The sequence below is a fragment of the Spinacia oleracea genome, chromosome 2 (assembly GCF_020520425.1).
Source record: "Spinacia oleracea cultivar Varoflay chromosome 2, BTI_SOV_V1, whole genome shotgun sequence".
NCBI lineage: Eukaryota > Viridiplantae > Streptophyta > Magnoliopsida > Caryophyllales > Amaranthaceae > Spinacia > Spinacia oleracea.
In genome coordinates, this window is record NC_079488.1 from 79,411,509 (window position 1) to 79,483,597 (window position 72,089).

General features: G+C 36.4%; 5 protein-coding genes and 1 non-coding gene across 10 annotated transcripts; 3 read left to right on the plus strand and 3 right to left on the minus strand.

Moving 5' to 3' along the window:
• Nucleotides 1-3,152: 3,152 nt before the first annotated feature.
• LOC110795021 (uncharacterized) lies at nucleotides 3,153-5,514 on the minus strand. The gene is made up of 8 exons (XM_056836106.1): nucleotides 5,451-5,514; nucleotides 5,055-5,090; nucleotides 4,552-4,617; nucleotides 4,329-4,455; nucleotides 4,077-4,242; nucleotides 3,942-3,987; nucleotides 3,758-3,833; nucleotides 3,153-3,678 (listed from the first exon to the last, which is right to left on the minus strand). Exons 1-8 carry the CDS (start codon nucleotides 5,512-5,514, stop codon nucleotides 3,543-3,545), a joined length of 717 nt encoding a protein of 238 aa, XP_056692084.1. The 3' UTR covers nucleotides 3,153-3,542.
• Nucleotides 5,515-7,719: 2,205 nt separating this feature from the next.
• Nucleotides 7,720-13,293, minus strand: LOC110795006 (ribosome biogenesis regulatory protein homolog). The gene is made up of 8 exons (XM_021999978.2): nucleotides 13,108-13,293; nucleotides 11,714-11,864; nucleotides 10,579-10,630; nucleotides 10,353-10,481; nucleotides 10,101-10,218; nucleotides 8,380-8,563; nucleotides 8,165-8,278; nucleotides 7,720-8,045 (listed from the first exon to the last, which is right to left on the minus strand). The coding sequence occupies exons 1-8, from the start codon at nucleotides 13,203-13,205 to the stop codon at nucleotides 7,857-7,859; spliced, it is 1,035 nt and encodes a 344-aa protein (XP_021855670.1). The 5' UTR covers nucleotides 13,206-13,293; the 3' UTR covers nucleotides 7,720-7,856.
• A 66-nt stretch (nucleotides 13,294-13,359) lies between these two features.
• LOC110795007 (uncharacterized) lies at nucleotides 13,360-15,392 on the plus strand. The gene is made up of 5 exons (XM_021999979.2): nucleotides 13,360-13,518; nucleotides 13,663-13,783; nucleotides 13,917-14,020; nucleotides 14,877-15,008; nucleotides 15,121-15,392. Exons 1-5 carry the CDS (start codon nucleotides 13,516-13,518, stop codon nucleotides 15,145-15,147), a joined length of 387 nt encoding a protein of 128 aa, XP_021855671.1. The 5' UTR covers nucleotides 13,360-13,515; the 3' UTR covers nucleotides 15,148-15,392.
• Nucleotides 15,393-16,324: 932 nt separating this feature from the next.
• On the plus strand, nucleotides 16,325-16,406 carry TRNAS-AGA (transfer RNA serine (anticodon AGA)). The gene has a single exon. It is a non-coding gene; the product is annotated as a tRNA-Ser (tRNA).
• A 150-nt stretch (nucleotides 16,407-16,556) lies between these two features.
• LOC110795015 (pentatricopeptide repeat-containing protein At4g32430, mitochondrial) lies at nucleotides 16,557-19,339 on the minus strand. The gene has a single exon (XM_021999986.2). The coding sequence runs from the start codon at nucleotides 18,997-18,999 to the stop codon at nucleotides 16,696-16,698; it is 2,304 nt and encodes a 767-aa protein (XP_021855678.1). The 5' UTR covers nucleotides 19,000-19,339; the 3' UTR covers nucleotides 16,557-16,695.
• Nucleotides 19,340-38,391: 19,052 nt separating this feature from the next.
• On the plus strand, nucleotides 38,392-48,015 carry LOC110795016 (uncharacterized). Of its 5 annotated transcripts, none has more exons than XM_056837106.1 (5): nucleotides 38,392-38,987; nucleotides 39,375-39,444; nucleotides 40,094-40,166; nucleotides 40,760-41,930; nucleotides 47,837-48,015. In XM_056837106.1, exons 4-5 carry the CDS (start codon nucleotides 40,763-40,765, stop codon nucleotides 47,863-47,865), a joined length of 1,197 nt encoding a protein of 398 aa, XP_056693084.1. In that variant the 5' UTR covers nucleotides 38,392-38,987; nucleotides 39,375-39,444; nucleotides 40,094-40,166; nucleotides 40,760-40,762; the 3' UTR covers nucleotides 47,866-48,015. The 5 variants fall into 5 exon arrangements, 3 of the variants coding, with proteins under 3 accessions (XP_056693084.1, XP_056693085.1, XP_056693083.1); XR_008928068.1 differs by lacking the exon at nucleotides 40,760-41,930 and adding an exon at nucleotides 47,151-47,220 and having other exon boundaries at nucleotides 38,395-38,987; XM_056837107.1 differs by having other exon boundaries at nucleotides 39,372-39,444; nucleotides 40,094-41,930.
• Nucleotides 48,016-72,089: the final 24,074 nt, after the last annotated feature.

A 72,089-nucleotide genomic window follows, 5' to 3' on the forward strand; every position in this document is an offset into this window, starting at 1 on the left:
AGGTACATTGGACTGTTGCCAAGAACATTCTTAAGTGCCTAAAAAGGCATAAGGATGATTTCCTAGTCTATGGTGGAGATGATGAATTGACTGTTAAAGGCAATACGGACGCAAGCTTCCTAACATACAAAGATGAATTCAGATCAGTATCCGGGTTTGTCTTCTGCCTCAACAAAGGTACAGTAAGCTGGAAAAGTGCTAAGCAAAACACTATTGCGGATTGTACAATTGAAGCGGAGTACATTGCTGCACATGAAGCAACAAAGGAAGAAATTTGGCTAAGGAAGTTAATTGGTGAGCTTGGTGTAGTCCCCTCCATTAAAAGGACCAATAGCTATTTCCCAGGCCAAAGAGCCTAAACACCACCATAGAGTCAATTATGCACTTCGTAGATTTCACATTCTACGAGAATTCGTTGAAGGACAATAAATCAAGATACGCAAGATTGGAACTGATGACATCTCAGATCCATTAACAAAACATCTGCCGCAAGCGAAGCACAACTAACACACTACAACTATGTGAATCAAGCATATAGGAGAATGGCTTTAATGTCCTTTTGAATGTTTTTAAGTTTTTAGAGTTTAAATACTTTGTAAAACATTTATGGTTAACCATTCATAGAAATGAATAATTTCATTTTTCCATTTAACGAGTCATTTCAATTTGACAATATATGTTCAAGATAGACTGTCAAGACCAGTCCTATAACTAAGAAACGTCTATCAAGTGAACTTGAATGTCAAAAATTGAAAATGATCCCTGGTCGAAAGTTTTCTATAAAGGTGGACACATATAAAATGTTAGACGGCCGTAATGCAAGATGACTAGTAGTTTTTTTTATTGAACTATGTGGACATGGAAATATCGTAATCATTTGCACAGATACTTACTTGGTAAGATTAGTATCGGACAGACCTATATATGAAACTTTATTGTAAGAGATGAAAATCTGTCATAAGTAAATTTCATAAACTCAGTAGACACTAATCCTCAATACCTGAGTGATTTGAGATTACTTGTTTGAGAACTACTTATTTCGACGTTGTCAACCGTCGCACCATAAAAGGAGGATATAACGACAACGCTTGGGTAATCACCTATCAAACGAAGTCCAACCCCAAGATCGCAAGATTGCGATTGTCCTGCCATAAATTGGGATGAGATGCCAAAAGTTCTACAAGGCCACTCGGAGAGCTAGAAAATGTAAAATACATGGTCGGGCTCAGATATCCTAATTAAAATGTAAAATGCATAGGCTATGATCATCTGTTTATTTGATCAGTTGAACTCTGACACCAACAAATACCTCGTGACGTAATAAGGATGACTAGTCTTACCTTATGTTCATGAGCAGGCATCAAGCGACAAAGGAATTAGGAAATGCACACTTGTCCCTAAGTACAAGTGGGAGACTGAAGAAAAAATGCCTTTGGTCCAAGTTTGTATTTAATGCATTTAATGTTAAGTCTAACAAATGTGATTCGGTATTAATTACACAAGTTAGTTATTCAGTGAGATCAAGTGATCTGAATTCCTATCTAGAGGCCGCTTTAGTTCAATTGAAATTAATATTGTTAATGCCACAACTTAATTTTGACTGAACCCGTTGGATTACACAAATATTGCGTGAAAGGATCAAGTATTTAGGTGAATATTATTTCAGTAAATACTCTAATAATATATATTGGGCACATTTTTCCGTGAGAGTAAACAAATCACCAAAAGGCAAATACGTGAATATTTGTCCGAAACGAATATATTGCCGGAAGCGGAATGGTTCGTATCAGAAATATTATCGAAGTTATATTGTTACCGGAAATGAAAATATTGCTGTAAACGGAAATATGGTTTATATCAGAAACATATATATTATCGGAGTTGGAAATATGGTTCGAATCGGAAAAGATTACTGGAAATAGAAATATTGTCGGAAACAGAAATATTACCGGAATCGGAAATATTGTCGAAATCGGAAATATTATCGGAAACGAAAATATTGTTTGAGTCGGAAAACAAATCGGTAGCACGACGAGCGATGGGCCAACACGCATGCGTCGACCCATCACTCGACGAGCCAACCTGCAATATAAGCGCAATGCAACGATATCGCCAACGCGCAAGGCACATGCCCAATGCGCAACGCCAACGCACAGGCCCAACGCCTGGTTGGCTGGCCAGCGCGCGTAAGGCTGTGCACTTGGCTTGTGCGCCAAGTTTACTTGCACGACAAGTAACTTCGACCACAAGCCTTGTGTTGGCCAATTGCCTTATGTTTTAGGGTTTTGGGATTTTTCCCAAAATTTCCTAATTTACTTCTAAGGTTTGACACTTTAGGGTTTTCCTATTTTCTATAAATAGAGGTTGTATGATCATGAAAAATAACAACACACAACATACTTTGCCAATCACATAAAGTGAGATCTCAAATTCCTAACACCTTAGATTTAAATCATAGTTGGTTGAGTTTAAGGTGGATCCGAATGTACTATGGACTTTCTGTAGAGAGACGACGTTTGGAGTCATAGACTTGTTCTTGTTCGGTTCGGGAGCAGCTAGGAAGGGAACGCATCATTTATTGTATGTCTCCTAAATTATGCTAATTGATTATGTACATTTAACATGGATTCTGACAATTTAGGTTTTTCCACATTTACATTGGATTTTTCATAACCTAACACATCTTGATTATTCTCCAGAGTTTGTTGTATCGACTCGAAGTTCTTCGAGGTCTACTTTTCTCCCACTTTTCATTTTGAAAATGTGTTGTCTTTCCAAAAAGATACTATCTCGAGCACAAACACATGCGCGCAGGCCCAAAGCCACTAGTGGAAAATGGCTCATTTGCATCGCTCATTTAAGGTCATTTGCGTCGCACATTGCGCGACGCAAAAGGTCGCGACGCAAAAGACTAAAAGTCATTTGCGTCGCACAAAAGTGCGACGCAAATGACTCTCATTTGCCACGCACATTAGCTAAATGTGCGACGCAATTGACTTTTCTGGCGCCATGCTGAAAAGTCATTTGCCACGCACATTAAGCTAATGTGCGTGGCAAATGACCTTTTGGCGCCATAAAAAAAAAAGCCATTTGCGTCGCACATTAAGCTAATGTGCGACGCAAATGACTTTGAATTTTGTAAAAAAAATAGGTTTCATTTTAATATATACATATATATATATATATGGTGGACAACTCATATTATTAAATAGAACCACATCAAATCAGTAAGACTTACAATACAAAAGCTTGAAATATCTACAACAATATATTCCATCTAACGGTTTCTCTTGACACCCAACAAAAAAAAAATAGCTGCTGCCCGGAATCATATTCTTGATTCTTGTGTTAACTGCTTTAACATATTCACAAATAGCTCCAAGGCGCTTAATCACTGTGATCCCTCCTTACCACAATGTTTTTTTTTTGTGTTGGAGAAGAAATTAGGAAAAATAAATAAAATAATTACATCTCTATGCTCATTGGTCCCTCCAGAATGTTGAAAAAGAAAAAGAAGTAAACAAGTTTAAGAGTGAGTGACTTCAGAGGTAATGAGTTGGCTGAAGAGGGGAGGATACAGTCAACAGTGGGCCATCTAAAATACCTGGCTGCAAAGCTGTTAGGCCGAAGCCTCCTGAATCAGGAACTGCTATTGGAGGTTGTTGTGTTATTGAACTGCTACAAGTGAGACTGAGTTAAAGAGTGAAGTCTAAGCCAAAGTCATTATAATAAAATGTCAAAGTCAAAATTCACCAACCTAAATGAAAGTGACAAGGAGGGATCAACTTGATGAGGCACGCCATTTCGGCAAGGTGAAAAAAGTGACCAGAAAACTGGAGTAAGAAAACACACGTCAATTTTCAGTTACTCGCAGAGAATTGAGAAACACGTAGCACCATTCTAACTTTTTGTATAACACGAAATGTTTATGCAAGAATTACCTGACTGCTGTGGATGATCCTGGAAACTGGAACAAAAATATATATCCTGCAAGGTAAAAAATATACCAGCTTTAGATGATCAGCTAATTTCAAACACTGCCAGTTGCTCTGCTGAGCATTGATTCATGCACTAACCTGCCGTGTGCTTCCAGGTACACTAGGTCCCATCTCTGCACACAAAGCAATACCATCACCATATCGACCCCACACCAGGTTCTCAAAAGATCCCATAGTAAGTTTTTCACTTTCAGATACTAGACCTTTAATATAGCGAACAGAAGCTACATCCTCAAGCTTCCTCCTAGAAAGAGATAAGTATAATCACAATTAGGCTCTAGGTAATGCCACAACATCCAGCTAAAACAAAAGACATGAATGATACATTACCCTCCTAGATAGCTTAAAACAAGGAAAGCTCGTCGAAATCCCAATTTCTCCAAGGAAAGAAATTCACGACTTAGTTTGTGTGGCTTAGAGGAGTTGAATAAATTCAATTTTATCGATGTTAACTTATCTGTATAGACATTAAGCAAAAGCTCGAATCAGCAAATATAGTGATCAACACTTCATTCTCACACATATCAAAACTCTTCAGCAAAAGGAACCTTACCGGATATAAAAGAGAAAACAGACGCATTATCTGAATTGTCTCCACTTATTGTATTAGCAGTACTTCCTGCACATAAATATTAAATATTAACTTCAAACTCACAACAATTCATCTATGATCAAATGTTGAAAAAACATTCCTATTGAGAATTTTACACAATTATCACCACCTAAATAAGATTACAGAACAACAATTGAAGATTAACTCCAACCCCGCCCCCCGTATAAGGGGAAAAAATGATCCCTCTGTCCCATTGATACAGGACCATAGGAGAGCCATCACCAAAAGCTAGCTCAAGGGGAGGAGAGCCCATGATCATAAACCCCACATCAGCCTCCCATACGACCAATGTGAGACTTAAGTCCCAGACCTTGCAACGGACCATTTGATCTTTGATATATACAGGAATTGAAAAACATTGCCGAATCATTTGATAGTAGAATTGTTTAAACAGTGATTGGGCCAATTAGAAGAAGACTAAAACAAGTATATTTGCAGCTTACCTTGAGAAGTACCCGAATGATCAATTGAATTACTTCCTGCAGAAAAAACCCAATAAAAATTAATTAAATTAATCGAACAAAAAACAACATAAATCATCAGAAAATTTCAACCAAAAAATTTCAACAAGTATATTTGCTCAAAGCTTCTCCTTCCCTCTTTGTATAAGTACTCTATTTGTCCCCTTCAATAATAACCAATTATTTGTATGCAATATTTATACATACAAATTCAGTATTTCTATTTGTACTCCAAAAACAAAGATGAAAAAATTACTTGTAAGAACATGTAGAGAAAAAGAAAACTAAAGCTTACCCTATCATCAGCGCGGTCCGCTCGGTCTCCGAGTCTTAATTCAAGCATCTCTTTCCCTAACCAATCCAAAGAACTAGATGAACCATTCTGATCACTGTAAGCCATTGTACTACCTGGTCCTACATCTCCTATATTTGCAGAGGACATTTCAGCAACTTCTTAATCCAAATATCACAAATGTTCACCCAACTGCCCATGATTTCGCTCCATCTAGCCTTGCATCCAAATACGACCTCAAATTCTTCACAGTCCGAATAAAAAATCAAAATTAAAAACTTTTAAATTGAAAAAGTTTGCGAATGCAAGATTAAAAAATACCAAATCCAATTGCGGAAAAACAACTAGAATCAAAGACCTCGGCTTAATTTGATTTACATTTTAAAATGCAATTAAAAACCCTAATTAAATAAATTTGCACTAAATCTATAATTAAACACTAAAATCAGCATCATAATCAAAATTTCAAATTCAAACACTTCTAAATCGACCAGAACTATCGACGATTGAACAAATCCATAACAAATAACCAAAACCCTAGATTCGCAAAATTAACATAGGAAAGGAAAACTCTAATGGACTTCGAAATTACAGCAGGAGATAGCAAATTCTTCGGCAACAACTTACTCAAGGACGACGACAAGGTGAATCGGAGATCCCAACCTTCAAAAATGGGTGAACCTTCATAAATCGAGATGTACTGCTTCGAGATCGATGTCTCCTTCTTCGCCGCGGATCCTAGGGTTTTGCTTATTCACTAAAATTGACAAATTAAGATAGGTTGGTTAGAGGAGATTTCAGATGAAGTCGCCGTCGAAAATGGGAGTTTCTAAGAAGAGGATGAGAGAGAAAGTGAGGAGCTGAGCGGCGAATTAATGTAGGGTAGTCTACAGTACTTCTATCATATCTGAAATAATGTTGAAGGAATATGGCAGGCCCAGCCCATACATCTGCGTCGCACATTTATTAATCTGCGAGGTAAATGACTCTAGGTTGCTCCCAGAGTCATTTGACTCGCAGATTAATAAATGTGCGACGCACTTGATTGATTCATTTGCCTCGCAGCTTTATTAATCTGCGACGTAAATGACTCTAGGGTGCATCCTAGAGTCATTTGCCTCGCAGTTTAACAAAGTTGCGACGCAAATGACTAAATTTTATGCTAAAATTTGTCATTTGCGTCACATGTTCAGAATGGCGTGGCAATTGCGTGGATGCAAATAAGCGTTTTTCTACTAGTGAGCCCATCATGTGTGCGAGCGCATGCTGCTAGCTAGCGCCGCTGGGTTGTGCGTGTGAGCTTGGGCACCAAGCTCACTTGCACATCAAGTAAACTTGGGCCACAAGCTTCACTATGGACGACTGCCCTAGATGCATGGTTAGGGTTTTGGGAATTTTCCTAAAACTTCCTAAATCTAATCTAGGGTTTTGGCCACCTAGAGTTTTCCTATCTATACTAATATATTAAAAGGCGTTTGTGAAAACGTATATGTGTCACGTAGACTCCCTCCGTATTACGCCATGTCACCACTAATAAGCATCATGGTATGTTATTGACAACCAAAAAAGCATGTAGCAAGGATCGAACATCAAACCTCATGGATTAAAAGTTTCACTTCATACCATCTCAACCAGCTACAATGTTTGTCATATTTTCACATATAAATGTAAAATACAATCTTTTAAAATTGGGCACATTTTTCAAAAACGTAAACCCGCCTAAAAGTAAAATCCGGAGCAACGCCCGGGCCACACACTAGTTTCCTATTAAAATACGTTCTATTATCATAGAACATACATGAGTTTTCATACTTAATTTACCTATCAGATTAAAAGTGAGATCTCGAATTCCTTATACCTTATATTGAGATCATAGTTGGTTTAATTTAAGACGGATCCGAACGTACTGTGGACTTTCTACGGAGGAATGATATTTGGAGTCTTTGAACTTGTTCTCGATTCAGGAGCAACTAAGGGAAGACACACATCATTAATTGTATAATGCTAATTTAGGTCAATGAGCTCAATGACTCGATCTCCATAAATCTAAATGCCTCTTGTTACTTGTTACATGATGTAAATCCACATAAATTATATCAAAATTACAAACAAATTCCTGAAATCAATGCCCCCAAACAAGATACCTGAACGATCCTGAATCCAGTCAAGAATGTACTTTTGAAATTTGCATGCGGACAACGACACTTTACTTTCATAGAGGTACAAGGATTCCCAAAATTCAGAAGCATAGATTCCTTACAATTAGAAGATTTCCACAAATTGCTGCATAATACTAGTATTCCCAGTTTCAAATTCTACCAGCAAGCTCTTCTAGGAAATGAGAGTAGAGAGAAATAACAAACTCGAATTGGAATTGCATAAATAGCCAAAATTTTGATGTCTCATACTACTACATACATACACATGTATGATATTAAACTTAGAGAAGTAGCTTACGGAGAATTTTTGTGGTTGTCTAAGATTAAACAGTTCTAAGATGATTTTGATTTAAATGACCCCTTCTTTGAAGATCCCTTGTTTGAAGATCCCTTGTTTGAAGATCCTTTATATGGGGATTTCTTGAAAGATTTTTTCTTCGGATCCAACTTACTTGAGGAACCCTTGTCTCGTTTGTTCCTTTGTTGCTGCTTCTCCTGCTGCAAATTGATATTTCTAACAGCCTGTAAATGATATCCAAAAACCAAGTCAATACTTCAATCTGAGTTCAATGGCAGAAACCAGTCAATTTAGCAAATGTTTGTGTTCAAAGTTAACTGGTGAGTCCTGCAATTTAGCATACCTTGTTGACATTAAGTGACTCGTGAGAATGCTTGGAGAAGAGCTTGTTCAGAATCTTATCAGTTTGTTCTTTCTCTTGCAAACCCATACCCTTTCCTTGTGCAACAGGTAGAAACTGGAAAAACCAGCAATTTAAAGGGCAATGACAAAGTGAACATATCAGTTTAAGGAAGTTGAAATGACAGAATTAAAAATGAGAATTACGGAGACACAAACCTTTCGATGTTTCCCTTTGTTTTTTAATGGCTTTTCTCCAGGTAATTTTTTGTCAAATTTCCCGATACTAGCTGTGGATGTTGCAGCTGCACCAGCAACTTCCTCTAGTTCAGTTTTGTTGAGTTTCTTTGGAGCGGCATGACTTCCACTTATGGGCAATGCTGTAGCAGCTAGTTGAACATGGCTGGGAAAGAAAAAAACAACTGTTATCAGCATCTTCTTCTGAAGGCAATAAGTACAGCAACTTGCAAACAGATATACGCAACATGAAAATTTTGAAACGTGGTGTTGGCTGAGGGTGACATTCACAAAAATGAGGGGTAGATTGCAAAATAAAAATTTGCCAAGGGCTCTACGTAGACTGACTACTAAACTAACAAGTAAATCCCAATGTATTTTGCAAGGCAGAAATATACTTAAATGTGAATAATGAATTATGCTTAATGTTGTAAATTCAATAGCTGCATACTTTGTAATCTGTTCAAGGCCCGTGAAAAAAAAAAATCCAGAAACATTATGTTTTGTCTTGACATACTGAATATTAAATTACAACTAGAAGACGTTTAACATGAATTATCAATAATTAATTCATACTCTCTTACGTAGAGCTAATATTAAGCATCGATGAATCACAAAATTGAAGCGAAACCTATATGGCTACGTGTACTGTTGGACAATATATCATGCTGGGCAAGAGTGATTTAGCAGCAAAATGAGTTAGTCGATGTTGAGGTTTTAAATCTCCAATGTCTTACCAACATCAGGATGTCATTAGAACAGGTAACATACTAATAATTCGAAGGAAGCTAGCAACGCATGACTGTTTAATGAGCAGGATACCAATAGAACAGGTAAACATATGCAAAATAGCAAGAAGAGGACTAAGGCAGACAAAAAGAATTGCCACGAGAAAGCTGGAGAGGACAGGAAGTTAAAACGAAAGAAGAAAGTGGAAAGTATGAAATGCAAGGAAAACATCTCCTTCATCAAGTTGACAAGGTTTACAACTCATGAAATAGTTATTGACTAGAATTAAGAAAAGCAGAAACACAATTATTGAAATAAACACAAGGTAAACATGAACTATATCAATAAGAAGTATTAAAAGCAACCCACAATGGAGTTGAGGGAAAGCGTGTCACAGTAAGCCTCAAAGAGACATATAAAGGCACAAGAACTACACTGTATATCAGATAATTATTGCTCTCATGGTCTAAAATTTCTGAGAACAGATGAAAAAAGAATCGAATCAAGTCAAGAATAATACAGAGTAATACATTTATTAATTTGCGCTGGTCAAAGATAGGACTGTGTACATAAAAATCTTCAAAGACTATTCAAGATCCTAACTGGAAAGTAGTTGTTATTGTTATACCCCCCTACTCGGGACTGGATATACCAATTAAATTATTGTTAATATATTACGGAGTATCAAATCAAATAACTTGCAGGATGGATATTAGTTATACTTTGAGTTTCTTATTCAATTAGATAGGTCGGTGTTCTTCGTCAATGGCAACGAATATCGAGATTGAAGCTGGCTCCTGAGCAGTCGTTGAGACCACTGGCCTTTGGTTGTGTTGTAGGGAAATTAAACCGTTAATTCCCTTACTAATACAGGTAATTGTTAGGTAAAGCACTCTGTAAAATACAGCCAAATAACAGATCTTGTTTCCCAGGAAGGAAATAGAAGCGGCATTAATTAGGTGAAAGGACAATACCTCGGCAGGGCACCAATCTTTGAAGCCACCTTTAGATTCTTCAAATGATTCTTCTCATTGTTCTCTACTCGCTGCTTCTTCTCAGCTTTTCGCTTTGCAAAAGGATCCAAGCCAGGCTCTGCAATTACCCAAAATAAGACACAGCGGTCACGGAAGACAGATTTTCCAGACAACATTAATAACTTTAGCATGGAAAATTCACTTTGATATATGTCAGCTCGAAAAATTCTGAATACAAGGGAAATTCGTTACCATCAGTTGGCTTGGCATCAATAATAGGAATATCATCTTTATCATTTGCACGATCATACCCGTAGGTGCGCTTCCAAGCACCAGTCCTTTCATCATATGCAATTTTGTCTTTCTTGCGCTTCTTTATGCCTGGAAAGTTGTTTCAGATCAAGGTAAATTAATTGGTTTGCTGTCATGAAGTAATCCCAAAGACATTTATTAAAAATAAAAAAACTAATCGGCTTACCCTTCTTCTGTGCAAAAGCCTCCCACTTTGTTTGTGGCTGTGCTTTGGGGAGCTGGAGAAGAAAGTGACAGACACATAAATCACAGTTTAGCCATACTTTCGAACATGATACCTCCTAATCATATAATTACAGATGCAGCAAAATGGAGTGATACTGTTGAAAGCAATGCCTACTGAAGCAGTTGACTATCATCAGTTAGAAGAAGATACATTCCAGAACTAAGTTCATCAACTTGCAATTTGTAATGCTAAAAGCCGCATCCTCATGGTTCTAATGTACAATCCCCCCTAGCAACACCCATCTAAGGCTCCGTTCTATTGGACTTATTTTGACTGAACTTATATTATCTGAACTTATCTGAACTTAACTGAACTTATCTGAACTTATTTTGTCTGAAATAAGTCAAAATAAGTCGAACAGAACAGGGCCTAAGTCTTTTAGAAAGAAAGAGTCATATAGGAGAGCTTGAAACTAATTTAAGATATCAAAGATCATGATACCAACATCCCCTGATAATTTCAGCTATCACTAACTATGTGATTTCAGATTTCCAAGAGCCAAATGTTTGTTTTTAATGTTACAGCCAATGTTCTTCCTTTGCATATAAAGCTCAAATATGCACCATTAGGGGGTCAATGCTCTAGATGTTTCAAAACATGTCTGGTTCTTATACAACCAAGACCAGCGAAAAAAAATCAACACTCGTCCACTAAGCTGGTAACACAATCTCATATTTTGTAATTGCACTCAGTTCTAATTATATTAGGTCATATCAAACAACAAGCCCATCTTCATTGTTCAACAACTCGAAACTGGCATTTTAAATAAGTTTTAAGTACGCTAGGAATGCATGTAACATCAAAAAAGTTTTAGGTAGTTCTTCCGACCGTAAGACCCTTTATGAGTCAGAGAAATCGGAGGCGAAGGAACTCGACTACTTGCTTACTTGAATGAGTAAGGTCAAATTCACTTACTTGGACTTGGAAATAGTATGGCGACGTATGAAGTCGCTGGTATGAAGTCGACTTATAATTAATGAAAAACCAAACTCATATCATCGCCACCGAAACAGGCCAGGAACAAAGAAAATACTCAAAAAAATACAAAAGCAAGAGATAAAGATAGAGCATTTACATGCTTCTGCCTAGGAAGTCTAGTAGTCGGTGGAGGCAATTTGACAATGGGTCCATCAACATCTTCAGTAGCAGGCAAGTTGAAGAGGGAATCTGCAATTGCTTGTGCTAGTTCTGTTCCCTTCTCCAGGCATTCTTTCACCAACTCCTCCCTTCAGTTTAAAACAAACAAACAATCAGTTTCTCTTTATACCAATTCAACAAATACCTAATAAACTAAAAAGGGGACAAATTTTGTTTTTTTGTTTTTCCCCTAAAATAAAAATCAACAAAACCCACAAGTTAATTTCAAACAAATCGAACAAAAATAGAGTAAAAAACAACCCCAATTAAAAAAAACTTCACAAATTAAAATATGGGTTCACGAATTAGTGCGAGTTTCACAGGAGACATTATCAAAATCAACAAAATCCGGAAGATAACTTCAAAAACAGTCTTTGGCTACTTAAAGGTAAGGCTACATTCATCTAGACTTCCCCAAACCGCGTAGATGAAATAAATGATATTCTTTTTCTTGTTGCAGTTACACATAATAAACAAGTGCCACTCACAAACTCGAAGCAAATGGATAGAATTTCAAGACTTCAAGTATTGGCAGTCCCAAATAGCGATTTGTACACCCAAGACAGATAGCAGGGTGTATAGCAGCAAGGTTCTCTAGCTCTCTACCCATGAGGTATCAATCTTCAGAAGAAAGCCGTCGGTAAACTAATGTCAGAGTGTCACCCAGCACAAGGCATCCTAAACCCACTCCTGTTTGCACACAACTCCACCAGCACTCTCGCCCCAAAATGGTCACCGTTTTATGCTAAACATTTCCTTTTTTTTCCCCTTCCTCCAAAACATCTGGACACGAATTTCTCACTTACCACTACTAAATAAACTCTGATTCATCTTTCTTTACTAGCTCAACAACTTCTTTTATTCACCTCTTTTTGGCAATGGAACTCGCATCTACCACGTACAAATTGAATCCCCCATCCCCTCAACTCCAATTTTGATTCCCAGTACTAAATTTCGTGTCCTTGCAATAGCTCAAGTGATGACTTCCCAAAACTTCCAATGGGATCTCAACCTCAGCACTCTACATAATGAGCAGGCACATGAATCTATATAGTTTTACTATACGCTATAGTTACCAATCTGCATCAGGAATATCACCATGATTCTAAAATTAAGCATAAAATGTTCCAGTTCTTTGTACGGCACTAAACTAAGTTCAACAATCGTAAAAATATTAGCAAGACAACTCATACACATTTAATGGCTAACCTAAATTGAACAAAACGAGAGAAAAAACAACCCAGTATAATAAACTTCAGAAATTTGAACATGAGTACACCAAAAAGGCAAATTTCTAACAATTTCAGACGAAAAAGCAATGCAAAAGTTTACCTTGAAGATGGGATAACAGGGAAATAGTGATTAGGGTTAAAAGCGAAAAGATTCCCCAAATCAATTTGAAATCCTTTCTGGTTTTCAATCTCCGCCATTATTTCTCTCTCTTCTCAAATTTGTGAGCTCAAAAAAGGGGGAGCTTCAACTTAACTCTTTCTTTCTTGACTGTGAAAAAACCAAGCCCTAAAAACGAAAACAGAGCAATGGGCATAAAAACGGCGACGTAACATAACATAGATAGTTAAAACGCTGTCGTTTTATATATTCTAACAAAGACAAAACCTTCCTATATATTCTAACTCTTGTTTCATTCTGCTAAAACCCTGACCTTCTATCTGCGCCATTTGGAGAAAAACCCTAGCCTCCCTCTTTCTCTCACCTCTCCTTCAGTTCACATCAGCCACCATGGTAACTTTCTCTCCCTACCTGCATCTGGGTTTTTAGGGTTTTTGAATTTGATTAGTTAATAGTTAATTATGCTTTGTATGATTTAGTTCATGATTAAAATAATTAATTTTCTCTATTTTGGGGATTTTTATTTTTTGTTTTCAGACGGCAGACATTGTTAACCCTAAAGCGTACCCTTTGGCTGATGCCCAGTTGACAATAACAATCATGGACCTTGTTCAGCAAGCTGCTAATTACAAGCAGCTTAAAAAGGGTGCTAATGAAGGTTCGAATTTGTTAACCTTCAATTAATAGGTTTTTTTGTGGGGTTTGAAGAATTAAATGGATAATTTAGGGGGCTAATCCTGGTGGGGTTTTCCGGTTTGTTGATTTTTAATGGGGTTTATTTGGAATTGCAGCGACAAAAACTTTGAACAGGGGTATTGCTGAGTTTGTAGTCATGGCTGCTGATACTGAGCCGTTGGAGATTCTTCTCCATCTTCCTTTGTTGGCTGAAGATAAGGTATATTTTCAACAATTTGTTGTTAATCATAATAATGCTGTAATTTGTTCAATGTTTGTGTTTGTTTGTTTTCTTATACTGTGAATTGGGTTTAGGGAAGTTGACAAATTAGGGTTTCTAGAACTATATGTGGTGGTATTTGTGATTCATTTGCCTTTTACCTTCATTTGTGTATGAGAGAAGATTTATTGCCTATTTTACTTGCTAAGAGCAGCTAGTCATAGTGGTGTCTACTGAGTATTAGCTATTCCAAGGCTTTAGAAGCTGCCTGTTAGTCAAGATAGATATGCCAAAACTTTGTGTTCTGGGGCTATATGTCACTGAAATCTCAGTAATTTTCCACTTAGTTTGGTTTCTTCTAATCCCCATCTCTAATTTATTTCGACACATTTTCCGTGATCCATAGGTCTGATTTTTCTACGTTTTTGTTGTGTAGTATTCCTTTAAACAAACAATATGATGGTATATATTTATGTGCTAGTTTTATGCCATAGTGTATATGGCTATTGTTGTATTTTCGAATGCTTACCTCTGTTATTGTAATTGAGTTTGTACTTGCTGGTTGCATTGAGTGACTCTTTTCCTAGTATATGTAGTATGATAAGATTTGTTAATGAAAGATTTCTAAAAGATATTGTTAATGAAGCCCTAAAGAAATCAATTATTCTTGCTCTTGATTGACATCGATACTTTTGTACATGTGCTTTTTATACAAATAATCTTCATGCCAACTGTCTTTTCCTTGAAAAACTAATTATGTACTTAAACCTTATATGCGTATTATGCAGATTAAACATCTGTATTTAACTTCTGTTGCTGTTTGTAATATTTTTGTTTCTTGCTTTCCAATTTGCAGAATGTCCCCTATGTGTTTGTGCCTGCCAAATCAGCTCTTGGCCGTGCATGTGGTGTAACAAGACCAGTAATAGCTTGTTCAGTGACCTCCAACGAGGGAAGTCAACTGAAATCACAAATCCAACAACTCAAGGTGAATTTTTCATTCAATAAGCATCTACTGCTAATTTTCTAAGCTAACATTCGATTGCTTGAAGAAATTTGAATCTTTTTCCTGATGTGTTCTGTTGTATTCCGAAATGCAGGATGCAATCGAGAAGCTATTGATTTGAGGAGTAGTTGGCTAGATGCCTGTATCGCTGTTCGGAGTGATAGGCCTCTTGGATTGTAAATGTTTATTCCTTGGAGGCTCTTGACTGATGATGTTGTGCCACTAGGGAATAGTCTTTTTTATTTTCTATTATAGCAATTGTCGTAATGGATTAGTGTTTTGGATGGAGAGTGGAATTTAATAACTTTGAATTCTGATGTAAGCTAAATTTATAATTGGTAATCGATTAAAAACTTGGTGACTTTACTTTCTGGTATTCTTCGTTTTTGTTGGATGATATTTTTGTTTTGTTTCTATGACAAGGTTCTGTTGTAGTATGGTTGTCTTTTTCATACCAATTTCTTTAGCTCTATGGAGATTCTCTTTTGCTCATGCTTCTACTTATTCAGCCAATTTCTCAGTTTGCATATAATTGCTCAAATGTGGCATACTCGCCCTATGATGATTGTAATTCGTCTTAGATGTGCAAAAACAATTGTCCAGTCTAATATGGTTAGATTGTACTTCAAAAATGAATTTAAATACTTTCTAACTTACATATTGGTGTTTGTGTATCGTTTACATATTACTACTGATGTTGGATTACACATTTACGTTACTTATTCAATTGTCAATTTTATTGTATGAGTAATGCCCTACATTAGAATTATTGGTAATATACTCGTAATTGCACTATAATAAAAGGTTCTAATGAAAATTAAACATTTAAATGGACAATTTAAGTGAAGTTGAAGGTAAGGTAATAGTCATTCTTATGCACCATAAGTCATGAGTATTGCCTTCAAAACCCACACCATAGCCAAAGTTCTATGCCTTTTGCCTTGTGTTGAACCATGTAACACATCAAGTCAGCCAACATATAAAGGCACAACCAAAGTTCTTTCCCTCGGAACATATCAAGTAAACCCACGTAGTTCATGCCATAGCCAAAGTTCTATGTCTTATGCCTCGTGTTGAACCATGTAACACATCAAGTCAACCCACTTATTGCCGTGCCTGTTTATCATATCTCTCACTATTCTATGAAACCTCCATAAGCATCACACGTCTGATGTCATTACTAAAAAGGATAACTATTTGTCTAGAAAACTATAAGTAATTGATTAAAAAATATAACTATTTAATTAAAGATCTGTTACTATTGATATATACTAAAGCGAATGATTTTCACCAACAAAGTGAGCGTGCCGGAGTGGTTATCGGGCATGACTAGAAATCATGTGGGCTTTGCCCGCGCAGGTTCGAATCCTGCCGCTCACGCATCATTCTAAACAAGAAATACAAAATGCTATTACTATTTACTAGGGCCAGAGTGTCACGGAAGAGCCTTTTAATCGCCCTAATATCCCTTTTCTTCAACGTCTTAACGTCATTTTTCCAAAATGGACTGAGAAATTGGCCGCACATCTCAAAGCATTACCTCAATCATACATTCATACTGCGGTCAGATCGCAAACAGTTAAAAGGTACATTTTCTGTTATCATATCAGTTTGTTTCATGCACTAATGTCCTAAATAACAAAGGTTTTACGTTTTGTGGCAGTTGAGATCAAACTAGCTCTTCTATTTCCATAAATTTCTTTTCAAGCCCAAAACTTGCTGCCATATGGTATATATCATCAGACCTTGGATGAGACATATCATCTGATGAGAAACCGTGCATAATCAAAGAACCATTAGTATTACCTACATCCACCCAGCTTAATCCCACTTCTTTTCTAACTCTGCTATCTCTCATTTTCCTCCTCAATGTAGCCACCTTCTCCCAGTCCCCCTTTTCAGCACACAAATTCGACATTAAAACATATGAACCTGATTCTTTAGGCTCCATTTCTATTAAAGCATTGGCCATCCTCCGACCCATCTCCATATTCCCATGAGTTCTGCATGAACCTAACAGGCTTTGCAAGGCAGAAAATGATGGTCCTCCGGGAATTTGATGAAGTAATTCCTCTGCCTCTTTTAATCTTCCTGAACGACCCAACATATCCACCATACAGGAATAATGCTCAGTTGATGGTTCAATCGAATTGTCTTTGATCATTGAGTCCCAAATCTGACGGCCCATGTCAACCATACCCTTTCTCCCACATGCTGTCAACATTGAAAGGAAGGTGATGGTGTCGGGTTTTACACCCTGCTTTTCCATCTCATTGAAAATTTGCATAACGGAGTCATAGTCTGCATGTCTTGCGTGGGCTGAAATGATTGCAGTCCAAGCGAATTGGGTTCTGTGAATGGTTTCTTTGAAGATCATCTTGGACTCGTATAGGCTGCCCCGTTTTCCATACATATCAAGGAGGGCTGCTGATACTATTGCGTTGGACTTCACTCCAAGTTTCAACAAGTGAGAGTGGCATATTTGTCCGTATCTGAGTGAAATGGCTTCAGCAGATCCAATTGCACTCAAAACACTGCCAAATGTATATTCATTTGGCATGATCTCTGATTTTGCTAAGCGGAATACCTCAAGAGCATCTTGGTACAACTTATTTTGGTCGTATCCAGATATCAAAGTATTCCAAGACACGATATCCCGGTAATGAAGCTCTTTGAAAACTTCCCTTGAATCCCCCATTGACTCAAAGTTCGCATACATGGTGATCAGACTGTTAGACACATTTGTTTTTGACAGAAAACCAGTCTTTAAACAAAATCCATGGATCATTTTACCTTCATTGAACAAATCCCCAAGTGTAATGGCATGCAGTAACCCGATAAAAGTTACTTCATTTGGGTAAACTTCATCAATCCTCATCTCATGAAAGAGGGAAAGTGCATCTTCATGGAAAACAGAAATCATTGTAGTCCAAGAAACCACATTTCTTTCAGCCATTCCTTGAAATACTGTCTTGGCATCTTCATTAACCTCACACTTTGCGTATGTTGACATCAAAAGGTTACAGACGGCACAATCTGATCCGAACCCAACCTTTACACTCAAACCATGTAGCAGCCTACCCATCTCCAAAAGCTTTTCATAACCACAAGCAGAAATTGCAGCAGTTAATGAGACATTATCAGGTCTCACATTCTGTCTCAACATTGCGTAAAATGTGCAGATTGTTTCCAACCCATATCTTCCATCTTGGCTATACCCACATAGGATAGCATTCCAAGATACTGAATCCTTCATCTGCATTCCATGAAACACTTTTTCAGCTTCGATTATTCGACCCTGCCTTGAGTACAATGTGATCAGTGCATTTCCGATGAAAACCTCGCATCGGAACCCTGATTTCAGTATGTTTGAATGTAATTGGAATCCAAATAAAAACCCTTTATCATCCAAACAGAAAGACAGAGCTGTAGTGTAAGTAACTGGGTCAAAAACAACACCATTTGCATTCATATGAGCTGCAAAACACAAAGCATCATCTGTATTCTGAAAACCCAACAGGACTGTGTTATAAGAGACAGTGTCAGGATCATTCATGCTGCCAAATACACGAATAGAAGAATCGAACTGCCCTGATTTAGAGTACATACTCATCAAAGAATTTGACACTGACCGATATTGAATGTACCCAGATGACATAGCAAAGCTGTGAAGCATTGTACCAGCTTTCAGATCACCACGACACGCTTTGAGGGCGATAGCGACAACGTCTTCATGAATCCCATGAGGGTAATTATGCTGCAATTCTGTCTTGAAAACACTGAGAGCTCTGGAACCATTGTTTTGGTGTATAAAGGTGAGCATGTAGCTGCTGATAGAAAGATAGGTTCGTTGAAGACTTTTGTCGAACAGGTGATGTGCATGGTGGTTAATTGAATAGTATCTGCAGGTATACAATAGCTTTTGGTGTGTTGATGGTAAGAAGGTTTTGAACAATATTTGGCGGGTAGGCATTAGATTTATGATCAGTGTTTACCTGATCCGAAACACGATAGGGAATGGGTACCGTAATGCAATTCGCTACCTTTGTTATATTATTTGAAATTCCACCGTACTAATACGCACGCATCATATTTCAACGCGCGAAAAAACGCAAAAACATTAAAAGAAAACGCAAAAAAAAAAAACATAATAAACTAAACAGAAAGAATATAATAGAGTAAACGAAAAGAACATTAACCAAAACCTGAAAAGAACACTAATGTTAAAAAAACTAAAGAAAAAGAACAAAAATAAAAGTACCATATTATCTCTCCTGATATACTATAAAAAGAACAACTATTTTACAAAAAGATCATCATGTGAAAATTGCAATAGGAAAAAAAAAATTATCGATAATATTATAAACAATTAAAAAACAGTAAAAAAGTTAAAACGAACACAAAATAATTAAAAAGAAAAATAAAGAACAAAATCAAAAGAAAAATAAAATAACAGAAACTCAAAATTTAAAAAAAAAACGGCAACAAAAAAAAGAACAAAAGAACAAAACATATGAAAAAGAACAACATTTTCTTTTTCCTTATCAAACAAAAGAACAGAATGAAAGGGACGAAAAGAACAACAAATCTATGTTCTTTTATTAGTTGTATTTGTTCTTTTCAAACCACTTAGTATTCTAATTAAAAAGACGAAAACGACGATATTTTGATGCACTTAAAACTAGATATATATTTTTATTTAAAGGTACTTTTGTTCTTATCCCACGCATCAGATCTATGTTATTTTATTAAGTGTTATTTGTTCTATTCAAATGATTTTATGTTCTAATTAAAAAGACGAAACGACGATTTTTTGATGCACTTAAAACTAAATCTATATTTTTTTTAAAGTATTTTTGTTCTTTTACCACGAATCAGACTATGTTCTTTTTTAAGTGTTATGTGTTCTTTTCAAACCGTTATATGTTCTTTTTTTAACAATCTATGTACGTTGATATAAAAGAACAAACTATGTTGATTTAAAAGAACAAACTATGTTGATTACACAGTAAAAGTAAAGTTGTGAAAAGAACATTATAATTTGAAAAGAACATTAAAGGAAAGAACAAGGAAATGTACCTTAAACACTTGATCAACATTTATCAGGAGCATCGATATCTTTTAATAAATCTTCAAAAATTGATCTCAATCCTCGGAAAATATCACGCTCTCCAGAGATTCTCTTGCTTCAAAAATTAGCCAAATTGAAATAGTGTTTTTCTTAATTCACTCATTTTCAACAAAGGAGAAACATCCAGAAGGAATTTTAGAGAGAGAATAGGGAGAAAATATATTTTTTTACTCTTTCACTCACCATCTAACTCTTTCTCTCTCAAAAAATCTCTCTTATGTTGAGAGAATATAAATCCTCTCCTCTTTCTCTATCTAAAATGTATTTCTAAAATGACTAAGGGTTATGAGTATTCATAAGTACAATTATTATATATCTAGTTGCTGAAAAGTAGAAAATGAAAAAATAGGAAGTAGAATCAAAGAAGAATAGAGAAGGAGAAAGGAAAAATTCTTAGCATAATGAGAACTATGCACGTGTTTTTATTTTATTCTTTTAACAGAATATATATTATAAAAAGAACAAATGAAAAGACTAAAAGAACAAATAGAGAGACTAAAAGAACAAATTAAGTACCTTGTCCAACAATAATATATGATTCGGAATCATCATTTTCATCATTCTGTTATGAATTATCAAGCACATTATTCATACTATCTAAAAAAAATAATAGGTTAGCATGTATAAAACCAAGAAAAAGAACGCAATCAAAAGAACAAAGGATAAATAAAAAGTAACAAGAAAAATAACACAATAAAATAAAATAAACAAGTTATGAAACGCAAATGAAATTGAAAATAATAAAAAAGAAGAACACAATAGATTGAAAGAACAAATTATGAAACGCAAATGGTCTATTTTTCTACTATAATGAAATTGTTCTTTTATACGAGCATAAAGAAACTGTTCTTTTAATACGAGCATATGTTCTTTTAATACGTATAACTGCTCTTTTCTGGAAAAAAAAAATCGTAATTACATAATCAAAATCTTCAAAATCAACGATTTCAACGAAATCAGCGTATTGTTACATAATTTGATTCATTAAAATCATCAAAACCATCGAAACTCGATTATTACTAAAACAAAATCATCAAACACACGATTATTACAAAATCAAAATCATCAAAACATAGAATTTATTATTACAAAATTGAAAAATTACCTCCCAAAATCTGACTATCAGCTGTAGAATTCAGATTTGAAGAAGACGAATCGATTTAATTTGATGTTGAAACAGAAAAATCAACGAATTTTTGGGAATTTTCACTACTTTCTCTCTCTAAGAACCATTTTAGAAAACCTAGTTCATACTTTCTATCTCCTCTTTACAATTTGAGTTCAAAACATAAAATCTAGAAGAATATATATCGCAAGAAGAAAGCAAATCGAATAAAAAACGCGAAAAACAGAGCTGAAAAGAACAGAGTCTTAAATGTTCTTTTGTTCAAGGGAATTGTTCTTTTGTTCAAGGAAAATGTTCTTTTGTTCCCGGGATTTAATGAAACACGCGCGTTTTATGTCTTTTCTATGTCGATTTGTTCCTGGTGCACCTAGAGCACGGTGCACAGGCCTACACCATCAAATTCCCGATCATATTTGGTTTGTGGACCTATATATGAAGCACGGAGGCGTCGTGTGACTCGCACGTCTTGGTCTACGAATAACGGGGTGTTTTTCAATTTCACCAACCTAGTATAAAGTATTAGATCAAGTGACTAAGTGAGTCTTGTCTAAGGTCTATGTTGTTTGTGGCAGCAAGATATTCTCTTGAGCCCAGCCCGAAAAATAGCGGGTTTGGGCTGATTTTAAGGCCTGTTATTCGAACTCGGTCCAACCTGATTCTAAAATTTTGGGTGGATTTTGGGGAAATTCATTGTGCCATTTTAATCATTAAATCTTTCGCACTTTCCCGTTGAAACATTAAATCTTTGTTATTTTTCAAATGTCAAATTTTTGTTAAAAATGCAAATATTATTAATAAACGTAATTTGCATTGTTGAAGTTAAACAAAAAGAGAATCTTTATCCATGTTAATTAGTCATTAAATCGCGTGCATGATACCAAACGTAAAGAATAAAACGAGACAGAGGGATTACTTCGTATTTACTTGTTGGCAAGGGCATGACTTGTTATACACATGTTGTTAGAAATAGTCAGTAGACCAAGACATCATTGAACTATTTATTTATTGACAACAAATGTAACACATACTCCCTCCATTCCCAAACGATTGCCCCATTTGGCTTCTCACAGTCTCCAAGACACGATTTTAAACATAAATAGCTCTAAATTATTAAAAGTTGATATTACAAAAATATATATTTCATAAAACGAATCTAAAAAGACCACACATGACTATATTATTCTTCTTACAGAATGCGTAAAAATTATAAAAAGTTGATATTTCAAAAATTATATATGCTTGGCGAATGAACACAATAAGATTAGTAAAACAAAAAAGTATTCCCTCCGTCCTGAATACTCGAACCGTTTAGACTTTTTGCACTATTTATATAATTCGCTTAGACCCTATTTTATTTTATAGTATATATAAAAAAATATTAGCATACTGTTGGTTTCATCTTAATATATATTTTCAAAATATTTATACTTCATCTGTTCCGTAAATATCGCTCCATGGTTGACTTTTACTCCTTTAACACAATACTTTGACTCTTAGTATCTCAAATCGCGTGTAAGTAAAAATTATAAAAAATTGATATTTAGAAAATATATATCCGATACGAATCTAAAATGACCCCACATAACTATAATTTCCTTACGTATGAATCACAATAAATTGTCATAATCATAGTGTGAATAAGTGTAAAAAAACAAATGGTGCGATATGTACAAAACGGAGGAAGTATTAGTTTTTATAATATGTAGTTAAAGATATTAGTAGTCAAAGTTGCATATTGGCAAGCGTGTCCAGTTAAAACGGTGCGAGTATACCAGAACGGAGGGAGTACTACAGAAGTATGTACGGAGTATCCCGAATGACTTACTTCGTATATACTTATTCGCGTGGGCATGACCAACTTAGGGTTACGCGGTCTACTTATAGTTTTTATCCTCAAAGCGTCATATATTTGCGGAAAAATTATTTTATATAATCCCACATTTCGACGATTTACTGTTTATAATCCAACCTTTTGATTATTATCTAATGATCCTATCTTTGCACCCTATTAATTTCTATTGCACCCTACAGGTCACAACTTGATACTACAGGTAACCTATACACGTGTAACACTCTAATCATTTCTTGATTTTATAAAACCATTTTCCAACTTAAAATAAAGTAATTACTAAGATATTACCGCCACCGTGATAACGGTTAAGGATAGTACCAGAATTACGCAGCGGAATTTAACTAACTTTCAAAACATAATAATAATTAATGGCCTCCATACAAATCGGAACTGTTACGGCCTAAAACCAAAAGATTTAAAATCCATTAACTAGAAATTTATATAGTTCAAGTAGTTTATGTAGTCCTGACTATAAAAATAATAGTAGAGTTTATAAATGCGGAAGAGAAAACATCTCTCAAACTCAATCCCATGCTTGATAACTTCTCCAGCAAGTTATCTCTGCAAACCTGTTATTAAAAATCTACTCTCAAACAACGCAAATACAATGGTGGATCATCATAGGGTCATTAAGGTAAAGGCCATGACCAAAAGAAACATGAAGCACGAAGTCAACGAAAGCTGAGTACGAACAAGCTAGAATGAAATCCTAGTCTAACGTGTTTCACTCAACAATATAATAATCCACATGCAAAAGTCATTTAATACACAAATAACCATAGAGACAAGACTCGACACATGACACGACTCTTGACTCGCAGATTAACTAAGAATAAACTTCGAGCATGCCCAAAAGAAATATCCATAAAAGGAAGGGTGTTGGGAGCCCACCAAACACCAAAATAATAAATAAAGTAACTTGTCGGACCATACCGACGGAATTCCAGCGCATAAAAAAGAATGAAACAACGTCTTGTATCATTCGTAGGAGTACAAGTTTTCCGGCAAGACTCCCCCCATTGTTTCATACTCAAGGTATATATGTTCCAAGCGTTTGAAGCTTGTTCTGGTTGCACTTTACGTAAATTAATATTTTATGTACAAGGTGAACTCAAGACAAAATCAAAAAGACATATAATACAAGAAACCAAACAATGACACTTCATTTTAATCCTTTAGGACTTGTGATCAAAAGACAGGACTCAAGTGATATTATTACCATTGTTCCTTCTCAATATACTAATGAGATAACCCGACAATGCCAGTTAACAAGCGGGGTGTGCACAAGGCACGAAAAATCCTTAATTTAATTCACATAGGCTTCCTAAACATACCCTACAGACGAGGTAGAATAACCAATGCAACGAGGCACGAATACTTGGCTCAAAGTATGCTAGACATTACGTACAATAGCATAAACATAAATCCTTGCATGTGATACACTCATACATGCATATAAAACTTGAACAACATGCTTAATATTAGATTCAACGCTTAATTATAATCACAACTTCATAAATTCAATAATAATCCATAGCATGGTTGTTCACAACATCAAACATGAACCCAATATTAATCCAAGTCACATGATTCACAATAATAAAGTATCACATAGTCCTCATGTAAACGGTGGTCACCCTAGACATGTACGTACCTCGAATATTTATGTACTTTGCAAATCACGACTCAACGTTAGAAATCACCTCCTATAATTAAAATAATAAAACTTAGTTTTTATCCATGCTTAATAAATATCCAGCAACTTTTATAAATTCTAAAACCCTTTGTTTAGTTAGAAATTAATTATTCATAATTAAAATAATAGTCTCAATTGAAAAAGTAAAGTCCTAGTATGAAAATATTAATTTTTCACCTTTAAAATCATCAAAATTGACACTTTTAGGCTTTGAAATAAATCTGAAATTTACGTTTGATTTCCATAATTGAAATTAACATTAAATTATGTAAATCAATCACTCATTAATTGGGATTAAAAACCTAACCCGCATTAACCATAAAAATCACTTTAAAATATTAAAAATCAACACTTTATTAAATAATCAAATCTGAAAATTATAGTTCTTTAATTTAAAATAATCCCCATCAATCCAGACACAAAACATTAAAATACGGTGTTCATAACCGTTCACAGCAGTTTAATTAATCAAAATCAATAATAATAATATAATTTAAAATACGGAATTGAAATATAATAGGTAAGGAAGAAGAGAATTATACCAAACCGACCTATAGCACGGTACAATCACGATTTGAATGTGAGTGGGCGCAAAAGGGATCAAAATATACGGAGTATAATACACACAACACACGATTGGTGTGTGTGTGTGTGTGGTGCGTGTGGTGTGCGATAAGAAGCAGGGCGAGTGAGTGTGTTGCTTCGAGGGGAAGCAAGGAACGACAAAAACAACAAGCATCAACAGCACGCGGTGTTGTGCGGTAGAGGGAGCGAGAGAGCGAGGTGAGAGAGCGAGAAAGGGAGTGTGGTCGTGCGGGGTTGTGCGCGAGAGGCAAGAGAAGCGTACACAAGAGAGGAGGGGCGAGGGTGCTTGAAGGCACGAGGCAACATCGAGCAATTTTCTCGGCTGTGTGCGTGCGGGCAAGGGGACGAGCAAGAGAGGAGGGGGCTGAGTGCAAGGGAACAAAAGAGGAGAGAGAAAATTATGATAAGAAGTGGGGATCAATTAATGAAGTGGGTTATATTTATAGGTTCCCCAATCCCTAATGGGCTTAGTCTTAGGAATTAAATATTGGGCTTTGCAATTTAGGTAATTAGGTTTGAATTAGATATTGGTGTTAGGTTATGATACATATGACAATTCATAAATCATGCGGAAAAACCATAAAGCCAGGAAAGCATATTATTTACACATAATCATTTAGCATAGTTTAGATGCATACTCTTTGTTGCGTGCCTTCCCTAGCTGCGCCCGAACCGAACAAGAACAAGTCTTTAGGACTCCAAGTGTCGTCCCTTCGTAGATAGTCCACAGCACGTCCGGATCCGCCTTAAGCTTGACCAACTAGGATCGCCCTTAAGGTACTTAGAATTTTCGGCACTTTATAGGCAATTGTATGACTGAATTTTTGCTCTCAAAAATCACTTTGAACACTTGAATACTCGATGTAAATATGTGACCCTAGGCACCTATTTATAGAGTTATGGAAAAGGATTTGGAATCCTATTAGGATACTAATTTATTTAATTATAATCCTACTAGGACTCTAATTAAATAAACTAAATCTTTTAGGATTAGATTTAATCATATGACAAATCCCGGTAGCCTTAGGATTCGAGTAACACACTTCGAGTGATACGCTAGCACCGCACGGAGGCCTTGCGGCCCACGCACAGCGCCAGCCCACTCGTCGCAGCCCCGCGCGCGCGCCAAGGCCATTGCTGGGCCTGGCCTTGCGCTGGACCGGGCGTGGCTTGGCAGCGTGTTTTTGGGCGCTTGGGCTTGCTGAGCGTAGGCCTGGCTTCGTGTTGGGCCTTCGTCTAGCAAGTCTCGTCCGATGCTAATTCGTACGACGCGCTTCCGATTAAATTCCCGATTCCGGAATTTATTTCCGATACGAACAATATTTAATATTTCCGATTCCGGAATTAATTTCCGTTTCGAACAAATATTTAATATTTCCGTTTCCGGAATTATTTTCCGATTCCGATAATATTTCCGATTCTGACAATATTTCCGTTTCCGGCAATATTTCCGATTCCGGCAATATTTCCATTTCCGATAATATTTTCCGATAAGTACCATGTTTCCGTTTCCGGCAACATCTACGACTTGGATAATATTTACATTTCCGATACGATCCATATTTCCGTTTCCGGTAATATCATCGTTTCCGGAGTATTCATTTCTTGCCTGTGACGATCTCAGCTCCCACTGAAACCAAGATCCGTCGATTCCGAATATCCATAGATAGAGTATTTAATGCCATTAAATACTTGATCCGTTTACGTACTATTTGTGTGACCCTACGGGTTCAGTCAAGAGTAAGCTGTGGATTAATATCATTAATTCCACTTGAACTGAAGCGGCCTCTAGCTAGGCATTCAGCTCACTTGATCTCACTGAATTATTAACTTGTTAATTAATACTGAACCGCATTTATTAGACTTAACATAGAATGCATACTTGGACCAAGGGCATTATTTCCTTCAGTCTCCCACTTGTCCTTAGGGACAAGTGTGCATTTCCTAATTCCTTTGTCGCTTGATGCTTGCTCTTGAACATAAGGTAAGAGTTGTCATCCTTATTATGTCCAGAGGTGTTTCTCGGTTTCAGAGTTCAACTGATCAAATAAATAGATAATCATAGCCTATGATTCATCCAAGCACGGCCATGCATTTCACAGTTTCTAGCTCTCCGAGTGGCCTTGTACAACTTTTAAGCATCTCATCCCGATTTATGGGAGGACAATCCCAATCTTGCGATCTTGAGATTAGACTTCGTTTGATAGGTGATTACCTGAGCGTTGCCTTTATAGCCAACTTTTACGGTGCGACGGTTGGTCAACGTCAAAGCAACCAGTTCTCAAACAAGTAATCTCAAATCACTCAGGTATTGAGGATTTAGTGTCTAATAATTTTAATGAAATTTACTTATGACAGATTTTCATCTCTTACAGTAAAGTTTCATAGGTCTTGTCCGATACTAGTCTTCCCAAAGTAAGTATCTATGCAAATGATTATGACATTGCCATGTCCACATAGTTCAAGAAACAGAACTACTAGTCATCTTGCATTCTAATCGTCTAACGTTTTCTATGCGTCCAATTTTATAGAAAACTCCGACTAGGGACCATTTTCAACCTTTGACATTCAAGTTCACTTGATAGACATTTCTTAGTCACAGGACTGGTCCTGACAGTCTATCTTGAATATATCGTCAAATTGAAGGGACTCATCATTTAATACTAAACCAAGATTAAATGGAATATGAAAATTCATTTCATATATGATAAATGTTCAACCCTAATGTTTTACCACCATGGGCCTCAAACCCATCTTCTAAAACAGTTCATGGAATTCAAAGCTATGCTTGATTTCCAGTGCTACAATGTGAGTGTTGTTTCTCACTTGTTGCATAGGTTTAGTTATCATGCTTTGCCAATCTTAATATCCTTTTCATCGAATGTTCTTCGAGATAGATGATAAGACCTTTTGAGTATGTTTATTTTGTGATCTAGTCTTTTCCTTCTTCGATAGTGGTTCTACGCATTTTGCAATGAAGAACCATCAAGTTAGCAGACATGTGATCCACCCAAGTTTAATTAAGAACTCATTAATATAAACAACTTTGTTTTATTGCTTCTTAGGCAATAAGTACTTTTACTTCAACTGTTTAGGTTGCTAGTGATGCTTTGTTTGGATTTGCTTATCCAAGCAGTTCACAGATATGTGGAAGACTTTCCAGCTGTATCTTAGAACATAGAAATTAATATTTTAATTTCCCACGCAACAACTCATGGTCTCCAATCCATGTTGCCATTTTGAAACACGATGCTCTTTAGCTCGTCCTTGTCAATGGTTAACTCCAAAGGGTGTTTGCTTGATCCTTTGCCAGTGTTTATGCGTGTAGCATCAATATTTAGCATATCTTTATTTCCTTGAATCAAGAACTATTCCTATGTACCTTTTCAAGTACCATAAGTATTCTTGATCTCAATCTAGTTGATCTTCACTTAGATCAATAGATATTGGTATATGTTCGTCATGCCTAAAGTCATACGATACTTTTTGGCGATCCTCATATTATATCATACATGATAAATTCTTTTGCAGAATAATTCCCAATTGAATTCTATTCATGTAACTTTAGCTTATCTAGTTTCAGTAGATACTAAATTCAGCTAAATTCTTTGACATATAATATAGGTTAAGAATCTCATTTAGACTCTTTGATGTTTAACTTAGTAAATGCTTATACATAGTTCAAACATCCTTTACTTAGATTTATTCACATGGGTCGAATATCTCCAATGGAGACTTTCGTGTTTGATTTAGTAAATGCCATTACTTAATCCAAAACAATATCATAAGATCTTTGTAAATAGATCTTAATACCCAGTATGTACTAAGTTTCGCCATGGTCCATCATTGATGAATAATCTCAAATCTAAGTCATTAGCATTTGAATGTTATTTTACAATAGAGAGATATGTGTATGATACACATAGGACCAATTAAGTTTTTATGTACTCCCACTAAACTTCTTATATATCTATAAGAATCATGTATATTTTATGAAACTAAAATACTTATTAGCTTCATTAAAATATAATTCCAATTCCCAATTGCTTGCTTAAATCTGTACTTAGATTTTATAAGCTAGCTTTCTCTTTCAAGCATTTATTTGGATCCACAAATCCTATGACATACCATGTACATAGTTTATTCCAACATTTGATTGAGGAATACGTTTTGTCATCCAATTGCGATATGTACCAATATGCAATCATTGCTTGAATTATAGACTTGAGCATTACGATTATGCATGAGGTTTCAACACAATTCACACCATGAATTTGCTTGTAACCTTTAGCAACTAATCTAGCTTTGTGTGTGAACACAATTCCATGTTTGATGGTTTTTATCCTTAAAACAAACTTGCAACCAATAGGTGTGAAACTATTCTTGCAAATCAACAAAATTTCAATTTTGTCATCAAAACATTGGTTATGTTTTATGGCCTTTAACCATCTAAAACATTTGAGTCTATATATGGCCTCTAACCATTTTAGGGAATCTGGGTTTCGTCATAGCTTTCTTACAGGTCACAAACTCATTAATCTACATGATAATAGTTTGACTGCAAGTTGTAGGTTTCTTCACTATCTAATAGAAGAATCTCATAGTTTCATTGACCAGAACTCTATGTTTCTTTACTATCTAATAGAAGAATCTCATAGTTCCAGTGACTTGGACTCTATGCCTACTTGGGTATAGAACATCAAACAATAGAATATCAACAGGCACTTTGAGAGTCCTTTGAATATTCTATTCTCTTTGAAGCACTTGTAAAGTCTTCTAAGAGATGTCTATTCTTTAAAGCCACTTCTAAAGTCCTTAAAGAATAAGTTCGGTTTTTCTGAAGCACTTCGAAAAGCCTCCGGAATGTCCGTTTATGTTTGTTGTTCGCCTCGAACACTTTCGAGGTCTATTTTCTCCCACTTGTCATTTTGGAAACGAATCTCCAAAAGGACATTATTTCGAGCAAACAAACATTATGTTCTCAAAAATTCGTGGTAGAAACAATACCCTTGTGTTTCATTTGAATAAATCATAATGAAACATATATCTATACTTGAGCCTTAGTTTGTCGAATGACAAACACTAAGCTCCCACTGAGTTTTGCAACTCTCTAGATATATTTTATGAAAAGTTATTCTGAAATTACTTTTCAATAGCTTTGACGAATTTGGTTTAGTTTGGTGGTAGTTGAGCATTTTGTTTTAGAAATTATAGGAAAAGTCTTTATGATCCATCATTGATCGAATCAAGTACTAATTGACTTCGATTATTCCAACTAAGATATGCCATATCTTATGGACCTAGATTGTGAAATTACAACACACAATCATTGATGATCATATTTGGTCTCAAGTAATCATCAACATGATCTAACCTAGATCTTTATGATTTCTTGCCAAGTGGATTTTATACTTCTGAATCTTTGAACTAGCCAAACAGATTCAACTTATATCACATTTGAGTAAATAAACCTATATTCACTCAAATCCATGTGAAATAATAAAGTCATAAAATATTTCTTTAGCTTTGAACTCTATTGTCTAGGCGTTCTAACAATAGTTCATATCTTTTGTTACTTTCAACAAGTAAGACTAGTTGTCTTAAAATGATCTAGAAATCAATCAACTTTCAAAAGTCCATCAAAATAGAGCTTATGAATGTTAACTTGTTGATATGGTCTAAGCAACAATGCCAAAGATTAGTGGAACTCAAATCAAGGGGTTGATTTGAACCTAGTAAAGTTCTTTAAAGAGTTGTTTGTTTTAATCAAGCATATTGACTCAACCTGTAATTGACCATTTCATTCAAATAAACAAACAAACATTGTTTTTGTTTTTCTTGAATGTGAGTCTTTCTGTGTTTGAAAACAGAAATTTAGGTATGTTGATTATGGAACAAAATAGCCATTAAGTTCCAGCCTTTGAAAGGACTTAAAACAAACTAGATGACCCTACAATTAATGTAGCATTGCCATGCTTCATTTCCCACTTGTAGGTCATTAGTGTATCCTAGCTTCCATTGTTTGAGTTATTACCGAAGTAAGAACCTCAAGCGGTATATGATACCAAGGAAGTTTGATTGCTAGGTCACTTCTCTTTAAACATAAACTTATAGGTAGAAACGGAATCGTAAATTCCTTTCATTTATTCCTCGTTTTCCTATTTCTTGTACCCTTTCTTATAGTCTTAAGAATTCTTTAGTGTTGACTTTTATACTTTGTTAGACATGTCCAATGTCACCCCAACAAGGTTCTTACCATTTAATTTATGTTGAATATTAAGTTTCAACTAGATGATCTTACCAGAAGCTTCTAAAGTTCTCTAACCATCGATCTATTCGAATGTCTAGGGACCAGACTCATTCGAGAATTAAATGGACAAAGATATTAGGTTGTTAACCATTGGTAAAGCTGAGTGTTTAAACTCAATGCTTTATGATCTCAAAACTACATTGTATTTTGAATTCACAAGCACCAATCGGTTTGCCATTCGACTTTGATACTCGAAAACAACCATAAAAGTCGCTAAAAGAAACGTACATTTTAAATCGCTCATTTTCTCTCATTTCCGTGAATCGCTCTTGAATTCACTACCAATTGAGGAAATTTACTGTTACCTTTCTAGAAGGATTTTATTGCAGTGCAAGATATTTAATTATAAACAATAATTAAAACATACATTGAAGCATGCAAAGTCTAAACATTTATCATGAATAATAACTTGAAAATGAAAGCAATCATGCAATTTAAACAAGTCATTAGCATTTTATTCGAATTATGTGTTCCGGCAGGTGTGAATAAAATGATTCCAAGACCCTAAAACCATTGAAGAATTAAGCACAGTTTGTCGACTCAACTCTAAAACATTTTAGGTAAGCAAAAGCCTTTTGCTAATAGTCTAGAAACTATTCTTGGTTGATAGGTACGTCTAAGAACTTACTAGGTAAACCTATCGATTTTGCCACGACATAAAAGGACTCCTTACTTATATCGTTGAGTTTCACCAAAACTAACATGTACTCACAATTATTTGTGTACCTTGCCCCTTTAGGACCAATAAGTAACACCTCGCTGAGCGAAAACTATTACTAGATTGATGTAAAGGATATCCAAGCAAGTGTATATTTTGGCATGGCACCTTATAACTCAATTTTTAAGTTTGGAACTTAAGGCTCTTACTATGTTGGTTAGACTTTAAGTGAACTAAAATCCTTAATCATGCAACATAATCAAGCCACAATCTCATGCATAATTAAGACATATTTAAAGCAATAAATAACTTAAAGCATGCATAAGATAAATGTGATCTAGTATGGCCCGACTTCATCTTGAAGCTTTAACTTCAAAGTCCGTCTTGAAAATCTCCGTGGGAGGCACCATTTTCTTCAAATAGGATAAGCTATAATTAAAACTAATTACAACTATTTGATGGTACGCAGACCATATTTGAATTGAAAAACAACTTTGGTACTTTAGACCAATTACATTCAAATTAATGGTACGCAGACCATATTTTCTATCCTATTTGGGCCATACTAGTCACTTCATAACCTGCAAAACAGTACATATACAATATATACCATTCACCCATTCATTATCATGAATGGCCCACATAGCTGGTTAGTAAAACACATTATGCATCACATAAACATTTGCAGCAATTAATCAAGGGCACCAATAATCTACAAATTATTCAGTCCTTATTAATTCTAATCAAGTTGTTTTAACCTTAAGGATTTGTAGACCTAATCAAGAGTATATGACTAAAAAGGGCTCCCACTTAAACCAATAAATTCATATGCTTTACTAATTTTAAACATAAAATTGTATTTCTAGTCTAACCGGAAACATACAAATTTAATTAAAATTTAAAGCTCATATAAATTTATAATTGAATCCAAAAAGTTTAATTTAATTTCAGTCGTATTTAAATTAATTCATGATTTTAATTTTAGTAAAATAATTAGAATAAATAAAATTTATTATAATTACAATATTCAAAATTAAAATCCAAGAAAATAATTTAAATTATTAATTTTAAAATTAATTAAAATTACGTAAACTGAAAATTTCAAATTAAAATTTCAAAACGATCTAATCGCAACGCAACAATCCCACGCAACGCACGCCCATGGGCCACACGCACACAGCCATCGCTGGCCATGTGCGCGCAGCCCATGCGCTGCCTCGCATTGCTGCTGCTCACCATCGCAAGGCATCACGCGAGCTGGTGCTCGATGCGCGCGCCAGTGCTCGACGCACGAGCATGCTGCCGCAGCCCATCGCTGGGCGCAGCACTCGTCGCACGTCGCAACACGCACTCGCACGCCATCTCTGGGCGCAGCGCTCGTCGCATGCACAACAAGCACTCGCACGCCATCGCTGGGCGCAGCGCTCGTCGCACGCACAATAGCACTCGTTGCGCACGAGCGATCGATGCTTGGCGAACCACTCGTGGCACGCGAGCTTACGCTCGCTGCGCGCGAGGCTCCGCACGCTTCCGCGAGGCAGTGCGCGCTGTGGCGCAGCTCGCTTGCTGCCCACACGCGACTGCTCGTGCCTTGCTCTCGCCCTCGCCCATTCGCCCATTGCACACAGCCCACGACACAAGGCAGGGCTGCTGCCTTGTGCTTCGTGCACCATGGCCTTGCTCATTGCATTCGTACCGCATGGGCGACGAGCTCCCTTGCTCGTCGTTACATGCCCGCACTATACAACACCCCTTAAGGGTTACACGTAGCGTCCATTGCTTTGTGCGTGCAAGTTATATGAGCGAATCGCATAAAATTTTAAAATTTATATTCAAAATTAATGACAAATTAATAAATAATATTAATTTCATAATTTTAGGGCGAAAAATCGAAAATTTATTATTCAATTGATTTCCGATTAACATGGATTCAAGTCTAGGTCATAAAAATTTAAAATTTAACATAAATTTACAATTTTTATGGTGGTTTTTAATCATAGGTATCTAATTAAATTATAACTAATTATGAAAATCAAATTAATTCTAAATTATTCCAATTTTCAACAAATTAATCATAATTACAAATTAGATTGCATAATTAACAAGGCTAGGCATTCAAACTTGTTAAACATATACAGTAGGTCAATCAAAAATTCAAGATTTATCAACAAGAATCGCAAATATTTAATTTAACATCTTAAATTTACGAAATTTTGCATTCGAAAAACTAAAACCTTCGAAAAGTCATAGTTAGGCTTCGAATTTGAGAATTCTGGGTTCGGCCGATTACATACGGAATTGACACAAAAATCACTCGATTTGGATGAGTAACGAAGAAACTGCCGAAAAACTGCGTATGTATAATTAAATAAACGCAATTTGCAATTAATTAACAATTACGAAAATTAATCACCCCTTTTAATTCTTGCAAATTTGTAATATTTAACCATGTTCATGCAATTTAGATTATGAAAATAATAAGAGGCTCGTGATACCACTGTTAGGTTATGATACATATGACAATTCATAAATCATGCGGAAAAACCATAAAGCCAGGAAAGCATATTATTTACACATAATCATTTAGCATAGTTTAGATGCATACTCTTTGTTGCGTGCCTTCCCTAGCTGCGCCCGAACCGAACAAGAAAAAGTCTTTAGGACTCCAAGTGTCGTCCCTCCGTAGATAGTCCACAGCACGTCCGGATCCGCCTTAAGCTTGACCAACTAGGATCGCCCTTAAGGTACTTAGAATTTTCGGCACTTTATAGGAAATTGTATGACTGAATTTTTGCTCTCAAAAATCACTTTGAATACTTGAATACTCGATGTAAATATGTGACCCTAGGCACCTATTTATAGAGTTATGGAAAAGGATTTGGAATCCTGTTAGGATACTAATTTATTTAATTATAATCCTACTAGGACTCTAATTAAATAAACTAAATCTTTTAGGATTAGATTTAATCATATGACAAATCCCGGTAGCCTTAGGATTCGAGTAACACACTTCGAGTGATACGCTAGCACCGCACGCAGGCCTTGCGGCCCACGCACAGCGCCAGCCCACTCGTCGCAGCCCCGCGCGCGCGCCAAGGCCATTGCTGGGCCTGGCCTTGCGCTGGACCGGGCGTGGCTTGGCAGCGTGTTTTTGGGCGCTTGGGCTTGCTGAGCGTAGGCCTGGCTTCGTGCTGGGCCTTCGTCTAGCAAGTCTCGTCCGATGCTAATTCGTACGACGCGCTTCCGATTAAATTCCCGATTCCGGAATTTATTTCCGATACGAACAATATTTAATATTTCCGATTCCAGAATTAATTTTCGTTTCGAACAAATATTTAATATTTCCGTTTCCGGAATTATTTTCCGATTTCGATAATATTTCCGATTCTGACAATATTTCCGTTTCCGGCAATATTTCCGATTCCGGCAATATTTCCATTTCCGATAATATTTTCCGATACGTACCATGTTTCCGTTTCCGGCAACATCTACGACTTGGATAATATTTATATTTCCGATACGATCCATATTTCCGTTTCCGGTAATATCATCGTTTCCGGAGTATTCATTTCTTGCCTGTGACGATCTCAGCTCCCACTGAAACCAAGATCCGTCGATTCCGAATATCCATAGATAGAGTATTTAATGCCATTAAATACTTGATCCGTTTACGTACTATTTGTGTGACCCTACGGGTTCAGTCAAGAGTAAGCTGTGGATTAATATCATTAATTCCACTTGAACTGAAGCGGCCTCTAGCTAGGCATTCAGCTCACTTGATCTCACTGAATTATTAACTTGTTAATTAATACTGAACCGCATTTATTAGACTTAACATAGAATGCATACTTGGACCAAGGGCATTATTTCCTTCAATTGGAGCTTAGAAACTCAGTTGGGCTCAACTAGTGGAATGAGTTGGGCTTAGGATTAATTCAAACCATTTAAAAACACGACTCAATAAATTTCCCGATTAAAATAATAAATTCTTTTCAAATTTAATAAAATAATAATTATTTTAATTAAATAAAAATACATTTAAATCATAATTAAATGCTTTTTAAATTCTAAAATTCATACTTTATAAATACAATAAAATATATTTATAAATTTAGAAAAATACGAGGTATTACTGTAGGGGGTTTTTTCGTACTTCTTTTTGTATTTCCCCTACGGGCCTTTGTAAGTTTTTGAATTTCGAAAGAGTCGCCACCAAACAATTTTAAGGGTCTGGTTTGGAAAGACCAAAAATGACTCTTTTGTGGATAAGGCATTGAATCTTAGAAACGGATGGGTGAGATCCGGGCAAGGGAACGAAGTGCTTATTCCGCGAACTTTAAAAATTGTATTCGAGTACATGACAAGAAGCATTTTCGAATATATAACGCTAGTCATGACACTATGTTGGTTTGAACTTTGAATTTAGGACATAGAATTTATACTTGTATCGTGATCACTTCGCTTTAAAGTTAATTGAAGGAACCTAAGGCCGGTTTGTCCAAGAATTATCTTTGTTAAGCGTAATGTAACTTTGCATTTTGTTGGATTTAGCATATAAGGTGATGAAATCAATTCACACATAAAGCATCATCACAATAAGTAAAGGAATTATTGAAAGTGCGTACAAAACCACATTACCTTAAAATAAGATGAGTAAAGAATGTGGAATTGAAATTGCAATAATAAAGGTACGATATTGAAATGCGTTATTGAAAGGTGCGATATTGAAATTGCGGTATTGAAATTGTATTATTGTATTTGAGATCCGAACGCCAAACGACTACTTAATAATAAGTGCGTCCGACACGGATTCAATTCTAAAAATCTCAACTTTAGGATAAGTTGCTCATCCAAAAGTGTCTTAGATTTTGGTTATTGAAATTGAACTTTGAATATTGAACTTGAATATTGAACTTGATCTAACATTGAAATTAGGAGTCTTAAATATCAAAGATTAGACCTTTTAATGTTAAAAAGGACTCACCTTTGATGTCCTCCAAAACTTGAAAATGATTCTAGTTTAAGGAAGTGATTACAAACAACCTTAAACATCATAGAATCTTGAAAATGAGACTTGTATTTGGAAATTGAAATTAGGAGTCTTGAATCTCAAAGATAAGACATTTTAATGTTAAAAAGGCCTCACCTTTAATTTGCTCCATAACTTGAAAATGATTCTAGTTTAAGGAAGTGATTACAAACAACCTCAAACATCATAGGATCCATAACTTGTACTTGAATCATAAAAAGTTTTGACTTTGTAAAAATGTGTGATTGTTGTAAGTAACACTTTTGAGAGCAAAAGTGTCAACTTTACTAATCATTTTTGGAAGAAAAATTGATTCTTGCATGTAATACCCCATATTTTAAAACATATTTATTAACAACAATTAGTCTTAAATTGAAATTTGAGTTTTCTTTTTATAAAACGAGTGAATTAAATTTCGTTTATTCTTTCGGTTATTATTATATTATTAAAACGTTTTGGATTACGTTATAATTTATCGATTTTCTAAGCTATTGTTTTAATAGATTTTAATATTTTATAAACTATATTAATTTATGTTCATTATTGATTTTAAAGATATTATGATTTAGATTAATTATTTTTATAACTATATCTATTTATGAAATTATGATTTTAAAACTTAATTCGTGATAATTGGATACGAGCAATTATTTTCTAAAACTTGTTCTAATTAATTGGGTCAATTGTTTCAACATTACATAGTCAAGCCCAAACCAATAAGCCATTCAAGCCCATCAAAATGCCATCCTAAATCAGAAATTCTAAACTCAAAAGAAAAAGGAAAATAAAAATCAACACCAACATCATCAACATCACGCATCATTCTTCACCATCATCACTAATCACCATGTTCATCATCATAGAAGCTTCTTGCAAGTTGCAAATTCACTACTTAGCTTCTTCTACGTGTAAATCTCTAAATCATACACCATCATCAAGCTCTCTCCACCATATGATGCACCACCCAAATCACCCAATCAAAAATTGGTTTTCAATCTGAATAATCACTCAAATTCATCTATAAATAGTGCAAGGATTAACCTCAATTCAATTCACAAGTCAATTGCAAACTCATCCTCAAATTTCAGCAACTTTAAATTCAAGAAAATTCATTTAAATTTCACAAATAAACTCCCTGCTTCTACAACCACCGACCACCGGCGGCCACCTGAAGGCGGCCTCGCGCCGGCGTCCAGCCACCTCGCCGACCTCTTGCTCGCCGTCCTCCCTCCTCTTCCCGTCGCCCACTCCTCCCTCTGCCTTCGTTCCTCTTTCGCAGCCCCCAACTCCCTGCTCCCTCTTTCTCCTCTTCGTCGGCCCCCCTTCCTCGCCGACTGCTTCGCTGCTCCGCCCGCAAACCACCACCACCAAAACCCGCGGCTACCACCCTCATTGCCGCCTTGCAGCACCGCCGTTGTCCCAGCCCAACCAACGAACCCAGCCTCACGCAACTCCCCCTTCCCCTCCTCCTTTCCTCGTGCCTTTTCTCTGTAAACAAGACCAACATTTGGTCTTTAAAAACAAAATAGTAAATTTAAAGGATCCAAGTTCATATTCCCTTGACCCATTAAAGGGTAAGTTGGCCCATTCTCATTTTCTAAAGCCTTATTTATTCATTTCTATATTTTTGCTATTCTATTTTTATTTTCGTTTTCGTTTCTATTTAGATTCTAACGTTTTAATTATTTTGCTGTGTTTTTAAGTTACTTAATAAAGTCGTTGTTATTGAAATATAATTCTAACGATGTTATTATTATTATTATTATTATTATTATTATTATCAAGAATACGACGTTTATTAATTTATAACTTTGAAAATTAAGAATATAAAAGTACTTCTATTAATTATTTTATAATTCACTAATTAACGTTTTTCGAAAAGTTAAAAAGATAATTTTATTTTATAAGTCGTTTTATTAATTCAATCGAGTTACTAATATTAATTATTTAATAACAAGAAGAAGCGGTCCTTGGAGCTCAAGAAGAACGGCCCATCGAAAGTAAGGAAAACGACTGCTAATAGTGGTTGAGGTAACATCTATTGCTAACACCCACAATCCCCTTCACAAATGCGTTTATTGGAATGTTTTATGAATTTGAGAAATGCGTTATGAATTACAACCATGTTTATGATATGATTCTTGTTTGGATTGTGGGATTCTCTTTTGATTTCAATTATGATTTTATGAATGATTTTAATGAGCCTTACGAAGCATGATTTATGATTATGAAATGATATTCTGTCAACGCATGAATAAGAAACGAAACATGATAATGAAAGCGAAAGACAAGGTTCTGGCAGTATTTGATCTGTTCTGTTCTGATTCTGATTCTGATTCTGATTATGGTCGTGCACGTACCCTCGTACCCCGCTACCCCATGATGGGTAACGTCTGTTTCTGTCTGATTATGATGGTACGATCTGGTGGGAGACGTCCTACATTCTGTTCATACTTGCCAGTAACCATGAATGAATGTTTTTAATAATAATAATGGAAAACTATTATATTTTATCTTATTGTTTATCTTGAATTGCATAAGATTTATGAAATGATTTGCAAAAAGGTTTTACAATATTCTACTCTCCTTCTGTTTGCAAATCAAATGAATTGAAATGAATTTACGTTGTTAGGGTAGTTGTTACTGGGCCTCGGCTCATGATATTGCTTTTGGATTTTAGGTACCGAAGAGGACAACGGGATGGATTAGTGGTGAGGACGTATCAGTTAAAGCAAGGTTACTCAGTTTAATAAGTGAGCTTCACTAGTTAATTATGTACTAAAACTCTAGCTTTAAATTCTAAGAATTATTATGGTTTGTATTATGACAATTTAGTTGATTCACGAGTCTTTTGTTTCATTAATCTTAGTTCAGATTAATATTGAATTATGCGCCTTGTATCTCTCAATAGAGAGGTACGGCATGTGACGCACCGACTAAACTAGGATTCCGCTGCTAATTATGGATTATTAACTTAATAAAATTGATTAGAAGTCGGGGCGTTACAGATTGGTATCAAGAGCAAAGGTTTTGAGACCGAAAAATGAAGCCTTGTGGGATTTATGCTAATAAATGCACTTTAGGAACAAAATGAACTAATATAGGTAATAGTAAAGAAATTAGAACAATTGAAGAATTTGAGGATTAAGATTGAAGAATAAGTTCTAAATGAAATTATGTTTTTTTTTTCTTTTAATTTTTTTTTAAATGAGCGTGAGTATTAGGAACGGGGAAATGGGAACGTTTTTCTTAAACATTTTGTGATAGATTGCACATGAGGTTGCAAGTGGTTATGTATTTGTGAATGTCAAATATATAATTTCTTATCTGAAGTACTTACATGTAGATTATGGCTTTAATCGGAAATGACGCCGATAACATTGAACTCAATGACGGTACTGGAAACCGTGGACCTGAAATGACTCTTGAAGAAATAAGGGCAAGGCTTGATGAACTAAGAAACGATCCCATCTTTGGAGACGCCCAAGTCGAAAATAATAACAATAATCAAATGGAATTGTTAAAATTAATGATGATGGAAATTATACAAGGGAATCGCCAAAAGACGAGAACTGAAGAAGAGGAATGCTCCAACATGTTCAAAAAGTTTGCCTCCCATAAGCCACCTACTTATGATGGAAAACCGGACCCAACGGAGTTTGAGGAATGGCTTAGCGACATGGAGAAGTTGTTCGACGCGACTCAATGTCCAGATAAGAATAAGGTGAACTTTGCCGTCTTTTATCTAAAAGGGCAAGCCGATCTTTGGTGGAAGATCGCAAAAGGACTGCAAAATGATCCTGAATTTGGTTGGGGTAAGCTCAAGATAGCCATGCGAAACCAATTTTACCCACAATCTCTGCAATTGCAAATGGAATCGGATTTCGTCCATCTTAAGCAACGACAAATGTCAGTCTTGGAGTATGCTGTGAAATTCAACGAGCTTTCTCGTTTTGCCCCAGATATGGTCTCCACTGATAGGCAAAAGATGAACCGCTTTGAAGGTGGATTAAACCTCGATCTCCGCGAACGCCTATCTTCTTACCTGAGTAACTCTTATCAAGAGTTGTATGATAGAGCTATCAACGTGGAGAGAATGATGAAACTGCGAGAAGAAATAATTGGAAATGCAAAGAGAAAAGGAAACACTCATGGAGGAAATTCAAGCCATGGGTCCTACAAGAAACCAAATGTTGGGAACTATGGAGGAAATAATCAACACTCTAACAGGCCTCAAGTATGCAACAAATGCGGGAAACGTGGTCATATTGAAAGGAATTGTCGAGTTGGTACTGGACAATGCTACAGATGTGGGGGCAAGGAACACCAAGTTAAGGATTGCCCCCGACCGGCACCCCAATACCCAAACGACAACAGGAATGGACAAAATGGCCCCAATCGCGGAAACGGTGGTAACGGAAACTTCAACCGTTATCCTCCGCGTAAACCTCCGCAAAATGGAAGGGTGTTTGTGATGCAGAAAGATGAAGTTGATGGAAATAATGATGTCATTACTGGTACTTTCCTTATCCATTCTAATCCCGCCTATGTTCTTTTAATTCTGGAGCTACACATTCATTTGTTTCTTCATCATTTGCTAAACGCCTAAAATTTAAACCATGTTCTGAATTTTCCAGCATGTCTGTGACCATACCTTCGGGAAGATCTTTGGCTTGTAATGTCATGTATAAGGATTGTCCAATCACTATAGGAAGATATGAATTCCCGAGTAACCTAGTCCAATTCGAATTAACTGACTTTGATGTGATTTTGGGAATGGATTGGTTGTCAAAGTATCATGCTGACATAAGTTGCCTTCACCATAGAGTAACCCTTAGAGGGTTAGATGGGAAAAAGGTGTCATACCGAAATAGGGTAGGTAAATCAAAAGTTAAGGTAATCTCTACCATGAAAGCCCTGAAGCTACTTAAAACCGGTTGTTATGGATATCTTTGCAATATTTTGGAGAGTAAAGAACCGAACTTGCTTGACATACCCGTAGTATGTGATTACCCTGACGTATTCCCAGAGGAAATACCTGGCATGCCCCCACAAAGAGAAATAGATTTTAACATCGACCTAATTCCAGGATCTTCCCCTGTCTCTAAAGCACCTTATAGAATGGCACCTGCAGAATTACAAGAGTTAAAGAAACAATTAGATGAACTGTTGGAAAAAGGGTATATTCGACCTAGTGTTTCACCTTGGGGAGCACCCGTCTTGTTTGTAAGGAAAAAGGATGGAAGTTTGAGGCTATGTATTGACTATCGAGAGTTAAATAAGATTACCATCAAGAATCGATACCCCTTACCTCGTATTGATGATTTGTTCGACCAACTTCGAGGAGCAACCACTTTTTCAAAGATAGATTTGAGATCGGGATATCACTAACTTTGAATAAAACCCGAAGACATTCCTATAACAGCCTTTAGAACCCGATATGGACATTATGAGTTTGTAGTCATGCCTTTTGGATTAACTAATGCCCCTACTATTTTCATGGACCTAATGAACCGAGTTTTCAAACCTTACCTGGACCAATTTGTCGTAGTCTTCATTGATGACATCTTGATATACTCCAAAAGTCCAAAGGAACACGAAGAACACTTGAGAAAAGTCCTTGAAGTTTTAAGAGAGAACCAATTATATGCCAAGTTGCAAAAGTGTGAATTTTGGTTGAAGGAGGTAGCGTTCTTAGGTCATATCATATCTGCTGAAGGAGTTTCGGTGGACCCTCAAAAAGTAAAAGCAATTGTTGAGTGGTCTAGACCTACTAATGTTCCCGAAGTAAGGAGTTTTATGGGTTTAGCTGGTTATTATAGAAGGTTCGTACAAGATTTCTCGAGAATAGCTCAACCAATCACCCGACTTGTGAAGAAAACCACTAAGTTTGAGTGGACCGAACAATGCGAGTCAGCCTTTCAAGAACTCAAGAAACGTCTTACTACCGCCCCCGTCCTTACTCTTCCTTCAGGCACCGAAGGCCTTGTTGTATATAGTGATGCCTCCAAACTGGGGTTAGGATGTGTTTTGATGCAACATGGGAAGGTCATTGCTTATGCTTCTCGCCAACTTAAGGTTCACGAACAAAATTATCCAACCCATGACTTAGAGCTTGCAGCTGTAGTGTTTGCACTCAAAATCTGGAGACATTATTTGTATGGTGTCTCATGCCAAATCTTCACCGACCATAAAAGCCTTAAATATATTTTCACTCAAAAAGAACTCAACCTAAGGAAACGAAGGTGGTTAGAACTTCTCAAAGACTACGATCTTGAAATATTGGATCATCCTGGAAAAGCCAATGTCGTGGCCGATGCCTTAAGTCGAAAACCGCGTGTCAACTCAATTTTAGAGCTTCCCGAAACCATATCTAAAGACTTAAGAAGAATGGAAGTGGAGTTAATCCGAAAGGAAGGAAGTGCATGCTTGAACATGATGGAAGTAAGGCCAACCTTGCTGGACGAGATAAAGGAAGCTCAAATTGGAGACTTGGAGTTGGAGAAAATAAGGAACGATGTAGAGAAAGGAAAGTCACATGGATTTGTCATCCAAGAAGATGGTACCTTAAGGTTTCAAGGACGACTATGCGTTCCAAGGAATGAAGTTTTGAAACGGAGAATTTTAGAAGAAGCTCATAACACTCCATATTCTATTCATCCCGGAGGAAGCAAATTATACAAGGATTTGAAGTCAACATTTTGGTGGAGTAATATGAAGCAAGAAACTGCAGATTTCGTTGCAAAATGTTTAACATGTCAGAGGATCAAAATAGAGCATCAAAGACCAGCAGGATTATTGCAACCCTTGAACGTGCCAAAATGGAAATGGGACGCAATATCAATGGATTTTATCTCAGGATTGCCCCCATCCACAAAAGGAATGAATAGTATTTGGGTCATTGTGGATCGATTAACAAAATCAGCGCATTTCTTAGCCGTTAAGACGAATTGGAAGTTAGATCAATTGGCAGAACTATATGTGAACACTATAGTACGCTTGCATGGTGTGCCTAGCTCGATTGTTTCTGATCGCGATTCAAGATTTCAAGCTAAGTTTTGGAAAGAATTACAACATGCCCTTGTAACAAGGCTTGACTTTAGTACTGCATTCCATCCAACAACTGACGGTCAAACAGAAAGGACCAATCAAATTTTGGAAGACATGCTCAGAGCGTGTGTTTTGGATTTCCAAGGAAGTTGGGAAAATTTTCTTCCAATGATAGAGTTTTCGTATAACAACAGCTACCAAGCAACTATTGGAATGGCCCCATACGAAGCGCTTTACGGGAGAAAGTGTAGAACACCTTTGTGTTGGAGTGATATTGATGAGGCCCGTATCATAGGACCTGACTTGATTCAAGAAGCGACTGATAAAATTCGATTGATTCAGTCGAGAATGAAAACAGCACAAAGCAGACAAAAGAGTTATGCTGATCAACGAAGAAGACCATTAGAATTTGTTGTTGGTGACCATGTGTTTTTGAAAATTATCGCCTACCAAGGGAGTAATGCGGTTTGGTCAGTCAGGAAAGTTATGTCCAAGGTACATTGGGCCATACGAGATCTTGGATAGGGTCAACGAGGTAGCTTATCGACTCGCCTTACCGACAGACCTAGATAAAGTACATAACGTATTCCACGTGTCGATGTTACGAAAGTATGTCCCCGACCCAAGTCATGTGATTAGACACGAACCTCTGCAACTGCGAAACGATTTGAGTTACGAGGAGAAACCGATTGAGATACTCGATCATAGGGAAAAACAACTTCGAAACAAAGTAATTCGTATGGTTAAGGTATTATGGGCTAATCATACTTCTTCTGAGGCCACTTGGGAAGTCGAAGACCAAATGAAATCAAAATACCCTCACCTTTTCTCATGAATGATAGGTATAATAAACATTAATGTATGAACGACTTTGATTGAATATACTAAATTGTTTGTGCTTATATATTGAAAATGAATATTTTGGAAGTATAACTAATCTGGTGCACCGTTATTGATGCAAGTTCTTCTGAGCTCCAAGTTTCGAGGACGAAACTTTTTCTAAGGGGGTAAGGATGTAATACCCCATATTTTAAAACATATTTATTAACAACAATTAGTCTTAAATTGAAATTTGAGTTTTCTTTTTATAAAACGAGTGAATTAAATTTCGTTTATTCTTTCGGTTATTATTATATTATTAAAACGTTTTGGATTACGTTATAATTTATCGATTTTCTAAGCTATTGTTTTAATAGATTTTAATATTTTATAAACTATATTAATTTATGTTCATTATTGATTTTAAAGATATTATGATTTAGATTAATTATTTTTATAACTATATCTATTTATGAAATTATGATTTTAAAACTTAATTCGTGATAATTGGATACGAGCAATTATTTTCTAAAACTTGTTCTAATTAATTGGGTCAATTGTTTCAACATTACATAGTCAAGCCCAAACCAATAAGCCATTCAAGCCCATCAAAATGCCATCCTAAATCAGAAATTCTAAACTCAAAAGAAAAAGGAAAATAAAAATCAACACCAACATCATCAACATCACGCATCATTCTTCACCATCATCACTAATCACCATGTTCATCATCATAGAAGCTTCTTGCAAGTTGCAAATTCACTACTTAGCTTCTTCTACGTGTAAATCTCTAAATCAAACACCATCATCAAGCTCTCTCCACCATATGATGCACCACCCAAATCACCCAATCAAAAATTGGTTTTCAATCTGAATAATCACTCAAATTCATCTATAAATAGTGCAAGGATTCAACTCAATTCAATTCACAAGTCACTTGCAAACTCATCCTCAAATTTCAGCAACTTTAAATTCAAGAAAATTCATTTAAATTTCACAAATAAACTCCCTGCTTCTACAACCACCGACCACCGGCGACCACCTGAAGGCGGCCTCGCGCCGGCGTCCAGCCACCTCGCCGACCTCTTGCTCGCCGTCCTCCCTCCTCTTCCCGTCGCCCACTCCTCCCTCTGCCTTCGTTCCTCTTTCGCAGCCCCCAACTCCCTGCTCCCTCTTTCTCCTCTTCGTCGGCCCCCCTTCCTCGCCGACTGCTTCGCTGCTCCGCCCGCAAACCACCACCACCAAAACCCGCGGCTACCACCCTCCTTGCCGCCCTGCAGCACCGCCGTTGTCCCAGCCCAACCAACGAACCCAGCCTCACGCAACTCCCCCTTCCCCTCCTCCTTTCCTCGTGCCTTTTCTCTGTAAACAAGACCAACATTTGGTCTTTAAAAACAAAATAGTAAATTTAAAGGACCCAAGTTCATATTCCCTTGACCCATTAAAGGGTAAGTTGGCCCATTCTCATTTTCTAAAGCCTTATTTATTCATTTCTATATTTTTGCTATTCTATTTTTATTTTCGTTTTCGTTTTTATTTAGATTCTAACGTTTTAATTATTTTGCTGTGTTTTTAAGTTACTTAATAAAGTCATTGTTATTGAAATATAATTCTAACGATGTTATTATTATTATTATTATTATTATTATTATTATTATTATTATTATTATTATTATTATTATTATTATCAAGAATACGACGTTTATTAATTTATAACTTTGAAAATTAAGAATATAAAAGTACTTCTATTAATTATTTTATAATTCACTAATTAACGTTTTTCGAAAAGTTAAAAAGATAATTTTATTTTATAAGTCGTTTTATTAATTCAATCGAGTTACTAATATTAATTATTTAATAACAAGAAGAAGCGGTCCTTGGAGCTCAAGAAGAGCGGCCCATCGAAAGTAAGGAAAACGACTACTAATAGTGGTTGAGGTAACATCTATTGCTAACACCCACAATCCCCTTCACAAATGCGTTTATTGGAATGTTTTATGAATTTGAGAAATGCGTTATGAATTACAACCATGTTTATGATATGATTCTTGTTTGGATTGTGGGATTCTCTTTTGATTTCAATTATGATTTTATGAATGATTTTAATGAGCCTTACGAAGCATGATTTATGATTATGAAATGATATTCTGTCAACGCATGAATAAGAAACGAAACATGATAATGAAAGCGAAAGACAAGGTTCTGGCAGTATTTGATCTGTTCTGTTCTGATTCTGATTCTGATTCTGATTATGGTCGTGCACGTACCCTCGTACCCCGCTACCCCATGATGGGTAACGTCTGTTTCTGTCTGATTATGATGGTACGATCTGGTGGGAGACGTCCTACATTCTGTTCATACTTGCCAGTAACCATGAATGAATGTTTTTAATAATAATAATGGAAAACTATTATATTTTATGAAATGATTTGCAAAAAGGTTTTACAATATTCTACTCTCCTTCTGTTTGCAAATCAAATGAATTGAAATGAATTTACGTTGTTAGAGTAGTTGTTACTGGGCCTCGGCTCATGATATTGCTTTTGGATTTTAGGTACTGAAGAGGACAACGGGATGGATTAGTGGTGAGGACGTATCAGTTAAAGCAAGGTTACTCAGTTTAATAAGTGAGCTTCACTAGTTAATTATGTACTAAAACTCTAGCTTTAAATTCTAAGAATTATTATGGTTTGTATTATGACAATTTAGTTAATTCACGGGTCTTTTGTTTCATTAATCTTAGTTTAGATTAATATTGAATTATGCGCCTTGTATCTCTCAATAGAGAGGTACGGCATGTGACGCACCGACTAAACTGGGATTCCGCTGCTAATTATGGATTATTAACTTAATAAAATTGATTAGAAGTCGGGGCGTTACTTTGCATGTCATAATTGAAATGGTGTTTTGGACAATCATTTGGAGAGGGTTTCAAGAATGAAACCTCCCAAAGATGACACCTTTTGCATAACTTTTCCTAGTTAATCAAGGGTATGAACCCTAATGATAACATCATAGGATTTTGTATTTAGAAAGGTAGAAGAATAGAATTCTTTGTAGATTTAAGTAGGGATTCGGAATTACTAGTTAGGGTCAGGTTGGATTTCCGATTAGTCCTCCCAATTTCTTAAATATTTGAAATTGTATAGGAATTTGTAGATTGAAACTTGATTTTTGTGTTTTTATTTTGAGAGCAGATTTCGAAATTACGACGTTGTGTTTTTGATTTGCTGCCCTAAATGCTTAGAAATGAGGGCTTAAATAGAAGATTAACAGGCTAAATTCCAAAATCCAGCTGCGCTTGGCGCAGGTGACGTGGCTCAGAAAATGCCAAAGCAAGGACGATGACGCCATCCTTGCTTTTGTCCCTTATGGTTGTACCCTTGTACGAATTGTACGAAGTTGGCATGTAGTGAATGCTAAAGGGTTAAGGATCTACTTGCGTCTAAAAACAAGCCGTTTCGGTTTCGTGTAAGTATTTGGGCTCGGTTTTACAGGTCGGGGCCCGACTTGCTCGGTTTTGTGGGTCGGCGCCCGAATTTGGATTGCTTAGTGTCATTTTGGGTGCGTTCTGTTCAACTTATTTGACATGAACTTATCTGAACTTATCTGATCTTCTCTGAACTTATCTGATCTGAACTTATCTGATCTGAACTTATCTGAACTTATTGGAACTTATTGGAACTTATTGAAACTTATTGGAACTTATCTGAACTTATCTAAACTTATTGAAACTTATTGGAACTGCTTGAAACTTATAATTAATAAATTTAAAATTTAAAATTTAAAATTTAAAATTTAAAATTTAAAATTTAAAATTTAAAATTTTAAATTTTAAATTTTAAATTTTAAATTTTAAATTTAAAGTTTAAAATTGAAAATTTAAAATTTAAAATTTAAAATTTAAAATTTAAAATTTAAAATTTAAAATTTAAAATTTAAAATTTAAAATTTAAAATTTAAAATTTAAAATTTAAAATTTAAAATTTAAAATTTAAAATTTAAAATTTAAAATTTAAAATTTAAAATTTAAAATTTAAAATTTAAAATTTAAAATTTAAAATTTAAAATTTAAAATTTAAAATTAAAATTAAAATTAAAATTAAAAATTAAAAATTAAAATTAAAATTAAAAATTAAAAATTAAAAATTAAAAATTAAAAATTAAAATTAAAAATTAATAATTAATAATTAATAATTAATAATTAATAATTAATAATTAATAATTAATAATTAATAATTAATAATTAATCATTAATAATTAATCATTAATCATTAATAATTAATAATTAATAATTAATAGTTAATAATTAATAATTAATAATTAATAATTAATAATTAATAATTAATAATTAATAATTAATAATTAATAATTAATAATTAATAATTAATAATTAATAATTAATAAAATAGTTAATAATTAATAATTAATAGTTAATAATTAATAATTAATAGTTAATAATTAATAATTAATAGTTAATAATTAATAGTTAATAATTAATAACTAATAATTAATAATTAATAATTAATAATTAATAATTAATAATTAATAATTAATAATTAATAATTAATAATTAATAATTAATAATTAATAATTAATAATTAATAATTAATAGTTAATAATTAATAATTAATAGTTAATAATTAATAATTAATAATTAATAATTAATAATTAATAATTAATAATTAATAATTAATAATTAATAATTAATAATTAATAATTAATAATTGATAATTAATAATTAATAATTAATAATTAATAATTAATAATTAATAATTAATAATTAATAATTAATAATTAATAATTAATAATTAATAATTCATAATTAATAATTAATAATTAATAATTAATAATTAATAATTAATAATTAATAATTCATAATTAATAATTAGTAATTAATAATTAGTAATTAATAATTAATAATTAATAATTAATAATAAATAATTAAAAATTAATAATTAATAATTAATAATTAGTAATTAATAACTAATAATTAATAATTAATAATAAATAATTAGTAATTAATAATTAAGAATTAAGAATTAAGAATTAAGAATTAATAATTAGTAATTAATAATTAATAATTAATAATTAATAATTAATAATTAATAATTAATAATTAATAATTAAGAATTAAGAATTAAGAATTAAGAATTAAGAATTAAGAATTAATAATTAATAATTAATAATTAATAATAAATAATAAATAATAATATTATTATTAATATTATTTATTTTGGAACTTATTGGAACTTATTGAAACTTATCTGAACTTATTAGAACTTATTGGAACTTATCTGAACTTATCTGAACTTATTGGAACTTATTGGAACTTATCTGAACTTATCTGAACTTATCTGAACTTATTGGAACTGAAACTTATTTTTTTAAGGTGAACAGAACGCACCCTTTGTCTGGAAAAGGCCTTATAAAACTAATGGAGAGGTCGATTAGGCGAGATCGTGTTTGGATTTTGAAATTGATTTTTGGAAATTGAATTTTATACCGAGTTCCGTAATGGGAACGGGATCGGGAATTGGACTTTGGATCTTGGATTCTGGAATATGTTTTAGCAATTGGGACTTCCGCACGGAATTGCACCAACCACCTAGCAAGGATAATAGTATCGTCATCATCCCTTAGGGGAGACACGATTTAGGTGTCTACAATTACGGTCTACCCTCCTTAAAAGAAGTTTCGTCCCGAAACTTGGGCACGGTAACCAAAATTTGAAATTCAAAACTTGAGACTTTATGAGACTTTATTGCGTTTTCTTGCAAAAAATTTAGTTGCTAAACTCTTTAGGTGATTCAACATGACAACATGAAGTGAAATTTCAATAGAAAGCACTAAATTTAGCATAAAATAAGGGAAATCCTAACACTTATAAAGCTTCATACTTTGATTACTATTCACCTAATAGTGCATTTACGTGCATGCCCCTCATTTCCTTCTTTGTTTTATTTTGTCTTATTCTTAACAATAGAGCATTTACGGTTTCACCCTTCCATTGCTATACAAAATGTATTGTTTTCTTTGGGTATAATTTCCTATATATTGTACCTTCGAACTATCAATTAAAACGCATATGGTTTCTATTTCCTGTTACATGAAAATCCAACATCTAACTTTAACATATCATTTCTAGCATTTACCATAAATTGTAAGTTCCTAGCTTTTAAGTAACATTTTTACAAAAATAATTTTGTATACCTTGGGAAATCATGCGCGCTAGCGCACGATCCAGCAACTAGTAAAGTAAAAAGCGCGAAATTGGACCGCACTCTACCCCCGTAACTCAATTAACTTCGGGAAAAAAGCTCGGGATATTTCTTTCTCATTTCTTCCTCGGCTTCCCATGTAGCTTCTTCTTATTCTTGGTTAGACCATAATGTAGGGTTATGAATAATATATAAACAATACAATTCATGTGGAAAAACCATAAATCCAGGAATCAAAATTAATTGACACATAGTCAATTAGCATAATTAGTATACATACAATGTGATGCGTGTCTTCCCTAGTTGCTCCCGAACCGAACAAGAACAAGTATAGGACTCTAAATGTCGTCCCTACGTAGATAGTCCACAGCACGTTCGGATCCTCCTTAGATTCAACCAACTAGAATATTCTCTAAGGTTTTATGTGCACTCGGGAAACTCACAATAGTGATAGGCAAGTATTAAATTCTCTCTTGAATTTAACGTGTTAGAATAGTATATCGAATTTCATTATAAATTGTGATCATGAACCACATATTTATAGGGTGGAAATAAAGGTGATTCAATCCTACTAAGAATCGATTACCTAAATCCATTAGGATTCTAGTTAATTAATAACATTAGAATTCTAGGGACAACCAAACACTAAGTATTTCAGATTTATCCTAAACATCTAATTTTAGTAGGATTAGTAAAACACAAGATTGCTTAGCTCACAAGCAACCGGCCGACCAAGGCTTTGCACCGTGTGGCCTTAAGCCCACGTTGCTGCTGTGCTTGGCGTTCAGCAATCAGCACGCGGCCCACGCTAGGGCGATGCTGCCTTGCATCGGCCCAAACTCGCTTGGCGTCCAGCAACAGCACGCGTCGCACGGCTGGGCGTTGCTGCCTTGCTCGGCCCAACCCATGCTGCTCCGCGCGGGCTTGCTCGGCGCTGAGCCTGGCGCTTGCGTTGGGCCTTGCGACTCGCAAGCTCGTTCGTCGAACAAATATTTACGTTTCCGTTAATATTTCCGATTCGTTTTCCGATTCCGGAATCTATTTCCGATTCGAACAAATATTTACGTTTCCGTTAATATTTCCTATTCAGGAATTTATTTCCTTTTCCGACAATATTTCCGATTCCGGTAATATTTCCGTTTCCGGCAATATATATTTCCGATTTCGGCAATATTTCTATTTTCGATAATATTTTCAGATACGAACCATGTTTCCGTTTCCGGAAACATCTACGAATTGGATAATATTTATATTTCCGTCATGATCCATATTTCCGTTTCCGGCAATATCATCATTTCCGGAGCATTCTATATTTTGCCTTTTGACGATTTCAGCTGCCACTGGAACCGAGATCCGTCATTTCCGAATGTTAATAAATGGATTATTTAATGAATAATATGTTCACTTAAATACTTGATCCGTTCACGTACTATTTGTGTGACCCTACGAGGTTCAGTCAAGAGTAAGTTGTGGATTAATATTATTAATTCCACTTGAACTGAAGCAGCCTCTAGCTAGGCATTCAGCTCACTTGATCTCACTGAATTTATTAACTTGTTTAATTAATACTGAACCACATGTATTAGACTTAGCATTGAATGCATACTTAGACCAAGGGCATTATATATTTCCTTCAGTCTCCCACTTGTCCTTAGGGACAAGTGTGCATTGCCTAATTCCTTTGTCGCTTGATGCCTGCTCATGAACATAAGGTAAGAGTAGTCATCCTTATTATGTCCAGAGGTATTTCTCGGTTTCAGAGTTCAACTGATCAAATAAACAAATAATCAAAGCCTATGATTCATCTGAGCACGACCATGCATTTTTTTCAGTTTCTAGCTCTCCGAGTGGCCTTGTACAACTTTCAGCATCCCATCCCAATTTATGGGAGGACAATCTCAATCTTGTGATCTTGAAGTTAGAATTCGTTTGATAGCTGATTACCTGAGCGTTGCCGTTATAGTCTCCTTTTACGGTGCGACGCTTGACAGCGTCAAAGTAATCAGTTCTCAAACAAGTAATCTCAAATCACTCAGGTATTGAGGATTAGTGTCTAATAATGTAATGAAATTTGCACTTGCATTGTTGGGGAGTAGTTTTCAATAAGCAGGTTTGTAGAAATAACTTGCGGGAGAAGTTATCATGGGAATTGTGTTGAGAGACTATATAATCTTCCGTATTTATAAACTCTATTTTGATTTTAAGTCATGACTACTTAATTTATTTAAACTTTAGTTAATGGATTTTAAACTATTTAATGCTTTGGTTTTTGGTCCTTAATGGTTCCAGGTTGTTGATTGACCATTAACTATTTATTATGTTTTGAAAGTTAGTTATTTCCGCTGCGTAATTCTGGTAAATAGCCTTAGCCGTTATCACGGTGGCGGTAATATCTTGGTAATTCTTTTATATTAGTCGGAAAAAGGGAATTATAAATATAAGGAATTATCAGGGTGTTATACTTTGGACTTGAAAGTAGCACAATGTTTATACAACGGGAGAGTGAAGAAGAGTAGAAGGGAAGCTAGGGGCATGATCCATGCACGAATGATGCAGCCCTTACATTGCATTGGGAAGATAGATCGCCATGGGAAGTAGCCAAGCATGGACCGTGTACGATTTGACTTTGGTCGTGCAGTTCTAGTGCACAATCCTGGCACAAGTCTTGCACAATTAGCACGGGTCGTGCAGAGCCTACCCAAACCCATCTTGAGATCGTGCAACATCTGCACCGGTCGTGCGGAGCTGAAGATGCTCGTGCAGCATATGACGGCAACCCTACTTTCTGGGCACATGTTTCCCTTAGTATAAATAGAAGGCTACCCTTAAGTCCACAAGTGTGGAGTGTGTCTTAGGTTTTATTTTCAGTCATTATTCTTTCTTGCTTAGTGACACACTCTCACCACTTTATTGCATGCTTTCTAGTTAGTTTAATTAGCTTAATTTGTCTTTTAATTTCTACACATTTGGGAGCAAGATCTCCCCTTTCTATTCAAGTAATTTCTTCAGTTTATATGCTCAGCTTTTATGTCTTTGCTTTAGCTTTAATTTCTGGAATTTTAGTGTATGATTTGTGGTTTAGTTTCTTTACCAAATTAGGTATGGTCTTGGTGTTCTCCCCAAATTCATCTTATAGGTTGAGTTTCTTTACCCAAATAAAAAGTCATATTTTCATGTATGATTTACTTAGATCTACTAGGTATTAGTGATACCATGTGTGGGTAGTTTACTTAGGCATAAGGGTTGGGTGACCCCTAATAGAATTATGGCATAATTTCTCTTTCTCTATCCTATTATATGTAACTTTGGTGTTTGTTGGGCTTTGCTAGTTGTTGTGGGATTATGTCCTTGCTTGAGATGGGTGTATGAGCATGCTAGATGGACTTAGGTTGGTCTTTCTTGTTCGTTGCGTTGTTACAAACCCCAAGGGAAAGAGAGATTCATGTGCTATACATAATTATTCTCTTAGATAGCATTGAGCACAGAGCCGTTGACAAAGGAAACACTCCCTTTGACACAGAAAAGCGTTTGTTCTTCGTGTCGACCTTAGGAGCGTGAGTATAGTGGGTGTAGAGCCTCATTTTTATTTATCTAGTTGACACCGTGACCATCAGGAACCTAAGTAGGAAATAGGAAATACAACGCAACTCTTGAACCACACTGTGACTGTCAGGTGGGAATGGTTTGTCGTAGTGTACAATGATCCCTAGATTGACTTGTAATTCGCCAATTAATTGGTCATGTGATGAGTGACATTTATGTCACTCATAGGGTAGTAATTTGAGCATCATTTGAGTCGGTTTTGTTATGTTTTAGCATTTTTTAGTCTTTATTTTTATTAATTTATCATTTTAATTATTTATAGTTTAGTTTAGCGCTTTTAGCTATTTTTGTTAGTTTTTAGATCTTAATTTCGTACTTTATTTTATTTTATTTGTTTTATAATTTTATAATTTAATTACTTTAGTTTTCGATATTAATTTTCTATTTCTATTTTTTATTATTATTATTATTATTATTATTATTATAAAACGTTACAAGCTTAACAAGCTACAAAGATCAAATGAACTACAAGAAGTTGGAGGGGAGCCGAGAGACAATCTGGGCCCCCACTCCTCTAGCTATGGCGAACCCGATCCTGCTGAAAATGTGGGCAGCTGCCCGTGCCCCAATGTCTTGAGCCCTGGAGTACGCCTGGACCCGCTTCAGCAAAGAAACAGCCCCTTTCTCTAATTCCCCAAAAGAAGAGAAGGAAAAAGGGAAGAAACCGTAACCCAAAGCCCTACAACGTGCCCCATACTTATTCTGCTTCCGCTGCGCTGCAACCGCCACAACCCGACCCGGAACGAAGCCTGACAACCCAGATTGCGTCATAGGGGAAGACCCAGTCAAGTCAACACACACATCCAGACCACCATCCCATGAGTAAAGCAGTATATCTGCAGGACGAAGAGCTCCATCACTCTCACTAGCCAGCCCAACATCAACCTCCTTGCGAGCAGAAATCCCCGACCGATAGCAAATATCCAAAAGGGTATCACGAACAACATTATGACGATGTTTGATACCCACAATCCCAGCACAAGACACGGCATGATCCCCATAAATGTCCCCGTCGAAAACCCGAGAGCAAGCAGAACACGGCGTCGAATCAGAGAACAACGGAATACCCAACCGATAGCAAAGAACCGAACGATAAGTCTTACCGTTCATAGTCTGGCCTAACCCCGAGATGGGGACTGCCCGCAACCAAGCTGAGGAGTGATCCCCCTGCTGAGATTTCCATAGGGCAACAAAACGTGAAGATAAGGAGTAGGCGGATTCCGCATCAGCAATAACCTTCGTGAAATATATGTCTGCCAATTTCTTCATGAGTCTGGGGGCAGCGATCTCACTAGGGCTACGCATAAGGTCGGTCTCCACGGTCCTGTTGAAAAGACCAAGAGCATCATCAAAGGCCGGTCCCGGACCTTCAACACCTGAAAGCCGAAGAAGCGAATCCTGCAAACCAGAAGACTGCAAACGGGATGCAAGAAAAGCATAATGCCGAACATCACCAGCTGAATAAACACCCAATCCTCCATAAGAATAAGGCAAGGTGGCAAGGCGCCATTGCCAGTCACCGAACCCAGGTCCCGAAGCAACCACGATGCGCTCTAAAGAAGCCCGCAGAGCCACATCAAAAGATAATTGGGCCGCTTCGAAAAGATGAGGCGGACAAGTGCGCATAGCAAAGTAGAGTTTAGAAACCCCAGTACACGCACGAAGAAGCAACAACTCACACTGGGGATCATTAAGCTTGGCTACAGCATCCATCAACACAACAGTCTTCGACACACGCTGCGAAACAACCTCCTTACAAAAAGAAGAATCCGTACTGACTGGGCCACCAAGCAACTTAACACCAAGCTCAGGACGAGCAATATCCGCAGGAAAGACACCCTCTAGACGACAGCGCGGGTCCTCCGAAGGCCAGAAAACCTCCGTCTTCTCAACATTAACATGAAGACCTAAACGAGGCCCCTCCTCCAAAATCAACTCCAAGACCTGCCCAACCACCAAAGTGTCACCAACAATAGTGCCATCGTCCAAGTACCATGCCTGAAGAGATAGATCAAATGAGTCTCGAATTCGACACACCAATGGATGTAGAACCAGAGAAAAAAGCAAAGGGCCGAGAGGATCCCCTTGCTGCACACCCTGACAAGACCACAAGGTATGCTCCCCATAATACAGCCGCGCTGGAGAAGAGTAGCAGAATTCAACCCAACGCGAAAGAGCAGGACAATGGAGCCGAACCTCACGCAACAAAGCCGATCGATCAACTAAATTGAAAGCATTCTGAAAATCCACCAATAACATAGATAGGCCAACATCGGCCCCACGAGCCTCAACCAACCGATTGACAGCATGGAGAATGGCCTCACCACCTGCTGGAACCCCAACTCCAAACTGCAGACCTCCAAAGTAGTTTCCTAAACGCGGACCAATCAAAGCAGCCCCGACCTTAGAAACAAGGCGCCTCCAAATAGTACCCACCGCAATAGGCCGAACACCCCCACCAGGCTTAACCAATGGCGTAAGAGGAGCACTAGCAATGTATCCTCCAAGCTCAGCGGGACACTTCCCAGCAAGAAAGAGATTAACTACCTGAGTGATAGCATCCACCAACTCATCAGAAACAGCTACAGCAGCACCACCCAAGCAATCCAAAAGGTGCTGAGCACGCAAGCCATCTCTACCGCACGAAGTACCACGCGGAAAGCCCATAATCTGCTCCAAAACAACAGCGGAGGAAGCAGAAAGGTGATGATCAACAGGGATATCCGGTAAGGTAGGGACCGGAACGGAAGGGTGCTTTGCTTGTAAATCTGCAAGAGTAGCATCATCGTAAGGGGCAAGACCTGAGGAAGAAAGAACCCTAACGGCAGCAGTGTAGTGACCGTCAGAAATCTTTCTCTTGCATTGCTTAATATTACGCTCCGCCAAATCATGGTCATCGTCAACATCCAATAGAGAGGGAGACACGCTAGCCAATGTGTCTATGACAAGTTGCTCAGAACCGCCAGGCACACCCCAAGAACGAATAGCAGAGGTGATACACTCCTCCTGTTGCCGCCGCCTAACACCGGAGGAACACTCACGATTACTTCGAGGAGAAAAAGTCTTGAGGACACAAAGAGGTAACACGAGCAACTGAACCCAACAAGCGATGTCATCTGGTCTGCAAATCACCTTATCAAGCGCCCCTTTCAGAACTCGCGAAAAACCCAAACGACATTTGGGAGGGATGGATTTCACAGAACGCAACCGCTTAGACCATAAAGTGTCCAGAAGAGCAACATCAAAAGAAAAATATTGTTCTCGAGGCGCATCAGAAGTAGACAGCTCGGAAGCAGGAGCTTGAGGTTTTTGAATACCGTAGAGAGTAAAACGAATAATACCATCCCCAGAATTAGGTGGGTCCACAAAAACTGTACTAGAACCACTGCCATGCCGACACCTAATACGATGAGTATGCGTCTTGAAACAATCTCCACATAACCAAATTCCCATACGACGAAAGGTAACCTCAGCCGAAGTAAAAACCTGCAAATTGGTAGTAAGGGACTGACGGGTTACATCCCGCACATCAGAGCAACAATGACGATCCCGTAAGTGAGTGATCAGAGAACTCCTTACCAAACCACGCCCACCGCCATCCTGGCACCCGCTAAGACCCACAAAAGGGCAATGAAACTTCTCCACGGAAGCCTCCATATCAAAGCACTTCAACAGCACCACCAACACCAAACGCACACGCAAACAATAACAACACCAAAGAGCAACAACTCAAGCTGCCCAAACTCCAAACTCCAAGACAAACACCAAACTCCAAGACAAACACCAATCTCCAAGACAAACGCACAACAACAATGCAATAATCTGACCAAATCACCAATCACCAAATCACCAAACGCACAACAACAATGCAATAATCTGACCAAATCACCAAACTCCAAGGCAAACACCAATCTCCAAGACAAACACCAATCACCAAACTGGACTTACGAACTTGAAATCACTGAACTGAACCCCGAACAGGAACTGAAATTACGAATAGCCGGAAACTCCGCAGCAGAACTCCACCGTCGAGGCACTACAACCGCACCAAAACAGAAGCGCAACAAAAACAGCACAACCGCACAGCAACCAAACAGAACCACAACAGAACCGAGAACCGCCAGGAGATACCGGAAAAAGCCACCTGGAAAGACACCTTCGTAAGCCGGGAATGTGTTACCGGAGACTGATCAATAACTGCACCAAAAGCCGCCTGAAAACTTCCACGCTAATTACGGTAGAAAATACAGATAAAACCGACCCAACACCGCGTATATCTCGCCTGAGAACCGCCTGACCTTTGCCGAAGCCTTCGTCGGACCAAACCACCGTAGCCTCCGCCGGAAGAAGAACGTGCCCTAATATGCCATAATCGCATTCACAATCGCCGGAATAGTGAGAAATTGCACCGATGTCGAACCAAAACTGCACCTATACCAAAACCGAGAAACTCCTCCGAAATCACAAAACCAACGCCTAAAACTGCCTGAAATTACGCCGCCTCACCCTGTCCTTCGCCGGACACTCTGCCGGACACCCCTACCGTTGAAACTGCCGTTGAAGCTGCCGTGGAAACTGCCCTAATCAGCCATACTGGCATGCCCTAATCGCCCCTTTTTTGAGAGAATTATTATTATTATTATTATTATTATTATAAAACGTTACAAGCTTAACAAGCTACAAAGATCAAATGAACTACAAGAAGTTGGAGGGGAGCCGAGAGACAATCTGGGCCCCCACTCCTCTAGCTATGGCGAACCCGATCCTGCTGAAAATGTGGGCAGCTGCCCGTGCCCCAATGTCTTGAGCCCTGGAGTACGCCTGGACCCGCTTCAGCAAAGAAACAGCCCCTTTCTCTAATTCCCCAAAAGAAGAGAAGGAAAAAGGGAAGAAACCGTAACCCAAAGCCCTACAACGTGCCCCATACTTATTCTGCTTCCGCTGCGCTGCAACCGCCACAACCCGACCCGGAACGAAGCCTGACAACCCAGATTGCGTCATAGGGGAAGACCCAGTCAAGTCAACACACACATCCAGACCACCATCCCATGAGTAAAGCAGTATATCTGCAGGACGAAGAGCTCCATCACTCTCACTAGCCAGCCCAACATCAACCTCCTTGCGAGCAGAAATCCCCGACCGATAGCAAATATCCAAAAGGGTATCACGAACAACATTATGACGATGTTTGATACCCACAATCCCAGCACAAGACACGGCATGATCCCCATAAATGTCCCCGTCGAAAACCCGAGAGCAAGCAGAACACGGCGTCGAATCAGAGAACAACGGAATACCCAACCGATAGCAAAGAACCGAACGATAAGTCTTACCGTTCATAGTCTGGCCTAACCCCGAGATGGGGACTGCCCGCAACCAAGCTGAGGAGTGATCCCCCTGCTGAGATTTCCATAGGGCAACAAAACGTGAAGATAAGGAGTAGGCGGATTCCGCATCAGCAATAACCTTCGTGAAATATATGTCTGCCAATTTCTTCATGAGTCTGGGGGCAGCGATCTCACTAGGGCTACGCATAAGGTCGGTCTCCACGGTCCTGTTGAAAAGACCAAGAGCATCATCAAAGGCCGGTCCCGGACCTTCAACACCTGAAAGCCGAAGAAGCGAATCCTGCAAACCAGAAGACTGCAAACGGGATGCAAGAAAAGCATAATGCCGAACATCACCAGCTGAATAAACACCCAATCCTCCATAAGAATAAGGCAAGGTGGCAAGGCGCCATTGCCAGTCACCGAACCCAGGTCCCGAAGCAACCACGATGCGCTCTAAAGAAGCCCGCAGAGCCACATCAAAAGATAATTGGGCCGCTTCGAAAAGATGAGGCGGACAAGTGCGCATAGCAAAGTAGAGTTTAGAAACTCCAGTACACGCATGAAGAAGCAACAACTCACACTGGGGATCATTAAGCTTGGCTACAGCATCCATCAACACAACAGTCTTCGACACACGCTGCGAAACAACCTCCTTACAAAAAGAAGAATCCGTACTGACTGGGCCACCAAGCAACTTAACACCAAGCTCAGGACGAGCAATATCCGCAGGAAAGACACCCTCTAGACGACAGCGCGGGTCCTCCGAAGGCCAGAAAACCTCCGTCTTCTCAACATTAACATGAAGACCTAAACGAGGCCCCTCCTCCAAAATCAACTCCAAGACCTGCCCAACCACCAAAGTGTCACCAACAATAGTGCCATCGTCCAAGTACCATGCCTGAAGAGATAGATCAAATGAGTCTCGAATTCGACACACCAATGGATGTAGAACCAGAGAAAAAAGCAAAGGGCCGAGAGGATCCCCTTGCTGCACACCCTGACAAGACCACAAGGTATGCTCCCCATAATACAGCCGCGCTGGAGAAGAGTAGCAGAATTCAACCCAACGCGAAAGAGCAGGACAATGGAGCCGAACCTCACGCAACAAAGCCGATCGATCAACTAAATTGAAAGCATTCTGAAAATCCACCAATAACATAGATAGGCCAACATCGGCCCCACGAGCCTCAACCAACCGATTGACAGCATGGAGAATGGCCTCACCACCTGCTGGAACCCCAACTCCAAACTGCAGACCTCCAAAGTAGTTTCCTAAACGCGGACCAATCAAAGCAGCCCCGACATTAGAAACAAGGCGCCTCCAAATAGTACCCACCGCAATAGGCCGAACACCCCCACCAGGCTTAACCAATGGCGTAAGAGGAGCACTAGCAATGTATCCTCCAAGCTCAGCGGGACACTTCCCAGCAAGAAAGAGATTAACTACCTGAGTGATAGCATCCACCAACTCATCAGAAACAGCTACAGCAGCACCACCCAAGCAATCCAAAAGGTGCTGAGCACGCAAGCCATCTCTACCGCACGAAGTACCACGCGGAAAGCCCATAATCTGCTCCAAAACAACAGCGGAGGAAGCAGAAAGGTGATGATCAACAGGGATATCCGGTAAGGTAGGGACCGGAACGGAAGGGTGCTTTGCTTGTAAATCTGCAAGAGTAGCATCATCGTAAGGGGCAAGACCTGAGGAAGAAAGAACCCTAACGGCAGCAGTGTAGTGACCGTCAGAAATCTTTCTCTTGCATTGCTTAATATTACGCTCCGCCAAATCATGGTCATCGTCAACATCCAATAGAGAGGGAGACACGCTAGCCAATGTGTCTATGACAAGTTGCTCAGAACCGCCAGGCACACCCCAAGAACGAATAGCAGAGGTGATACACTCCTCCTGTTGCCGCCGCCTAACACCGGAGGAACACTCACGATTACTTCGAGGAGAAAAAGTCTTGAGGACACAAAGAGGTAACACGAGCAACTGAACCCAACAAGCGATGTCATCTGGTCTGCAAATCACCTTATCAAGCGCCCCTTTCAGAACTCGCGAAAAACCCAAACGACATTTGGGAGGGATGGATTTCACAGAACGCAACCGCTTAGACCATAAAGTGTCCAGAAGAGCAACATCAAAAGAAAAATATTGTTCTCGAGGCGCATCAGAAGTAGACAGCTCGGAAGCAGGAGCTTGAGGTTTTTGAATACCGTAGAGAGTAAAACGAATAATACCATCCCCAGAATTAGGTGGGTCCACAAAAACCGTACTAGAACCACTGCCATGCCGACACCTAATACGATGAGTATGCGTCTTGAAACAATCTCCACATAACCAAATTCCCATACGACGAAAGGTAACCTCAGCCGAAGTAAAAACCTGCAAATTGGTAGTAAGGGACTGACGGGTTACATCCCGCACATCAGAGCAACAATGACGATCCCGTAAGTGAGTGATCAGAGAACTCCTTACCAAACCACGCCCACCGCCATCCTGGCACCCGCTAAGACCCACAAAAGGGCAATGAAACTTCTCCACGGAAGCCTCCATATCAAAGCAACTCAACAGAAAGCCCAGAATTGCCAACACACCACAGCCAAAGCCACCAACACACCAACACACCACACCCACCCTAAACACCAACACACCAACACACCACAACCACACTAAACACCACCGAAAGCCAGAAACACCACGCCACAAACAACGTCACAAACACTGCCAAAAACACTCACGAGCAACACAAAATGCCTCCTCCGTACACCAACAACTCCGACCACTCAAACTCCGAACACCGACCTTCGTACACTAACAAATTCCCACAACCAACAATACACACAACCAACAAACACCGCACACCAACTGAACGACGCTGATCGGACAGCCACTCGAACACAACAACGCACACCGGTGAAAGACAGCGACAAACCACTGACGAACACCACTGAACACCACTGAACACCACTGAACGGCGCACAACACCCACACAAACCCCTTGTCCACGTAACGGCCACTGACCTGATGAGAGCTCCGCCAGAAAAATGTAACCCACGTGGAACAGCCTGAAAACCCACGTCAAAATGCTCCCAAAACAGCCGCAATTCACGCCTGAAAACCGATCGAACCTCGCCTGAAAACCGAACACCGAATACAACCCTGAAACTGGACAAAACAAACGCCCAAAATACCGCTGAAACTGCACTGCTTGCCGACCAAAACAGCCCTGGAACCCGCCTGAAATGAACCCGACAACTGCAAGCCGCCTGAAAAACCCGAGACACCTGCAACCCGCCGCCGACCTGCCTGAGACCCTCCTTGACCCCGCCGGAGAGATGAACTTCCGTGCAAAAAGCCCTAATCCCTAATCGCCCATTATTGAGAGAAAAACGTATTATTATTATTATTATTATTATTATTATTATTTAGTTTCGTTTTTATTTTTTTTAGTTCCCCTTTTCTTTGTTTATTTTGTGTAGGAACGTGTTTGAATTTCGGAATACTAATTTCAAGGGCCAATTTAATTGTACAACAAAGCCCACTTATCCTACACCACCCCACTCCTATCCTACACCACACTGTGCCTCCTACAGCAATAGCCCTGTTGTGTTGTATCCTCTCCTGCTCCACAGTCCACACAACAACAACAACCCCTTGCACCACCCCACTTCTCTTCTCCTCACATAAGCCCTCAACATCAACACAGCAACACACAACCACTCAACAACAAGACCAAAATCAGTCAAAAACTGAAGCCAAGAAACAGAGAAAACAGAGCAAATATGTTTGGTCGAACACGAATTGAGTTCGACCGAACTCGGAATTTACAAAAGCTACTGAATTTGAAGTTCGCCCAAACCACTACGGAGTTCGCCCGAACTAGAAACGGGTTCGTCCGAACCTCCATTAATGCTCGACCGAACATTTGAGCGCTCAAATTTGATACGGAATTAATGAAATTGAACGGCTCCGATTGATTGAACATGAGCTGCGAATTAGAGCCGTGGGATCGAATTAGAGGGTGACGATGATGGAGATTAACTGCGGTTTCATTGCGCGATGGACGATGATGATTAATTGATTGATGTTGAGAGACGATGATGATTGGTGATGATGAAGATCGAACGATGAGGATGCGATGAATGATTGAACGCTGTTGATGATGGTGAAGCTGGGAAGATGAGGAGCGCAGCGAAGGAGGAGCGCAGCGAAGGGACGAAGAAGCTACCAAATTGAGGGTCTGAACATTGTTTGGGCTTTGAGATGAAAAAAGCTACGTGGGTGGGCTTGCTTGGTTTTAAAGAAGGGAATCTGATTGTTTTGGTTTTTGGGAACAACTTATCCTTTTCCTTTTTCCCTTTTTTTTACTTCCTTTAATTAATTTAGTTTTAGTTTTCCTCCTTTTCTTTTTCTTTTTCTATTTATTTTCTTTCATTAGTGATTAGTGTAAGTAGTATAAATAGTTAAGGAAGATCAGAATTTTAGGGTATGTACATATCTTTAGGGATAGTCTCATTTTCTAGGGTTTTAGTTTTAGGGAGAGAAAAGTGAGAAAATTAAATGGGTTGAAATTGGATTTTGAAGAATCAAAGAAGGGGGGACTCATTTTGAACCATGTAAATATTTAGTTTTCTCTCAATTTTTCTAGGGTTTTAGTTTAGCTTTTTGAGAGAGAGAAAGTAATGAAAATCAATGGAAAAATTGGGGCTTTGCAATTTCAAGTGTGGCAATTTGTATTGAGCAACCAACAATCAATCAATCAGAAATTTCTATCTCTCTCTCTTCATTTATTTCTTCATTTTTGCTTACTTTATTTATTGTTTTAATTAGTTTAATTGTTTTGGTTTAGTTTAATGATTCATGTTTAGATTAGTTGTTATTAATGTTTAGAATCATGTTTTTAGTTGTTAATTTCGTTAAATTTCATATTTTTAGGATTATGGAGTAGTTTATTGATTAGGGTTTGATGAAAACTCAACATTGATTGGTTTGGGTGTTTGTGACTGGAATTAGGGATTTTCATGATTAAATTATTACATGTTTAAGCATTTCCGATACATGTTGCATTTAACTTGATCAATTAAGTGTTTCATGATTGCTTTGAGTAGTTTAGTTGGGTTGGAAAGGGATTAAAGACCTAAACTTGACTATTTGGTTGAATTAGGACTTTAACTTACCCCGGGTATGATAGGGTAAAATGGGAGTTCGTCCTTGATGCTTAGGGAAACTGTTCGCGCATCGGGAGATGGTTGGAGCTATTTGTGAATTCAACGCTTATCATGTAGTGCTTGTGAATCTCCCCCGTTTTCAATTCTTTTATGTCCATTCCATGATTTGTTGGTGTTTGACCCATTCCTAATCTCATTTGCTTTTGGTTTCTTAGTTTAGTTGATTTAGTTTTAGTTAGTTAGTTGACTTTCCAAAACCCCATTTCGACTTAGCTTGTTGTTCGAATTAACATAGATTAGTGCACCTTAGTCCTTGTGGATTCCGACCCTTGCTTACCGCTTTACTTGTGCTTAGTGGTTAGTTTAGGTAATTTGTTTGATTAGGAGAGACTAGTAACGACCTAGTTTTCCCCTCGATCATCATGCTTGAGTAGAGTAGAGAATTCCTGACTTGCCATAGCTATACTAGGTAAAATCCCTTTTCCATAGTCATGTCCCTTTACATTGGTTACCTCGTTTGTGCAATTAATGACAAGTTGTGCAAACAACCCAACATTGATTGTTATTTTAGAGTAAAGTATGCTAGTGGTTACATGTCCCTCACTAGTATAGAAAACGCTTGATCCTCGAGATTTCGACCCCTTACTTACTTTGTGTAATGTAATAGGATTGAGTCAAATGGAAAAAATAGTATCACTTGTGTGTGCTTCCATGATTAACAACTAGTAGGAGTGCATCAGGTTTGACCTTGTAGGTTCAGTCAAGAGTAAGTTGTGAGCCTAATAGGGATTAAAACTCACTGATCGGAAGCATTACTTCAGCTAGCTATCACTTGATCTCATTGAATTAATTATTCCAGTAATTAATCTAAAACTTGGAATTAGACCAATACATCTTGGGTGAAGCACACGTTTCCTTAATTCGTCTCCTCGCCATTCCTCAAAATCCCCTCTCATATTCCGACAAACCCAACTTATCCCAATTATTAAAGATCCCCTGCCATCACAGTTCTTCCTCATGCTACAGAATAAAGTAACGAGTTTATTAGGGAAAAAAGAACAACCAAATAACAAATTTTACCTAACAGAAACCACCCCACCAGAACCCTAATCAGGGACAAAACCTAGCTGCCGAGAAACAACGAGGAACCCTAGAGTGACGAACGTTTTTGGAGCTTTTATGGAGTTATTTATATATTATTGTATAATTCTTAAATGTACGAAACACATTCTTTATTACACAAAATCGAATTAGTCGAATACTGCATTCATTTACTGGAATAAGGTATTTTCCTAAATGACTGCTTATTATATTACATCAATATAACTGAAATGGAGTTTCTTGAATGGTTATTGCGTGTATGCTGCTTACTAAATAACGGGGGAGAGTGTTTAATCTGATAAATTTCTCTAACAGCTCAATATATTCAGATAGTTGTCTTCATCACGCAATCGAGTACACAGTTCAAATGAGAAATAAACTTAAATGGTTAGGGGATGAGATATCACAACAAGGGAGAAACTATAAGATATTGGTTCAAACGATTGTAGATCGTGTCCCACCAGTTAAGAGCCTTAAACAAGTCTTGAAAAACGTCAAAACGATTGGCAAAAATCTATCAACCAACAAGTTTAAGATGTACGCAATGCACGATACTTCGTAAATATTTTTATGTAATACTTTAATAATTTAAAAAATATTTATAGAAAATATAATAAAATAATAGATCATGATAGGCAAAAATCTATCAACCAACAAGTTTAAGATGTACGCAATGCACGATACTTCGTAAATATTTTTATATAATACTTTAATAATTTGAAAAATATTTATAGAAAATATAATAAAATAAATGTATTATACATTTAAATAAATTCTTTATATAGAACTAGATTTGATTTTTCCTACACATATAATAAAAAAAATTTAAGTTAAATGATATGGTTTGGATATTATCATTGAATTGTTTGATTTTTTTTTTTAATGTATCTCATTATTTTAATTTCCCACAAAAATTTAAATATGTAAAAAACTTTTCCAAAAATGTTATTACAATTTTTTAATCAAACTGAAAAATAATGAAGAACTAAACTATAATTAATAACAAATTTTTAATTGAATAACTACAAAGGGTGAAATAAAATAATGTTTTATATTATTATATATCTTGTTTTTCAAAAAAATTGTAGTATTAATGTTTTTTTTTGGGTCATAATTGTAGGGTCCGTATAACACACGATGATAATACTCCGTAAATATTATATAATACTTTTAACAATTTTACAATTACTAATAGAATATTTAATATTCCCTCAAAAAAAAAGAATATTTAATAAACTAAAATATATTTCGTAAATATATTTTTCATATACCACTTCAATTGATTTTTTCTACACGTATTAATAAAATATTTTTAAGTTAATGATATAGATCGTTATTATAATTGTATGCAAATCAAAATTATAGAATGAAATATATATAACGGAAAATATGCAAATCACACTAATACCTTACATAAGTTACGTCCCCTTAATATTTGAATAGTAGCATTTAGGCCCACATGTTGGGCTTTGAGTTTATTTAAGATTATTGCAACTTTTTGTTGGATTTTAATGCATTTTTTCTTTCGGATGGGCTTTGTTTATTTAAATACAAATTGTTTACATTTGTTTTAGATGCACGACTCTGTCGAGCTAGCTCCTCTATTAAACCCTAAACTCTTGACCCAAATGATGTGCGACTTGATGTATATAGGGTCAAACATTGGGTCTTTTGTGGTTCGGAGTAACTTCAAACCTCACATAAACCGACTCTATACATGTGAAGGACCCCATATGCCTTCTACGAGAAATATCGAGCAAGTACAAAAGTATGACATCGTCATTGTGGGGTTTGGATTAGACGGTAAATATAATTTGTATTGGGAATATATTGAGTCATTTCAACTGTATCAAGCGACATTCTCCAACGATGAGTTTGAAAGAATTGTAATCAATGTATTTGACAATGCGTTTATTTCTCTAATTTAAAGCAACTCAAGGTATGTATGTGTATTACTCCCTCCATCCCTCTTTATTCTTTACGTATTCCGTTTTAGGGTCTCATTTTAATCTTTTCGTTTCAAATATTTTCTTTTATACTGTAGGCTTGTGATTGTACAGTCTCATTTCCTGTGTCAGTATTTCTGTCTTCTCTTTTTTTCCTTCTCTTCCATTCTTAGTCGGTCTTTTTTCTTTTTTTTTCCTACCTCGTGTTCCTCAATAATTTCTCCCAAATTTCAATTATTCTTATTTGATCTACGAGTGCTCTTCACGGAATAGTCCCCTCGCTTTTGGTGCCTGAGTTGATGATGTTTTTTGATAACTGAAGAAGAGATGAAGGGGTATAAAAGCAACTCCAAATGGTCATAAAAAAGACTTACTCGCAAAAATAAATATATATGAGCATGTAGTCAACCTTTAGTACATGAATTACGTTAGCAATTATCAAAATATTGTAGCTCATATGAGCAGGTAGCTCAAGAAAAAAAAGTGAAAAAAGTTAAATAAATAAAATTGTATACTGGATGAAATATTATAAGGAGCTACAAGGTATTGTACCCAACGATTGAGAAACTTTGTAGCTTAAAAACATTGTAGCTAACCATTGGAGTTGCTCTAAGGAGATAAGTTGGATGGCAATGTGGTTGATTGCCGGTGAAATCTAAAAAAAACATTATACCCTTCACAATTTATTTTGTGGTCACATACACCCTCCTTCCACTCTCAAAAAATTGACACATTTTCCACTACACTAGCTATATTAAAAAAATATCCAACTATCAAATACCACATAATCTATATACTTATTACGTTTCTTACTAGCTAGATGACACTATTGGGTTTTGGACATAATTTATACAAGCTCTTTTGACATCCTTATGTGATTTATACTTAAGAAAAAACATAATCGTATTGGATCTTATTAGATTCGTCTCAATAAATATTTTCTAAAAATAATATATTTTATAATTTTTCTTATTGATAATTGAATATATTAACGATCGAAGTCGTGCAATGAAAAACTTATCTAAATAATTGTGTCATCTAAAAAAGAACAAAGGAATCTATATATTATACTAAAAGAGAGGAAATCAATGTGGTGATGACAAATGTCACTTATTGATTGGCCTCTCTTATAGATATAAAAAAATTATATAAAAAAAGAAATATTTGATTATGTAATTATTTTGTTAACATTTACCTCAAAAATATATTTGATTCTCTTTTTCTCAAAATAAAAAAAAGATTTCATTGTATACATAAGGAATATATTTTTAAATTATATAATCTATATTTGTTACCAAATATAACCAATATAAGATTATCTTTTATAAAAAAATAATTCATTATACAGAGTACGTAGTATGATTTTTATAAAAATTCAAGACTATTCTACTTATTTATATTTCGTACTTACATAATCCGAACCCAAATAAATTAGAAAATCAATCAAGTATGAATAAGAGTATATAAAAAAATTACAATAGTACTCTATAATATTTTACTCTGTAACATCTACATATGATAATTATAAAAAGTCATTGGTTGTACTATTTTATGCGTAGTATATTCAGCAACTAATAGCCGTCATTTATTGTACTATTTTATACATAGTGTATTTAACAACTAAATTGGATAATTCCTCTAAGTAGTAAATTAACAAGAAAAATGATGTGCGACTAACACATAGTTCTCTCTACTTAAAAAGCCCCTCCAAATATTTTAGGCTAAACAATTGACTTACATTTTAGTCGACTTTTAACAAACATCTGTATAATGAGTACTACACTAAATGAGAGGCAAATTGATGCGGAGCTGACAATGCCGCTCTTATTTGCTTCTTTTATAATATTGGTAACTAACCTATGATAAAATCATTAATATTTTTTGTATATATTTTACCTAAAATATTTTAATTACTTATGGTAATAATCGATTATACTACGAATTACTTATTACCCATGTCAATAAATTTCTTAACTTAAATCTATATACTCCGTACTATATTAAAAGAGAAGCAAATCGATGTAGAGATGACAAATAATGTTCTTTGATTTGCCTCCTTTATACCATGAATAATGACTAATTGTAAGTACTATCAAGTTTCGTTTAGAAATTGTGGCATATACTGAGTACGGATATATTCGAACGTTCCTTTGATCATTTATTATTTGTAATCTAATGAAAAATCTCTTCATACAATTTATGATAACCGATATAATTTTTTTTATAATAGTTTAACTTGGAATATCAACTATATTATTATAGTACTATCAACTTTTTAAGAATTTGTGTCATACAATGAATACAGATATGCATGCATAACAAAAGTTAACTATTGATTTAATGTATTTAACAGGGTCGTCTCAAACACTTTACATGCCCTTTATTAACTAACAAAATGAGTCCCCTAACCATATAATTTCTTTCATACGAAGCATATACTTAATCTTAAATATCAAAAATAACTTTTACCACATTCTCATTATCATAATATTACCTTCGTTTCTAAATAGTTGCATCGTTTTGACTTTTGACACTACTCATCTATTTTGATTTGACCCTAATTTTCTACTCATAAATAAAAACAAATATTAGTATGTAAACTTTTATTGAGTTTGTCTTAATGAATACTTTAAATACATCAAATTTTTAATTTTTTTTTACTAATGCATAATTATTACTCCGTAATATTGATGGTGAAAGTTATGTGTTGGCAAACGTGAAAGTCAAAATGATACAACTATATACTTTGAAACGGATGAAATATTTTTATACGGAGCACAAATAATAATTTATTCGCTCATATTACCGAAGTCTTAAGAGCATGTTGATTGAAATTTTGACTACTATATCATAATCAACTATGTCCAAAGTCACATGATCTAGATGATTAAATTTCCTTATTATTAATATGTTTGCAATAAAAAAATATTTTTATATATTAATGTAAATGATTGCAAAATCACTTTAAAATTTCATGCAAGATAAAATTAATGTATGTAAATGGTGAATCACACTTGATGATGGGGCGAGTTTGACTTTTAGATTGGTCTAACGGCAAAGTTAAACGTAGATGAATGACTAATGTTGACTAACAAAAAAGGATTTTTGGTGTATGGGTATAAGGATAAAATGTACCCACCTTGGTGACGGGCGGAGTTGAATTGGTCGGATTTGAGAACACTCATCCAATCCTAATTATGTATGTCACTTTTAAATATATTTTTCAATATTATAGATAATAAAATCATTTTGATACTTCGTAATAAACTTATATCAATATATTTAACAATTTAGTGTAAAGGGAACTTGGATTGTTTATCAAATATAGGAATGTCAGATTGTCAGTAAAACGGATTTTTTGGGAGATCCCTCTGTGCATCCTCCCCAAGTGGGCGGCGATGGAGAAAAGTTTATTGGGTGTTGGTTAAAAATGT

Bases quoted from the DNA above. Each gene is read 5' to 3' on its own strand.
- LOC110795007 (XM_021999979.2), top strand. The intron at 14,021-14,876 runs GTATATTTTCAA...TCCAATTTGCAG, and splicing joins CTTTGTTGGCTGAAGATAAG to AATGTCCCCTATGTGTTTGT. The intron at 15,009-15,120 runs GTGAATTTTTCA...TCCGAAATGCAG, and splicing joins CACAAATCCAACAACTCAAG to GATGCAATCGAGAAGCTATT.
- LOC110795006 (XM_021999978.2), bottom strand. From the start codon at position 13,205: ATGGCGGAGATTGAAAACCAGAAAGGATTTCAAATTGATTTGGGGAAT. The intron at 10,482-10,578 runs GTAAGCCGATTA...ACAACTTTCCAG, and splicing joins GGCTTTTGCACAGAAGAAGG to GCATAAAGAAGCGCAAGAAA. The intron at 8,279-8,379 runs GTTTGTGTCTCC...TGGTTTTTCCAG, and splicing joins ACAAAGGGAAACATCGAAAG to TTTCTACCTGTTGCACAAGG.
- LOC110795015 (XM_021999986.2), bottom strand. From the start codon at position 18,999: ATGCCTACCCGCCAAATATTGTTCAAAACCTTCTTACCATCAACACAC.
- LOC110795016 (XM_056837107.1), top strand. From the start codon at position 40,763: ATGGCTTTAATCGGAAATGACGCCGATAACATTGAACTCAATGACGGT. The intron at 41,931-47,836 runs GTACTTTCCTTA...TTTGGATTTTAG, and splicing joins AAATAATGATGTCATTACTG to GTACTGAAGAGGACAACGGG.
- LOC110795021 (XM_056836106.1), bottom strand. From the start codon at position 5,514: ATGTCCTCTGCAAATATAGGAGATGTAGGACCAGGTAGTACAATGGCT. The intron at 4,243-4,328 runs GTAATGTATCAT...ATCTCTTTCTAG, and splicing joins GTTTTAAGCTATCTAGGAGG to GAGGAAGCTTGAGGATGTAG. The intron at 3,834-3,941 runs GTAATTCTTGCA...TTCTTACTCCAG, and splicing joins GGATCATCCACAGCAGTCAG to TTTTCTGGTCACTTTTTTCA.